Genomic DNA, 71,805 nt, shown 5'->3' with positions numbered 1-71,805 from the left:
TTTAAGATAGATCCATCTTTTCTAAAATTTCTTAGCTGAATCTTCAGTTCTTTAACCTATGCTTGAGTTTATTAGGAAAAGAAAACTTCACGGTTTTGCTAGATTTCATGTGAAAACTCACATCCAACGATTCTTGTGTGTAGTGTCTCTGACATTGATGAAAGCAACCAAGACATCAGCAATTGGTCTTGCTGCTCCCAGAGTTCATCTCCATAATCAGTTTTTGCATGTTGTATTTTCTTTTAAAAACTTTTGTAGCTTGAATCTTTTGATGGTGGCCATGGCCGGTTGCTTCCATGGAAGAAATTTTCCATCATCTAGCTTGAACGAAACAGGATTCGAAGAAGTGTGAAGAATAACCAAAGCTGAAGCTTGTTTGGTAAGCAAAGCGGAAGCTTGTGATGTCTCCATGGATCAATTAAGCTCTGATACCATGAAAGGTATCAGAAGTATGTAAAGGAAGAAATAAGAAAGAATTGAAAGAGAAGAAGATTGAGAAACAGCTACAGAAAGTGATTCTCTATTGAAATAAAATCAATCTTACATTTAACATAGTGTACATAGATATTTATATGGTTTACAAATAGCACAATAGTGCAGTTACAAAACCGTTGAATACAAGAGAGAGAGAGAGTCATTGGGTTGGTTAGAGATATACCTGAAAATGGTTTAGGAGGTTATACTTTGAATATACGACCACCATGATTGAGAAGGGAGCATAAGTCGATTCGAATAATCGTATTTAGATGATGATTTTTATTGGCAAGATGAAGAAAAAAAGCCAATGGGAACCCGTTTCTAGGTGAGCAGGCGGATGATGGGTGCAACCTAAAAAGCATGGACACTTTAAAATTTGCGTGTCGGACACGCGTCCGACACGCGGTCAACATTTGGGGACACGCGGTCAACTCTCCGACACGTTCTGACATGTTTTTCCGACACACAGTCAACTTTTTCCAACACGCGGTCAACACTTGGACACGCTCGGACACGTTTTCCGACACGCTCTGACACGTTTTTTTAATCTTAATTTTATTTTGTTAACTATATTTAAAAGAAATAATTTATAAATTAATTTTTTTCTATTATGAAATTTGACATGAAAAATTAACAAAGTACGAAAAATTATTTATATTTATATATATGTTATGAAATTTAAATATTTGATTGGTTATATGACTTATTATGGACTCTTATATGTATTAAATATAAATTATATTATATATATTAAAATTTTTATTTAATATCAAAACGTGTCCCAACGTGTCGAAATATGACATTTTTTAGAACTAACATGTCGGCATGTCGTGTCGTGTCCCGTGTCTGTATCCGTGCATCATAGGGTGCAACTGTGTTGCATCAGCACTTCAAAAATTTTGATGTGTTGTGTCCGATACTTTGACACACTCTGACGTCTATAATATTTGAAATTTCATTATATATCATGGAAAAATTGATCGATGTTTTACCTAACTTGTATAATAAAAATTAAAAATTGATAACGAATAAATCTCATTGGAGTGTATACGAGATTTTCGATTTGAAAATATAATAGTAAATATTTACATCTTATGTTTCTTTGCAACATTGATAGGTATTATAAGTTTAGTTTCATTTTTATGTTAAATTATTAAATATTAAATATAATATATACTACATAAATTAAAAATATTATTTAATATAAAAATGTGTCCTAACGTGTCAAAATCTAACATTTTTTAGAATTAACGTGTTAAAGTGTCGTATCGTGTTGTGTCCTGTGTCAGTGTCGTTGCAATATAGGGGAGCAATGTTGATAATCTCTGTCCGGGTCGACTCAGGAATCGATAAACCCGTCGTATAATCGATTTGGGTGAAGCAACAGATCGGCCAAGCATTGGAACCGGTTCGAATCGGTGCAACCCGACCGATTTTGGTGAAAATTGGTGACCCGACCCGGCTCATAAGAAGAAAAATTCCAAATTTTTGTATAAAAGATATCATTTTTTTAAAAATTCACAAATGGTTTCTTTTCTTTTGAAATATTTGAGTGATTTGTTGCTTGTTGACTTACATAGGTTATGCACTATGCAAGGAATTTTGATTTAATTTATAGCCATAGATGTCGTCTACTGAACATAAAGCACCAGTATCACAAGCATTATATGTTTGTTTGATCATTTGTTGAATAATAATGTGTGATTTATTATTTTTCGTATTAAAATATTTGAAATTGGTATTATTTTTTTATAGGCATTTGAGTATGTTTATAATTTTTTAATATAAATTATAGATTTGAATATAATTACCGAGTTATGCAGTTGAATTAGTGATCCACTGGTTGAACCAGTGACCTAGTATCTTGACCGGATCAATGATCAGGTCAAATTTAATAATATTAGTTGAGAGAGCAAGCGCTTCTGGGACCACAAAGGCCTAGTAATTTATTTTATTTTATTTCCTTTTTTTGTTGATAATTTGTACATGGACAGATGAATAATTACTCCTATTTAGTCTATTTATGGTAATTTAATATTTCTTGGTTTTTTGTTCTCCATTTTTCTACCTCCACCGTTGTACCATTTAGAGATTCATAGAAAGATGAAGATATTCATTTACCTGTGCGATGATTAACTAACTATGGTCGACAACAATTTCATTCTTTTTTCGCTTGACATCGCACTAATAATTCACTAATTTTGTTATAAATCTTAATCTCAATTTTTTTTCCTCTCTCTTTTTTCATTTTGCGATTTGTGTATGTGATTTCTCGGTTATAAGAATATCCCAATTTCAATCGTGCGAGAACTCAACTTGATGACATGACAAGTAGTTCTCCAAATGAAACACGAAATTTCATAAGCTCGAAAAAAATGTTTTGTACTCGAACTCGAACTCGAACTAACGTAACGCAGGAAGAACAACCTCCAAAGTAGCACACCAGATTCTTCCTGGGACACTCTTCTTTATTATCAGGCAAGGGCCCCTCCATCTCATGCTCCATTGGACCACTTTTCAAACATGGATATATTTATGAGGCTGATGAAAATTTTGACTAAAATTCATTCCTCGAATCTCAAAGTTTTGATGACTTTGAATTTTGATGGTGCTAAAGTATCAAAGTTCTTTACAAATTGTCCTGCATGGACCCCACAGGAAAGCTGTATCCAGTTGAGATTTTATACCAAGGAACGCCCCTCAAGCTGTTCTTAGGGAATGATAGCCATAAATTCGGAGGAGTTTGAAACTTCATTTATATAGAAGCGTGGCGTTGTGGATTCTTATGATTATCTTCTAATATAATCGTATCAAGAGGTAAACCTCAGTCATTAATACACAGATAAACTGATCATTTTCATTTTTAAATAAACTTTATCATTAAAATTATGATCAATGATGTGTCAATTAATAATTGAGATTCGTTTACCAAAAGAATAAAATAAAATTGAGATTCAACATAAGAAATGATCATATTAAAAAGGGTTATGTTTATCTCATTTTACATGAGATAAACATCTCTCCTACACACACAAAAATGGGTTGGGTCCCACCATTTTTTTCTCTCTCTCCTCTTACATGTGGGTCCCACTTATACTTTTATCTCTACAACATGAGATAATTCTTTTCCTACAACATAAGAAAAATATATCCCTATTAAAAAAGGCTTTAATTTTTATAATGAATGTAGATAAGTTATTTACATTCGTTCCCAAAACGACGTCATTTTGGGTTGAAAAATTAAAACATTATAATGAAAAAGTCTATTATAACCCTAAATAAATTATAATTATAAAATTACATTGATTTTTGCCTCAAAACGATATCATTTTAAACTCAGTGTAGATAATTATCTACGTTAACGGTAAAAAAAACGAACTCATTAAGAAACAAGAAGTTTATTCCCATAAAGAAAGTATTGCAGTTTTGGACACTTTCCTTCCTAAAGGAACAACAAACAAGCCTTTGCAGATTATACATCATGGGCTTCAACAGGATGAACAGAACTTAAAGATTATTTTACAAAAAAAACTCAATTGGAATTAAGTGGCAACAGTTGTTTTATATACAAATTGTTCTATTTATCCAAAATAATAATAATATACAACTGTTCTATATCACTCAATGCTAATGAAGCGGTCAAAATTCTCTTTTTCTTAAATTTTATTGTGATTTAGTTCATTTTTAAATGAAAAAGGTACAATGCTATTTAAATGACTGTTTTTAGGAGACTAAAAATAACATACAACAACGACTTATTTAATTTTTTTTTTAATGCTAGTTGACTAAGAGCCCGTTTGGATGGGCTTTTTTTCTTCAGAAGCTGCTTTTTTTTATAAAAAAAAAATCACTTCTCGAAAAAAGTCTGTTTGGATACCTGCTTTTAAAAAAAAAAAAAGCATAAGTTATATAAAAAGTCAAAAATCTACTTTTTTCAAAAGCTAAAAATTTTAGCTTTTAAAAAAGCAGAAGTCAAAAGTCAAATATTTTTTTCAAAAAATAAATTTTTTTAAAAATTTAAATAGCTGTAACTTTTATAAAAAACACTTTTAAAATAAAAAAGTGATAAAAATGACTTTCTTCGTAAGTCAATACAAACAACCTCTAAGTTTGACGATGTTTAGAAATGGAACGGAATGAAATCATGGATTTAAAAACTGTGTAAAAGTTTACATTGAATATTTAAAAAATATAACATTTTTTGTTTGATTTAAAAAATATAGACAGAGCCAATTGTTCTATATCCCTACATTTTTATGAATTGATATTCATTTTCAAGTTTCATATTAATTTTCATTTTTATACCTCGAAAAAAATAGATTGTGAATTGCCTTCCCACAAGGTTGAAATTGTTCAAGTTCTTACAAGTAACAAAACAATTTAACACATTTTAAAAATAATCAACTAGCGCGGTTGTCAACTTGTATTCATCATAACATTTAGCAAAAGCCTATTTAAGCAAAGACAAAGTAGAAAATAAGAATAAGAAAAGTGACATAACAAGTAACAAACAATTTATTAAGAATAAAAAAAGAAATTAATGGATTCAAACCTCATTCCCTGATATGAGAATTTTGTTGATGGGTGATATGTAATTACTCCTAAAAATTCACTGGTGATATAAGAACTTTGTTGGTGGGTGATATGCAATCACTCCTAAAAATTCTTAAAGAAGTTAGGGGTCTTCCCTGACCCTGGCTGGATACTGTCTAGACTCTAGCCCCACTTAAACTTTTATTAATCAATATATATATATGGGTCAGGATCATTTTATATCAGTGTAAGTTACACTTTCAATCTTATCCGTTAATTTCATTTATATCTAATGGCTCAAATATTTTAGTATTGTGAGTCATTGGATACAAGTGAATCAATGGTCAAGATTGAATGTAAGACTTCTAACTCTTACACCGGTATAAGAATATCCTGCCACTTCTAGGGGTGTGCAAAATAACCAAAAAACTGAACCGAACCGCCTCCTAAAATAACCAGTTTTTAAAAATCAGTTCATGAACCGAACCGGTTTTTAAAGAACCAGTTCAAGAATCGAACCGGTTTTTAGAACCAGTTTAAGAACCGAACCATTTTGAACCGAACCAAACCGTTTCCGAATCATTTTCAAACCGAACCAAATTGATTTTTATAACTTTATTTTTTAATTTTTTAATTTTTTTTCTTTTCAAAAGAGGGTCGACCTGAACCGGTCCCGAACTAAACCGTTTCCCACCGAACCGAACCGCTTCGAACCGAACCAGTTTTGAACCGAACCGAACCATTTAAACCAATTCGGTTCGAATTTTCAAAAAAACCGGTTCGGTTCGACCCATGCACATCCCTAGCCACTTCTAACTCTTACACCGGTGTAAGAATATCCTGCCTATATATATATATATTTCTGCAGCCGCTTTACGTACAACAACGCCAGGTGTATGATTATGATTCTCCGCATTTAATGTTTTCATCCTTTGTATGGTTATGATTCCTCGCATTTAATGCTTTTAAAGATATATATATGGCAAGTATTTAATTGCTGCATGTACAACAGCTGCAGAAATATAAATCCCTATATATATATATATATATATATATATATATATATAGGTCAGGATCTTTTTACAGTGTAAGTTACACTTTTAATCTTGTCCGTTAATCCCACTTATATCTAAAGGCTCAAATTTTTTAGTAATGTGAGTCATTGGAAATAAGTGAATCTAGGGGTGGCAATTAGGGGTGTTCGCGGTCTGGATTGGATCGGTTTTGGAAGCAAAAATTATCCAATCCAATCTCTTCGGTTTGATCATATAATCATCCATTCGGTTTTGATTTTTTTTCAAATCCGATCTGATCCAATCCAACTTTTTTCGGTTTGGATTGGATCGGTTTTCGGTTTTTTGAAAATCTTAAAATTTATTTCATGATTATTATGCAAATAACATATTTTGCATATATTGAATTTGTAATTTTTTTTTTGAAATATAAAGCATTAGTAAACTATAATATAATTTTATTTTATTTTGCAATGAGATATGAAGCTCTACAAAGATAAAATTTTGTTGATAAGATGTGATTAGATTTTTTCTTGAGTTTAGTTGATGGGTTAACGAGTCTTGGGTTTAGAAATTTTTAGGCTATGATTAGGGAAAGACCCAAATAGGTAGAGGGGAATTAATATATTGGATCGGTTTGAATTGGATCGGTTTTCATCAACCCATCCAAAAACCGATCCAATCCAATTAAATTTTGCGGTTTTTAATCGATTTTCGGTTTTCGGTTTATTCGGTTATCGGTTTTTCGGTTCGGTCACCGCAGTTTAAATCGGTTTGGATCGGTTAATGAACACCCTTAGTGGCAATATGGGTTGAGCCCGGCGGGTCAACCCGCCAACTCGCCAAAACGGAGCGGGTTGAGTTGAGGTTTTCAATCCACCAACCCACCTCAACCCGCCCCGCCTAGAAGTGGGTCAAAACGGGTTCAACCCGCCGGGTTATAATTTTTTTTTTTTACAATTAGGTAGTATTTCATTAATCCTTAAATTTTTGTGATATCCAAATTTTTCTTTATCTTAGTACTTCCTAGGAAAAATAAAGAATAACAATCTTATGTATGACAAATGTTATCTATATATAAATTCCTAAAGAATGTTTGACAAATATTAGTATACATTTAAGATTGAGACTAAAAAAATATAGATAAGTGTGAAATAAAATAAAATAATATTAGCAAAATTCATAAAATATAATTTATTTTTAAATTTTAATTAATTTTCAACCCACCAACCCACCATAAAAGGGGGTGGGTTCATTTTTCCAACCCATATTTTTTTGCAGGTCAACCCGTCCTGCCCCGTTTTTGGCGAGTTGGTGGCGGGGCGGGTCGGGTCAACTCAAATTTCCACTGGTGTAAGACTTCTAACTCTTTCACTGATGTAAGAATATCTTGCCCCATATATATATACGCAGAATGTTTTATCCGTACTATGCTTATGCTATATGCTTTTATTTAAATTCCATTATTTTAAATCTTGAAATATCTAAATTATTCTAAAAAATAATATTTTTAATTTTGAAATACCTAAACTATTATCCCCACCACTTTTTCCTCTTCATGCATGGTCCATATTATGAAATGAAAATATCATATACAAATATTTTGAGAAAAAAATGTTGAGTAAAAAAATATCATATACAAATATTTTCCTCTTCTATAACGCGTGTTAGAATATCGGGAAGTGTCAGAGTGTCAAAAAATGTCGAACACGACACGTCAGTCAGATGGTGCTTTATAAATATTCTCAAAGAACCTCACCCTCCCAACACTGCTCACCACCAACCTAGGGAAATACCCTAGATTCACTCTCACGCGCACCTATCTTTAGTAATGTATATCAATCTTTTTAAAGTAATTTATGCTTGGAATAGATATGGCGTCTAATTCATGGTCTAATAAAAAGTTCATTCGTCCCGGCTCTGTAGAGTTTATTTATTTATTTATTTAAGTTGACCATGTGTTAATAACAGAACCAGTAGATTTAGGTCTCCGTATAGAGAGACCAGAAACAGGGGTAACTCGTGCCCAATGGCGACTCTAGTGAAACTATATATATATGAGAGCGTTTAATAAAGGAAAAAAATTTTTTACCAGAAAATAAAAAAATTTACTCAGAATATGATAGGAAGAATTTTTTGCCAATAAGTTAAAAAAAATGTTTGGTAAGCTAAAATTTTTCTTCCGAAGAAAAAAAAATTTCCCACTTCATCCATGATAAAATTTTACTCTTTAGTCCATGTGTAAAAAAATTAGATAGGAAAAAAAATTTCCGATACCCCTTTTAACTCTTTCTTCTATCAAACATGGCCAAATATTTTTCTCTATCCTCTTATCCCAGGCAATGTTTTTTTTTTCCTCCTACCACAAACACGTAGGGCGGTCACTTCCCTCGGGTAACTAGCATTGAATTTACTCTGCACTTAAAACATATGCTAAACGATTGACTACTATGCAATGGTTATTACTTATTTACAATAAAATTTATTTCAATGAATTAGAAATTAATATTCATGAATTTAAATTAATTTGAAGTATTTTCCAATCACGTATTATTGAATTATTAAAAAATTTAACAGTCACAACTATAATATCTAACTTTTTCATAACGTGGACAATGAATCAAATTTAAACTCATTCAATAGTTAATTAAAATAATCCTGTTGGTGCCAAATTTTCTTCTTTGTTCTCCCTTCTAACAAAAAAAAAATGGAAAACCAGGTATTTTTTGTTAATTCATGACACACTTGCTCAACCACTTCAAATGTTTAATTCAACTTTTTTTCATACCAATCGAGGTGAGAACAACACATAGAATGTCTCTCTTTAATGTAGTACAAAACGATTTTCATCTCAAACAAGGGGATTACGACCGAGCTTATATGCTCTACGTTTACTTATTTATCAAGGAACTGAGGAAGAGCTAAAATCCTCAAAGCAAAAACCCACTAAACAAGAGAGAAATAGTACTGAAAAAAAAGGATCAACAATCAGCCATTTCCTCTTGCCCAACATTCAGTCTCTGAAATCTGAATCATGCATATTTTATATTCAAGAGCTTGCTTTCAGCGTGTTTCCTATGTCAATAACAAATCGATATTTCACATCTGCTTTGAGTAGGCGCTCCATTGCAGTGTTCACATAATCTATTGGAATAACCTCAATCTCAGGTTTCACATTGTGTTTAGCAGCAAAATCAATCATTTCTTGTGTCTCCTTCATCCCTCCAATGCAACTGCCACCGACAATCTTTCGCCCTGCCAATAATATGGAGTATTAGTAAGCTTCAAAATTCAATTTTAATCTTCAAATCATTCTGTAGTCCATTTTGCACTACAGCTCTAGAGCATCCTAAAGGATGCTTGCTGACCATCAAAGTAGTATACCAAAAATTAATGGTGAACTCTCCATCAATGGCAAGGTTTTTTTTCAATTCGGACATGCACAGGGCTCTTTACTGAAAATGTACATGGTTTATAGCATTATTTTTTATATGCTTACCCATAAGTAAAGGAAATACCGGCAGCTCCAGAGGCTTCTCCGGTGCACCAACCATGACAAGTTTACCATGATTCTTCAACAGACCAATCAAAGGAAAGAGAGGATGGACTGCTGAAACAGTATCAATGATACCATCCAAGGAACCCATTGCAGCCTACATAATAAAGAACATTAGAAGTTGTGATTGATTATTTCTTCCTGGTAAGTATGTATTCACAGCAAAGGAGCAAATTTCCAACACGTACCTGCATCTGATCTTGCTCCCGGCTAACCACAAATGAGTCAGCTCCTAATTGTTCAATAGCCTCTTTCTGTTTGTTAGGGGATGTACTAATTACTGTCACCTTAGCTCCAAGAGCTTTGGCAAACTTCACAGCCATATGACCTAGCCCACCAAGACCAACCACACCCACGTGTAGACCAGGCTTGTCAAGTTCAAAATATCTTAAAGGGCTATACACTGTGATCCCAGCACAAAGGAGAGGTGCAGCAGCATCAAGTGGCATGCCATCTGGAATGCGGATAACAAAGTGTTCGTCTGCAACCATCGTGTCAGAGTAGCCTCCGTATGTGATGGTGCCATCAACATACTTGGCAGCGTATGTGAGAATCATTTTTGGGCAGTAGTTCTCAAGATCATCTGCACAGCTTTGGCATGAGTTGCAGGATCCAACCATACATCCCACACCAACCTTGTCTCCAACTTTGAACTTTTGCACCTTGCTTCCCACCTCTGTCACTACACCAGCAATCTCATGCCTACACAAATTAAAATCAAAGGTCACATGATGAATCACTATTTACATATCACTCTCAACCTTTTAAATTGAGAAACAAAAGGTTAATTGTGTGATCGAACAAGTTGGGCAATCAAACTTGAAATTTAGAACACTGTTCAGAATATATAAAATAAAGGGCAACATTGTTATCAAAAAAAAAATAAAAAAATAAAGGGCAACATGATGCTATAAGCACCAGCTATAACGGTTATTGAAATGGTCTAGAGTAGGTAGCTATGCAAGAAACTGATTACACGAATCGAAATCTATAGGAGGCAGCAATAAAATATGTGACTTCTGGGTCATGTAGTGACAATACCAACCGTTGTGCAAAGGTTTCCCTTATTACATTCAATTAAACATCATCTTGCATTTACAAGAAGCTGATTACATGAATCAAACATTTGAATTTCGGGTCATATGGGGACAACACCAACAGTTGGGATCACATAAAGAACCATGTAATGAAGGTAATTTTGGAAAACTAAGGATTCCGGTTCCTGTTTACCAAAACAGTTATGATATGGAAAATTCAATACAACAAAGAATGAAGGAAAAAATTAGTTCCTTTTGTAATTATAGTATTCCCCTTTTCTCCTCTGTTTATCTTATTTTAAAATAAAGTGGATGGAGGACAAAAGATGGAATATTGCCTTCTAGACTGTAAGTAGATTTGGGATCTAATTTTTTATTCCGCTCAACTGATTTATTCTCTCGGATCAGTCCGGTTTGAGCATTGTTAGACTCTACAGAGAGAGCGACTCTTCCAAGATCATTTTTTTCAAACACTAGATCTCTTGTTGAGGGACAAGTTTCTTAACACTTGTGACAAGGGTGTTTGGTTGGGATCTAATTTTTTAATTACCCATCGATTCACTCTAGAATTTAGAATTCAGTTTATAATAGTCTTACACATTCAGTCATTAAAAAAATAAGTTCAACATGCATAACTGCACAAGACATGATTACTAGGAGCACACCCAATGAAAGTAAAAAAGAAAAACAGCACTATCATTATCGTATCGTACCCAGGTACTAGAGGGTAGATGGAATTGCCCCACTCGTTCTTCAGCATGTGGAGGTCCGAGTGGCATATCCCACAATACAGCACTTTGAATGTCACATCTTTCTCCCCCGTTTCCCTGACAAAAATAAAATAAAATAAAATAAGCATCTAAACAAAACTCATTTAAAATTAATCAGCATTTGACATCACATATCATCCTCAACAAAATGGTTTTTTTATTTTGTCACGCAACAAAAAAACAAAAACCTTTTATCCACGACACGGATCACCTTTGTGTAATGAATAATAGGAAGAGAAAAGAGTTATGAGAAGAGAGAGTACCTTCTGGAGAAGTTGAAAGGGGAAAGAACACCAGATGAATCTCTAGCTGCCCATCCGAAAGCCTTTCTGGGATGCTGCGATTCTGCTTGTGACGCCATTTCAGTTGCAAAGGAGAAGGGAAAAATGAGAACGTTGCTCTTATGAGAGGCCAACAGCGCGTATTTATGATGGGAGTGAGTGAGTGAATGCATGTGGCAGTGGTGCCAATATGTGCTATTTGTAAGGACCTGAGTGACTTTGTCAATGGGCTGGGCCCATTGCTGACATCATCAGTGAGCTCAAATGCTGAATAATGGAAATAACGCCATTAATGGATAGAAAGAAACGGTAACCAGTACATTTTTTCCCCATTTATTAAATAATTTGTACCCATTTCACATTTAATTTATTAATTAAAATTTAATACTACTACTTGTGTCACATGCAAAATAAAGATAATTTCCGTTTTGTCTATGAATATTAGGTAAAGTTGATCAGGCAAAATTGTCTTATAAAACGTAATATTTGTGAGGTATCTCACAAAGACTCACATCTCGGTTCCCTCAAGCTCAGCTCAAGGGCCTTTTACGGAAGTCAATCAACAAGATCCTGATCTCGTATCTCGGCAATACCTCGGCCTGAACTTCACCAGGTCAGGCAGCGCAGCGAAAAAATCAAAACGAAAAACAGGAGAGAGAAGAAGAACACAACCAGATTTAACGTGGGAAAACCTTCTCCTATGAAGAAGTAAAAAACTCACGGGACCTAGTCCAGATCAGAAATCCACTATGAAAATAATGGTTACAACGAATCAAATACACTAATGTGGTGGTTAACTCAACCTCTCCAACAATGGTGATAATCAAACTACCCTAGAGATGTTTCACTCAAACTCTCTCTAGAGATCTCTCAAATGCAAAACATAAAGCTTTGCTCAAACAATCAAATAATTCTCTCAAATTTGTTCTCTCAAATCTGACCTTTTCAAATCTAACCTTGCCTCCACCCTCAACTAATGAGTATATATAGAGGAGGTGGGAATTATGGTTAGGATTTTTAGGAAACCCCTCAAATGGGCTTGGGCTTAGCATTAAAGGAGGAAGCCCAACAAATCTCCCCCTACGACTTCAACGCGTCGGCTTCAGCATCAACCCGACTCCTTCACAGCAGTCTTCAAATTTTCTTGCTGGAACCGGTTTTGTCATCATGTCGGACCAATTTTGGTCAGTGTGCACATTGACGAGTTCGAGCTCTCCACCTTCCACCACATCCCGGATCCAGTGATACCTCACATCAATATGTTTAGTGCGGGAGTGATAGGTTGAATTCTTCGCAAGATGGATTGCGCTTTGATTGTCACAACCCAGCTCGTACTTGTCTTGATCATGGCCGAGTTCCATGAGGAACTTCTTCATCCACAGCATCTATTTGCTTGCCTCAGTAGCGACAATGTACTCAGCCTCAGTTGTCGATAGTGCAACACATTTCTGAAGTCTTGATTGCCAAGAGACAGCTCCTCCGACAAATCTCATCAAATATCCTGTAGTCGACTTCCTCGAGTCGGCGTCTCCCCCTAAATCAGAATCTGAGTAGCCTTGCAACTCGGCTTTACCTTCTCCAAAATGGAGACATAAGTCGGTTGTACCTCGGAGGTACTTGAAGATCCACTTCACTGCTTCCCAGTGCTCTTTGCCGGGGTTTGACAAATACCGGCTTACCATTCCAACAGCATACGCCAAGTCGGGTCTAGTGCAAACCATTGCATACATCAAGCTTCCGACGGCGGATTGATACGGGACCTTCATCATCTCATCTTTGTCTTCATTAGATCTCGGACATTGCTTCTGGTTCAGCTTTATGTGTCCGGCAAAGGGGGTGCTCACTGTTTTGGCTTTGTCTATACTGAATCTCTTCAGTATCTTCTCAATATATTTCTCTTGACTCAGCCACAGTAGCTTCTTCTGTCTATCTCGGATGATCTTGATTCCGAGAATCTGCTTTGCAGGGCCGAGGTCCTTCATAGCGAAGGACGAGCTCAACGCCTTTTTCAGGGCGGCTATCCTCGATTTGTCTTTCCTTACAATAAGCATGTCGTCAACATATAACAACAAAATCAAAAAATCTCCTGCCTCATACCTCTTCACAAATACGCAGTGGTCGGCTTCCGTCTTCTCAAACTTATGATCAGTCATGAATGATTCAAACTTCTTGTACCACTGCTGAGGTGCTTGCTTCAAGCCATAGAGGCTCTTCTTCAATCGACATACCAAGTCTTCTTGGTCTGGAGCTTGGAACCCTTCAGGTTGCTCCATATATATCTCTTCTTCTAAATCACCGTCAAGAAATGCCGTCTTCACGTCCATTTGTTCTACCTCGAGGTCCATCGAAGCCGCCATGGCTAACACGGTTCGGACCGAGGTCATTTTCACCACAGGAGAAAAAATCTCCTCAAAATCAACTCCTTTCTTCTGATTGCAGCCTTTCACTACAATCTGGGCTTTGTATCTCGGTTTTTGCCCGTTCTCTTCATTCTTAATCTTGTAGACCCATTTTTTTTTCAAAGCTTGTCTTCCTTTTGGCAACTCGGTCAGCTCATAAGTCTGATTCTCGTGCAGAGACTTCATCTTGTCTTGCATTGCCTTTTCCTATTCTTCTTTCTCTGAGCTCGTCACAGCCTCATCATAACTCTGAGGCTCACCGTCTTCAGCTACAACAGTGTATTCATCAGATGGGTATCTTATAGAGGGTCTTCTTTCTCGAGTTGGATATCTCGGCTGTTCTTCAGCTTGAGGACCCGGTTCATCATTCTCATCCCGGATCTCATCATCAACTCGGACCTCAATGTCTTGGTCATCTTCAGCTTGTTGCTGGTCATCAATTTCTTCATTCTCTTGATTTTCTCCCCCTGCTTCAACTCGGACAGGACGGATGGGTTCTTCACGTCTGACAGTAACCCGAACTTTGGGCTTCGAGATGTCATGAATGTTCTCATGCTCATAAAAGATCACATCTCGGCTTCTCACGATCTTCTTATTGATGGGATCCCAAAGTCGGAACCCGAACTCGGATTTCGGTGAACCGAGATAGATGCATTCTTTTGTCTTTGCATCAAGGTTGGCCCTTTCATCTTTAAGGATATGCACGAAAGCTCGGCATCCAAAAACTTTCAATTGATTGTAGGCCGCTTTCCGACCTGTCCAGACTTCTTCTGGAATTTCTCCTTCAAGTGGTCGTGATGGTGAGAGGTTGATTAAATCAACAGCAGTTTTGACGGCTTCTCCCCATAATGATTTCGGCAATCCGGCATTGGATAACATGCTTCGGACCTTCTCTTCAATAGTTCTGTTCATCCTCTCAGCCAGTCCATTCAACTGTGGAGTCTTGGGGGGCGTCTTCTCAAGTCGGATCCCGGCCGCTCTGCAGTATGCATCAAATGGGCCGCAATACTCACCACCATTGTCAGATCGGACCACCTTCAATTTCTTGCCAGTCTCTCTTTCAACCATCGCATGGAATTCTTTAAAGGATTGGAGTACTTGGTCTTTAGACTTCAACAAATATACCCACACTTTGTGGGAATGGTCATCAATAAATGCAACAAAGTACTGAGCTCCTCCAAGGGATCTTTCCGACATGGAGCAGACATCAGTATGGACGAGGTCAAGAATATACCTGCGTCGTCTAGGTTGATCTGGTCTCACAAAAGAAACCTGGTGCTGCTTTCCAGCTAGGCAGTGCGTGCAACTCTCCAACGCTTGGCCTTTCAACCCGGTCAATAATCCCTTTTTGTTCAGGATCTGTAGCCCTTTCTCGCTCATGTGGCCGAGGCGCTTGTGCCATAGCTCCAAGCTAGGTTCATCTCGAACAGAATTGGCTTCTCCGCCATTGATCTTTCCTTGCATCACGTACAAAGAGCCTTCCTTCTTACCTCGAGCCACGACCAAGTTTCCCTTGGCCAGCTTCCATCTCACACTACCGAAATAGTTCACTAACCCGGCATCATCAAGTTTGCCTACCGAGATTAGGTTCAAACGCATGTCAGGAACATGCCTTACGTCTTTCAACACAAGTCGGCATCCAACATCTGTGGTCAGAGTTACATCACCGACACCAACAATCTTGCTGGTCACTTGATTTCCCATCTTCACGACTCCAAAATCACCACCTCGATAAGAGGAGAAAAAACCTTTGTGTGGAGTAACGTGGAATGAGGCACCAGAGTCAACAATCCAGGTGCAGTCATCATATGCAACATTCAAATAATTATCCTCACCAAGGAGAAATATCTCGGCATCAGGGTTTACATCCACCGCAGTGGTGCTCTTGTCTTCCCTCTTCTTGGGAATAATCTGATCCGACTTCACAGAGCCGTTCTTCTCATCATTCTGCAGGGTCCAGCAGTCTGGCTTCTTATGGCCTTTCTTTCCACAGTAAAAGCACTTCAACTCATATTTCGGCTTTGACCGACCTCTGGACTTGTCTCGTCTGTCACGACCTCTACCTCGGCTTTTGCTTCTACCGCGGGAGTCAGATTTCCCTTTGTTCTCAGCAACGTTGGCCTCAGACGTACTCGAAGTACCTCGTTCTCTTCTCCTGGATTCTTCGCCCAGGAGGCTGTCTGTCACGACATCCATCTTCAATTTTCCATCTGGAGTCGAGTTATTCAGGGCCACCACCAGAGTATCCCAGCTTTCTGGCAGCGAGCTCAACAGCAGCAATGCCTGCAGTTCTTCATCAATTTTCATATCAGCCTTTGACAGCTGATTCACAATACCTTTGTAGGTGTTCAGGTGTTCAATCATGCTCGTGTCGTCCTTGTATTCAAGCTTAACAAGTCGGCGAACCAGGTGTGCTTTGTTCCTGGGAGTCTTCTTCTGAATCATGGACTGTAATTTTGTCCACAACTCATACGCGTTCGTGAATTCGGACACGTGCTCAAAGAGGTTTTTATCAATATATTTCCTGATCGTGGCTACCGCCTTCCGACTCAGGATCTCCCACTCCTTATCTGTTTTGCCTGCCGGTTTCTCATCAAGGATAATGGGCTCATGCAAATCTTTGCAGTAGAGATGATCTTCCATCATCGGTCTCCAATAAGTAAAGTTGTCAGCGGTCAACTTGAACATATCTCCATCATGAGTTATGCCACTGGTCTCCATCTCGTCTCCCTCAGAACCCATCGAACTCGGGCTCTGATACCACTGTTGGGAAAACTCGCTTCCCTCAAGCTCGGCTTAGGGGCCTTTTGCGGAAGTCAATCAACAAGATCCTGATCTCGGATCTCGGCAATACCTCGACCTGAACTTCACCAGGTCAGGCAGCGCAGCGGAAAAATCAAAACGAAAAACAGGAGAGAGAGAGAAGAAGAACACAACCAGATTTAACGTGGGAAAACCTTCTCCTATGAAGAAGTAAAAAATCCACGGGACCTAGTCCAGATCAGAAATCCACTGTGAAAATAATGGTTACAACGAATCAAATACACCAATGTGGTGGTTAACTCAACCTCTCCAACAATGGTGATAATCAAACTACCCTAGAGATGTTTCACTCAAACTCTCTCTAGAGATCTCTCAAATGCAAAGCATAAAGCTTTGCTCAAACAATCAAATAATTCTCTCAAATTTGTTCTCTCAAATCTGACCTTTTCAAATCTAACCTTGTCTTCACCCTCAACTAATGAGTATATATATAGGAGGTGGGGATTAGGGTTAGGGTTTTTAGGAAGCCCCTCAAATGGGCTTGGGCTTGGGCTTAGCATTGAAGGAGGAAGTCCAACACTACAAAGATCTAATAATGGACTGCTATACTAATACAAAAGAGAATTCTATATTAATGACGATCTTATCATGAAGATCCAATAATGGACAGCTAATAGAGAAGAGAATTAATTCTATATTAATGATGATCTTATTATGAAGATCCAATAATGGACAGCTAATAGAGAAGAGAATTCTATATTGATGGCGATCCTATCGTAACAAGAGAATTCTATATTAACGATGATTCTATCGTGACATCTAAACAATTGAACTTGAGCCCTATATTTCTAAGAGGCCAGAGAAATACATTTTATAAACAAGGGTTAAGAGAATAAGGTACATATATTTTAAATTCTCTCTCTTGGTTCTTATTGAGCCCTATATTTTCTTGCCCAACAATATGATGTGTTTTTTTTTTTTTTGATATATAATATGATGTGGTTTTTACCGTGCAGGTTTTGGTATGCTATATTTGAAAAGTTTACGCGATAAATACATGCACAAAGAAACTAGTTAACTAGGCCCCACAAAGTAATTCACAAGCCGAATTAGCAAGCGAGAGTTAAGATAATAATCAAACTCGTCACGTCACGTCCCTTTACTTTTCAGACTTCTGAGTCGAAGAAAATTATTGGAGAAGATGGATTATTTAGGTACGTACTGGGTTTGCATTTTATGCTCCATGAGTTATGCCATTGCCTAGCTTAGCTAGACCCCGGAACATGGTGGGTGGGGGACGGCAATAATTGAAGTTGCTTCTATGATATGTCGTGCTTATTAACGTGAATTCCGTGAATACTGAACGGCGAATAGAAATAGACAGATAAGTTTGTTGTGATCGACAAAAAGAAAATAAAAAAGACGTGTTCTTTTTTTCTCTGGCCATAATTAAAAGTACGAAGGTAAGTGTGAGCAACAGAGGGACACTTTGTATTGGTAAGTTTGTTCAGTGTAGTTCGTTCATACTTTACCTTCCGCGCAGAAAAGGTGATGGATGACATTAACGCTTCGTTTATTAGAGCAGAAATCATGATTTTCACAAATATATGGAAAGATAAGTTTTTTGATAATGTTAAAAAAATTATTTGATAAACTAAAATATTCTTGTAGATATTAGGTTAATTTACTTGATGTTATGTTAATTTATATTAAATTTTTTCTTGTTATAGAAATTTTAGAATACCATCTTGGATGATATTCTTAGATAATATTTTTTAAAAAAAAAATGTACACATAAAATAAAATCCTGGAAAAATTAAATTTATAGAAAAATTTAAAAAAATCTTATACCTAACCTAAATAAATACGATTATCATTCTCAATTTTTCAAAAATTCTAAAAAAAAATCTCGTAACAAACGCCAATTTAACGCTTCTCTGGCCATAATAATTAATTAAGATCATACCCTCTCTACCGCCTTCATTGCTCTTGAATTTTGATATTGACATGGATTACCCACGTCATTCGTATATCCTTAGGTTTCACGTGTTTGGTCATCTTAATAACTTCAATTTGACCCGTCCACCGTAATGTTAGGAATCACCCCTTCAAGTTCACACTCTGGTTCAAACACGACCCCACAAGACAAGATCGTAGGAGAATGCAACTTTGTGCTGATTCACCGTACAAGCGTTAATTTTCTACGCCTTTGGTGCGGACTCAAAAAGAGAGAAAAAAAAAAAAAAAAAAACTCTCTACAAACCTCATTCTGCGTTTTTTAAGAGAAATGTTTTTTTCAAGTTACATAAATTTTTTTATCTCACGTCACAGACACATCGCAATTCGAACCAGCATTTCTTTTTCTTTTAACCGTGGGATTCACCCAATTATGTCTCTGCATAAAATAATACTATTTCATATAACATGAGAAAAACTGTAGGAGGATGAAGGGGAAGTAGGAGAAAGAACGAATTGGGGAAGATTGGGAAGTGAGGGAGATAAGAAAATCGTCAAACAACTCTATTCCTCATTGAGGTTTGATTTGCAATATTTAAAGAAAGTGCACATCCTAATCTAGAATTCAAATAACGAAAGTTGTTGAAACAACCAATCCTAAAATTATGAAGGGAAATAACAAATCCTAAAAATAGGGATAGGAGTAACTAATCACCTAATTACAGTTAAGCTGCATGTTTATTGGAATTTAAACCAGAACAATTTGCAATGCTGGGCTTGGATCATGTGAGGTAGTCAGCCAAGTGTTTTGGGCTGATCCGCGTGCGTTTGGGTTGCGCCCTGGTGGGCTGGGTCACAACATCACCTTCCCCTTTTGAATTATCCATGTCCGCATGGATGGGAATTGCATTGGATTGCCGTCCACTGGGAGCGTGCCGCGTGGTGGAGCCAATCTTATCTTCTGCCCATTGGGCTGCGTCTCCAGGTGTAGTGTCATGATGACCTTGCTTTGTCATAATTGCCTTGGTTGCTGTGTCCGAGGCGTGCGTTAAAGGATTGGACGATGAATACTTATCGTCATTTTGCCTTGTTTCCTCATCCGTTCTCCGTCTCTTCTTTTCTTCTTCGTCGCTATCTTGTGCCATTTCTTCTTCCCACGATGAATCTTCTGGTGCACCGTCGGTGCACTGGACTAGGACCTCCTTAACTAGCTTCCCCTTTTTCCAAACCTTTTTTTCGCCGAGTATAGCTACTGCACGGTGAAGTGGTTTGTTATCCTTCGTGTGTGGTGGAAGTGGGTGGACTTTGAACGAGGTTGGCGAAGCAAACGGTCGGAGTAGGGAAACGTGAAACACCGGGTGTATCCTTGAAGACTCTGGTAATTGAAGTTTGTAGGCTACGGAACCGATTCGTTGCAGCACCTCAAATGGACCGTAGTACCGGAGTGCGAGCTTCTGAGAGGTTCGTTTCTGGACGGTGATCTGTCGGTAAGGTTGTAGTTCAAGTAGAACCAGATCTCCTTCCTTGAACTCCCATTGCTTTCGTTTTTTGTCGCTGTAAGCCTTTATTGCTATCTGAGCCCGATTTAGATTTTGCTTCAAGTTTTCCATTATTTTGTTTCTGTGTGACAGATCTTTGTCTATGGCTTCTAAGGTGCTTGATCCGAGACAGTACGTTAACAAGTTCGGTGGGGGAACACCAAATGTGACTTCGAATGGTGTATAACCCGTCGATCTGTTGAATGAGGTGTTGAAATGAAACTCGGCAAAGCTCAAGATTCGTGACCAGTGGTTCGGGTTCTCGTGTACGAAGGTTCTAAGGTACTGCTCTAGACACCTGTTTACGCGTTCAGTTTGACCGTCGGTTTGCGGGTGATATGCTGAACTGTAACGTAAGTTTGTGCCTTGAAGTTCAAACAGTGCTCGCCAAAAGTTGCTGAGAAAGACCGAGTCCCGATCGGGGATGATGGTTTTTGGAAACCCATGGAGCTTCCCGATAGATTCCCAGAATGCTTTTGCAACCCGTACTGCTGTGAAGTTGGCTGGTAAGGGTACAAAGTGTCCTCCTTTCGATAACCTGTCCACAGTAACAAAAATGACACTAAAACCATTAGAGTTAGGCAAATGGGTGATAAAGTCCATGCTGAGGTCGGTCCAGATAGTGTTGGGTGGTGTTATGGGTTGCAGAAGCCCGTACGGGGAATGGTTTTGTTGTTTCACTTTCTGGCAGATCTCACAATGTGTGACAAAATTCTTAACATCCATCTCCAATCCCTTCCAGGTGAAAACTGTGTTGATGCGTAGGAACGTAATCTGGACCCCTGAATGTCCCCCTTGCAAGGAGCTATGGAACTCGTGGAGCAGCTTCTCCTTCAGAGTGGATTGTTCCGGAATATAAATTCTGGACTTGTGAAAAAGCAGATCGTTTTTTATTTTCCATGCTTCCTATTTAGTTGGTTCTATAATAAGGCCCTGGATTACTGTAATAGCGTAGGTGTCTTGCTTTAATTCCTACTGCAGAATGTGTGTGATGTTGCATGTTGGCCCTGTGATTGTGGCAAACTGAGGGTGAGGTAACTCAGTGCCTCCTTCTGGAAATCGAGACAAAGCATCTGCAGCTGCATTGGCTTTTCCCGGTTTGTAAACAATGGTGTATGAGAAACCCAGAAGTTGTGACAGGAACTATTGCTGTTCTGGGGTTTGAACGACTTGGTTCATCAGGTGGAACAAGCTCTTATGGTCAGTTCGAATGATGAAGGTAGCTCCTAATAAATATTGTCTCCATTTTGCAACGCCATTAGTAATAGCAAACATTTCGCGTATGTAGGTTGATTTCTTCTGCATTGCCGGGGATAGTTTCCTACTGTAGAACGCAATAGGTCTGTCATGCTGCATTAATACTGCTCCGATTCCAACACCTGATGCATCTGTCTCTAAGATAAATGGAATTGAGAAATCGGGTAGAATCAGAATAGGTGCTGTGGTGAGTAATAGCTTCAACTTGTCAAAAGCCGCAGACTCCTTGTCTCCCCATTTGAATTCTGTTTTAGAGGTTAAGTCTGATAGAGGAGGAGCTATGGTGGCAAAATGTTTTATAAATCGCCTGTAATATCCAGCCAAGCCTAGGAAAGCCCGTACCTGAGTCACGTTCTTAGGTTGTGTCCAATTTGTGATTGAACTAATTTTTTCCGGGTCTGGTGACAAACCTTTCCTAAATATAATGTGGCCTAAAAACTGGATTTTCTCTTTGGCAAACAAACATTTAGACTGTTTAGCAAAAAATGAGTGTTTCCGTAGAGTGGATAAGACCGTCAGTAGGTGTTCCTTGTGTGCATTCAGTGTTGCGCTGTATATTAAGATATCATCAAAGAAAATTACCACAAATTTCCTTAAAAATGCTGAGAAAACCTCATTCATAGTAGCTTGGAAGGTAGATGGTGCATTGGATAGCCCAAATGGCATCACGACGAATTCGTAGTGGCCATGGTGTGTTCGGAAGGTTGTCTTGTGAACGTCAGATGCATCCATGAGTATTAGGTGGTAGCCTGACCGTAGATCGAGTTTGGAAAAAATTGATGCTCCATGTAGTTCGTCCAATAATTCGTCTATGGTAGGAATTGGGAACTTGTCCTGCACCGTGATTGCATTTAAGGCTCTATAATCAACGCAAAAGCGCCACGTTCCATCTTTCTTCTTTACTAGTACGACCGGTGAGCTATAGGCGGAATTACTTGGGCGTATTATTCCTTCTTTCGTCATCTCTGTGACCAGCTTCTCAATCTCATTTTTTTGGTAATGTGGATACCGGTAAGGCCGTACCTTTATTGGTTTTGTGTTGGGGAGAAAGTGGATATGGTGGTTTGTTGGTCTCTGTGGTGGGAGTTTAGTGGGTTTGAGGAATACGTCCTGGAAATTGGTTAGGATGGGTGAGATGGTGTGTGGGATTGTAGGGGTTGGGTCTGTATGTGGTTGGGTAGTTGATGCCGTCATGCACATGAGATAGGCCTGTATTGGTTCCTGGGCTATGAGTTTGTGTAATTGGGAGTTGGTAATTGCGGAAGGTGTTAGACTGGTATTCCCTTAAAGAGTGATGGGTTTGGAGTGGTGGGTAAAGGTCATGGTCAGTGTTTGGTAGTCTGTTATGACTGGTCCCAAGGTTGATAGCCATTGTATGCCTAGGACAATATCGGCGCCCTGAAGTTCTAGCACAAAAAGGACTATTTCAAAAACGTGTTGATTCGGGAGAGTAATACGAACCTTAGTACACATCCCTTTGCAGTATAGGTTGTCCTCGTTTCTCACTTGGACCTTGAATGGGTTGATGGACTGGATGGGTAAGTGCAAGTGATTTGCAGCGCGTTCTGTAATAAAGTTATGGGTGCTGCCATTGTCTATCAGTATCTGGACAGCTGTGCCTTTAACAGTGCCTGTTAGTCGAAATGCCTTGGTTGCGTGGTGACCAAAGAGGGCATTGAAACTGATTTCTGGATACGCAGGGATGTCCGGAATAGATTCTTCCTCTGTTTCCTCTGCATGCGCAATCTCTTCATCGTCATCTACTAGTATGCACATACAAGTAGAACCTGGTTTGCATTTATGGCCAAAAATATACCGTTCGTCACAGTTGTAACATAGACCCTTTTCTCTTCGTAGTAGGATGAAGGGGAAGTAGGAGAAAGAACGAATCGGGGAGGATTGGGAAGAGAGGGAGATAAGAAAATTGTCAAACAACTCTATTCCTCATTGAGGTTTGATTTGCAATATTTAAAGAAAGTGCACATCCTAATCTAGAATTCAAATAACGAAAGTTGTTGAAACAACCAATCTTAAAATTACGAAGGGAAATAACAAATCCTAAAAATAAGGATAGGAATAACTAATCTCCTAATTACAGTTAAGCTGCATGTTTATTGGAATTTAAACCAGAACAATTTGCAATGCTGGGCTTGGATCATGTGAGGTAGTCATCCAAGTGTTTTTGGGCTGATCCGCGTGCGTTTGGGTTGTGCCCTGGTGGGCTGGGTCATAACAAAAACATTGCCCTTTTTTTAAATGGTGGAACTCGCAAGTCGGATTTGCGTTTCCACCCGTGTGCACCGTCCAAATCTTATTCCCAACCCTTTTCTGGTAACTCTCCCATATTTCTTATAGTTAATTTATCATTAATTGATTCTGACATCTTAATTAATTAGCATAAAAATGACATACAAAATACAAGGAATATGTATGCATAAAAAGGCAGATTCTTTGACACGATGTCAAATTTAAAATTTGACACTTCATCTGAGAGTCATTAGATCAAAAAATATCAACGATTCTAATTTGTAAGCATATGGCACCATTGATCTTTTTTATCTAACGACTCTAAGATGAAGTGTCAAACTTTAAATTTAACAACAATATCAAAAAATCCAACCTCAAGCATAAATCAAGGGCCAAATCATTTTAATTTTCTAATTCCATAACATATAAGATGTAAGTTAATGAAGAGAGACAAAAGTTGAGGATATTTAATATCAATTAAATCGTAGATTCGGCCCAACGGTCATCTAAAAGTCATATAATATAAAATAATTAAAAAATATTTCTTTAAAAATAAGATATAAAAGCTTCTCCAATTTCTTCTATTTCAACAAATATTAATTGGAAGGGGTTATATTTACTTTTTTTTTTCTTACAACCATTCTATGATTATAGGATCAAAATCAAATTAACGGCTCTTATTTAATATTATTCTGTAACCATTGATTTGATTTTATCCAACAACCACAAAATGGTTGTAAAAGAAAAAGAGAAAAGTTCATAAATTTTCACATGCTTTACTCTTTTATCTCTTATATCCAATATTATATAATTCGACCCGGTTATTGAATTGATCGAGGTACTGGGTCACTGGTTCAACCGCATAACCCGGTAAATATATATAAATTTATAAATTTATATTAAAAAAATTATAAACATATTCAAATACATGTAAAAAAGAAAATAATAAAATAATAACAACAAAAGGGTCATCTGAGAATGAAGCGGTGAAGGTCACTTGCTTTTTGTTGAAGTATTTTTTTTTAGAATTGATCTTCGAGAGGTCCCATATGGTGATGATTTCCTGCAGGCTTTTTTTTAGAATGAGGTCCCATAAAATAACAACCACAAAAGGGTCATCTTGAACGCTTTTATTTGGTAAAAGTTGGACCTTTGGTGGATATCTTCGCGAAATGCATAAACTACATTCTGTCGCAAAATATCTGGATATTTGGTCGATAAATATCCGGATATTGATATCCGGATATGGGGATATGGATATCCGGATATTGGCAGTGAGATATCCGAATATTGATATCCGGATATGCCCCCGACATATATCCGAATATTCTGGGATTTCGAAGAACAATAGTTGTACTGTTCATACAGTAGGCTATTGGAGGTTTGTGGACCCTAGATTGATGAAGTTGAATTTATGTAATAATTGGACTAAGTCAGAATCAAGTGATTAAGGACATATGACTTTGTGGGAAGCCTTAAGACGTAAAACGTAAAAGGAAAATATAGTCTTTATGTTTATGCTTTGGAGCTATGAATGTTGATATGTTTGCTGGTCCTAAATGATATTGTGATATGTTGTGTTTGGACATTGAGCTTGTGTGGACTTGACTTGGATTGATTGCTTAAGAGGTAAGCTTTTGTGTCATCGGTTTAGTCATGTTGTGGTTCCACCATGTCCTATGGGGGTATGGTTATATGCATGTTGTGTTACATGCTTTGAATATTTGAAATGCTGTTGAGCTTTATGTGTAATGGCTTTTAATATGCATGTGTTGTTCCATCTTGACAGTAAGCCTGAGTATGTGGCGTCATACAAGACGGTGATCCGGGGTAGATGCAAGTAGCGTCTTGCACTATTTGTGGGTAATAGACGTATATAAATCCTGCCTTTCTCTGGTCAGTAGAATAGTATTGACACACATGACATGATTATCTGCTGCATTGCACTATTTTAGAACTGATGATGATAAACTGCTTTTGAACTTATATTAAGTGAGCTTGGGGTGGAAGATCCTTGAGGACCTCTTGCCTTACTGAGATTTCTTGTTTAGAGATCTCACCCTACGTTTGGGGAATGCTTATTTTAGGTTCAGGTAGTATGGGGACGGATGCCTCTGGCGGCAGGAGACCAGAGCTTAGTTGATGTTTAGTGTTGTTCATATTATGCTGGCATGACTGGATTGTATGCTGTTTATATTTCCTGTCATTTATGCTTGTGTTGCTGTTGTTGAGGCTGATGTTGGGCTTTGTTGCCTTATTTGGGTGAGCATGGAGTTTGTCCATGCCACTTTGTGGTTAATACTTTAGTTGGAGTTGTATAAACTGTTAGATGGTCCGGTCTACGTTTTGTAGTTCCGTGACTAGATACTCATACCTATGTTATTTAATTTATTGAGGTATTTAAGTTAGCTATTTATTGCAACATACATACAGGCGATGTTTTGAAAATGGTTAAGTAATCAAGTTGGTAATGATTAATGACATCATAATTGAAAATAAAAAGATATTACGCATTTTTAATTAAGCGCAACTTAAGACGATAGTATGATAATATTACCGGATATATACGGGGTGTTACATTTAAAAGACAAGATAGTGGGGTCCACCATTTTAAAAATGCATTTTAAAAATGCAAGAGATTGAATCTCAACTTTAGCTGGTAATAATTTCTCTTGAGAACTAGTAGTACAAGAAACTTCAATAAAATTGAAGAATCGTCTGAATCTTCAATGCATGATCATGTGAAGTTTCAATAATTTTTCGCACCATATTTGATTTGGGATGGTCCAACCGGTCATGCCAAATAATAAAGTTATGATAATCATATCCTTTTGATTTACCAAGGCATGTTTTCCAATTATGTGAAAAGTAGGTAATTTATATTTGTAATAATAGTCAATTTGACCACCATTTGTGGTCTAAATGTGATATCATTTATAGCCAATTTGGTTGACTTCGGTAATCACAAATTAGCTATTCTAGAGCTTTTAATTAATTTTTATAATGTCAATTATTGTATTAAAGTTGGCTTCCTCCAAATCAATATGTGTGATTACATGCATCATATATGGGGGTATTAAAATCATTGTGTATATAGGGAAATGATAAAATAATTCAGACTTTGCTACTTTAGGAGCAATAACCAACAAAGATATTGTTAGCCTCAACAATGAGGTTAATTTCAATGGCATAAGATTTATAATACTTGCCCTTAATTTAATTTTCCATATTCATTTCATTAGCCACTTTCGTTTGGCTTCTTTCATGATTTGATCCAATGTTAGATTTTTTATCATCCTTTTAGGGATTATATAATTACATGTGCTCATAGCCCTCAAAATAGCTAGAGTCTTTCATATATTTAGCATTTATTTCAGGCAATACGGGTCTAAAATCCATATATATGAGATTCAAACGATCATTCAAATGTTATATCTATAACAATCAATTCGAACAAAAACCGTCATTTGAAATGCTATCAAATATATGTTACATTCTTATAATTATTTCACAACTTTTAAAATATTATAAAAATAATCTTATGCTTTTAAGAGTCTTACACCCTAAAATCATTGCATAAACAGTTTTGTATTTGATTTGCATTCAAAATAAATCAAAATTACGAAAATTTGTGATATGTATTTTCTTTACTCAAAAGAAAAATAACAAGGGTTTGTTTTTTCTGCAATTACTGCAGATAAGTTATCTACAATAAGCCCAATACAACGTCGTTTTGAGACGAAAATCATGGTATTTTTGTAATTTTAATTTATTTTAGGATTATAATAGTATTTATATTTAAATTTTTTAAGATTTCAATACCAAAATGACGTCGTTTTGGGAATAAATGCAGATAACTTATCTGCATTAACTGCAGAAATATTTTTTCCTAATAATAAATATAAAAATTATAATGTTCGGTTACAATAATCATTAACAATGTCAATTAATAACCGATACAATTGCATTCAATCATAAAAACCACAACAATAATAATCATTATTGTACCATTCAATACATATGCATAATCACGTCAACTCACAGATTCATGCATTAAATTATTGAATAGCATTTAACCATGTATGAGATAACTGTAATGGTTATGAGATTTAATCATATATAGAACGATTGTAATGGATATTCAATTAACGGTTAAATTTCAAGTAAAAGGCAAACTAATAGCCCTCAAGACTCTGAACACAATAAAATTAATAATTATGACATTAATTTTGATTCACAAAAATGAGAAGAATGCATTTAATTGCATATAATCATTTCTCTTAATTTGCATTCAATTTATAGAATATTATTGAACAAATGGAAATAAAACAGATTATATACAAATAAGTAAATTTAATGAATTATTATTCAAACAATCATAGTTGCCAATAATTATTCAATACAACAACCCAGACACGACAAATATAGCAAAGTAAATCAAACATTATAAATTGATCATGTCTAAGAGAATGATAATATATCGTCCATATGCATCATCAGATAATTATTCAATACAACAACCCAGACACGACAAATATATGCACATGTAAACATTAAAATCAAAACTTTGATGCTAACATACATGTATTTTTAACGTTATTGGCAGGGAGGAAGATGGTAGCTGGCAGTCTGATTGGAGGGTTGAAGGAGACACAAGAAATGATTGATTTTGCTGCTAAACACAATGTGAAACCTGACATTGAGGTCATTCCTATTGATTATGTCAACACAGCAATGGAGCGTCTCCTTAAAGCAGATGTGAAATATCGATTTGTGATTGACATTGGAAACACACTGAAACCTAGCTCTTAGATTTCAGACAATGATGAACCATAGTTCATGGGCGAGAGTAGATAATATAGAAAATGTGATAGCTTTCAGGGTACCACTTGTCAGGGAGATTTCAGATTTCGAACTGTATCAAATATTCTTGTGATGTCATGTCTTGAATAAAAAAGATGTTTCGCATGTAATCTGGCGCTGAAAATATTCCTCTAATTTCCAACGAAATTTTATATCATATGAAAAAATGAGAAGGAATTTCAAGTGGAATTTAGAATTTATCTTTTGATCCTTCACCTGATATCTTAAACCGTGCAAAAATGGCGCACAACAATACAGCAGACATTTAGAATACAAGTAATGAATTAAGAAATATTAAATTCACATTAACAATAATAAATGTTGCGTAAAATCGGCAACTATACTGTAAGGGGGTGAACCCTGACAGAGAAACAAGAAGGAAACGAAAGAATGCACAACTTTATTATTCAGAATGTTCTTCACTTTGTTTTTTTTTTTGAAATCAGAGTGAAAATACAAGTACAGATTACATGAACGTAGGCTAGTCATGCCCATAGAATCTCTAGCTAACAGAGATGTCATTTTATAACTATCACACCTAACTAACCACATGCAATCCTTTAGCAATGGACACACGGTCTTAACTAACTAACAGACTATCACACCTTAACTAACCACATACTTGGAAAGGCGATCCACCACTACAAAAATGATTGAAAAGCCACGAGATAATGGCAAGCCAGTGATGAAATCCATGCTAAGGTCTTCAAATATCCCTTGTTGTCAAAAAGTGTTTCCTTTCTCTGTTTCTGATCCCTTTATTAGGTTTTAGGAAAACCTACTTTCAATTGGCCTCCAATTGGGCTTCCTTTTTGAGTAATTTGCATCAGATTAGAGTTAAAAAGTATCGCCCACGCAATTTGCTCCAACTCTGGCGCAATTTGCATGGGAATTCAGAATGAAAGCTGTCAAATGGCGCAATTTACGCCAAGTCCCGCGCAAATTGCTTCAAGCCCGCGCATTTTGCGCCACATGCGGCGCATTTTGCGCCAGGATACAGGGACGAAACAGATCAAATGGCGCAATTTGCGCCAGCTGGAAAACTGCACGTCTCTCATTCATTTCTCTTTTTGGTGTTTCCTGCTATTAAAACACATAAATTGAGTGAGAGAATGATTGAGAAGAAATAATCAATATTTCTTGCATTTATAACTTATTTTCACACATTTATGATTAATTCCTTGCTTCTTTAAATTAAAAAGCATTATATACTAGACGCACATCAATAAATCAAGCCAATAGTCCTAAAAAAGTAAAAGAGTTAAAAGGGATGTAACCTCTTATAGAAATAAAGCCTATATGGAATTCAAAGATTCAAAGAAAAAACATAACTATATCCTCCAAAGTAAAATATCACGAAGAAAAAGTGTATTGACAAATTTCTTCAACATGCTCATTTTCTTTGATTCAACTCTAAGTGACTGAATCCTTGTTTTTTAATCAAGTCTCTCCTTGATAGCTGTCTAAATGTCCTTTTATTTATCCAGCACAAGCTTCTTATCTGACAGCTCTATTTTCCTTTGCTTTTTTATTTATATTTACAGTACATGGGGCTGAGAGTATTGTTCTCTAATTTTATTTAGTGTCCATAATCTTTTTATATCTCCAAATCTTTAATTATTAATTACGATTATAATCCATTAAAATCTATTACATGTGGATTAATCAGAGTTTAAATAAATTCCTTTTTAAAAACCTGCCATTCAAACTTACCTAAGTTAATACAAAATATTTACGATTACATCTGAAAATATAAATGAAACAATAAAATGCATAAACAAGAGAATAAATATAAAAAATGCATAATATCAAAATAAAAAAAAATAACCTACCAAAATAAAATCAAATAAAATATAAGATTAATAATTAATATATATATATATATACTATGTGCAATTTTGCAACGTTTCCGGCACCTATTGTTTTGACTGTTCTATATATATACATACAAACTTAATGTCGGTTCTTTCAAATATTTTTGAAATACAAAATTAAAGAAATGAATACTCAGATTGTTTCTATATTACAAAATTAATCTTTAAATTTGTAACAAATAAAATTTTAAAAAAATTGCATCTGAATATATATATATATATATATATATGACTTATCGTTTCTCAAGCTGATTGAGATAATTTTATCTCCGGCTACTAAATCGTATCCGTACAAAGATGAATCAATGGTGATAGAGCAAGAGAGAGAAAAAGAGAAACATGACCTTTCAAAGGGGAATCAATTAATATAAGAAAATTAATAAATAAAACGACGTAATTTTGGGGTGGCCGAAGATAAATTTATCTGAAGTTGCTTGAGAAATATTTTTTTTTTCATATATATATATATGTGCATATAGGGAAAAATGTTTCTACAGTTACTGCAGATAAGTTATCTGCATTTATTCCCAAAACGACGTCGTTTTGGTATTGAAATCTTAAAAATTTATAAATATAAAGACTATTATAATCTTGAAATAAATTACAATTACAAAAATACCATGATTTCCGTTCCAAAACAACGTCGTATTAGACTTACTGCAGATAACTTATCTGTAGTAACTGCCAAAAAAGCGAACCCATATATATAATAGCTTTTTTAAATCTTTATGAAAATTACTTGCATAACCCTCCATTACTCTAGATTTAATTTTACTTCCATTCAGGAGATCAAACACCTGAGTCACACTATTACTTTTCAATTGACCCACAGCTTGTTTGGCAAGTAACGAAGACTTTTCCCATTTTGGTTGAAATGAGGAACTTGAACTTGGTCCACAACCTCGTATTAGATGACATCATCTAAGTGCTTAGTTACGTGCAATACTTGTTCAACATGAGACAAAAAATTAAAAACAATAAATAAAATAAAACAAGTACCTAACCTGTATCAGCTGCTTCCGAAAAAATATAACAAAAATAAATGTTTGTGAATGATGTTAAAATTTTCAACTCAGTGGTTGCACCCAAGCCACGGATCAAAGTGTTTTTTCTTTGTGACAGTTGAACAGTCATTATAAGAATTCATTACTATTAACAAATTTCTATCTTAGCTATCACGATAGTCTTTATCTCCTATTAAATCAATTGCTGACACTTTAAAACAAGCCATATCAGCTTTTTCCATATTCACAAATTGTGAAAAAAGCTACTCTTAATAACAACGCCCCGGATGACCCACTCACGACCCAGACCCATTCTCAAGATCGGGTCTTCAATTTCGTCGCCAGTCTCGCCACCCTACCGAAAAAGGTTCTCCGACAAGCACAGTCAGAGCTCTACAACTGGCGCGCATCCAGCATGAGCGGGATGGAGATGAGCCATAGGGTCAAGGAATTTCTCTCCATGATCCAGAAAGAGGAGGCAGATCCACTCGCGGACCCACTTGTGGGCAAATGCCGGCAAGTGTGGACATACAATTTTTTATTTCAGTTTTTTTTTTGTTGCATGTTCTTATTTGTTTTTTAGTTCAATATATATATTAGGAGTAAATATCTTTTTAAGTCTTTAACAAAATATATGGTCCATATTTTAGTTTCTTACAAAAAAAATTAGTCTCGAAGTCCCTAAAAAATTTAAAATAGATCAATTTAGTTAAAATCGTGATCTTCACAAATTCAAAAAAGATCTACATTAGTTCCTTAAAAAAACTAAAATGAATCCACTTTGAAATTCATAGGGACCATGTGACTAATTTTTTTTATAATGGACTAAAGTGAGGATCGAATTTTTTATTATGGACCAAAAATGATATTTATTCTTATATTAGTTAGCAACGTACGAAAATGATTAAAATAACGTAGCAACGCAAATTATTAGAGATAAAACTTATTCTTCCTCCCTTGTCACGTACCCATTTCCATGCTCTCTTCATCCTTTGTTTCCTTTTTCATCTCTTATAAAAAGAGAGGATTAATTGCAGGTCTAACATTCTCAAATAAGTTAATATCTAGAGACGAGACCTTCACTGTGATTTTGTTTGCCTTCTGTACAGGTAGTGTTGACTTTTTTATTCACCACTACAAAATAGAATGATAATGTATGGATGTACTGCATTATATTATCATATTTGTTTTGGAGGATTGATAAGATTTAGGGAGAAAATAATTGGTCAAAATATTGCCTGCAACTTGTTATGGAAGCAACTAGATTATGAGTGAGTTCAAGCGTTGATTTAAACTTTCTTTACAAAAATTAAAATAAAATCGAGGCAGCTAAAATAGAATCCCTGTAACTAAATGTGCGGACATAAATTTTTTTTTCTGCGTCCGCTAATGGACAGATCTACGTACCTTTATGGAGATCCTGTGGAATATTCTATCTTGTTCCTCCAATATTCCGTCTTATCATCAGTTCATGGAGCGACAAGGCTTGCAAGGAAGCTAAGAAGATGTTTTCAAAAAATTTTGAAGATGCAGCGATGGCTCCTTGTCAAAATTATAAGAGTAAATATCTTTTTTGATCGTCAGCAAATTTTACAATGCCTGTTTTAGTCTTAAGAAATTCAAAGTGGACCCATTTTAGTTCTTTTAAGGACTAATGTGAGTCTTTTTTGAATTTGTGAAGGACTACGATTTCAACTAAATGGATCCATTTTGAATTTCTTAGGGACCACGAATAGCCTTTTTATTTGCTAGCGACTAAAGCGAACATTATAAAATTTGCCGAAGACCAAAAAGATATTTACTCTTAATATGAAAGTCGTCTTATAATTACACAAATACCATTAACTAGAATAAGTTGTTCTCTGCATTTTGCATGTTTTGGGAACAAAAAAAACGAATAAAAACAAGTGTAAGTTGTTCTCCAATTTCAGCTCTAAAAAAAAGGAAAAAGAAATTATTTTCAATAGCAGTTTTCCAAAACTCAGGTCATCAAACAAGTTTTTTTATTTTTTATGTTTTAATAAAAAAATTATTTTACGAAATACTAATCAAACATGCCCTTAATGTCGGTTCTTTCAAATATTTTTTTAAGTACAAAATTTTAAGAAATGAATAGTCAGATTTTTTTTATATTACAAAATTAATCTTTAAATTTGTAACAAATAATATTAAAAAAATTGCAAATATATATATATATATATATATATATATATATATATATATATATATATATATAGGATCCTTTGACACCGGTAACAAACTTTGAAATTTGACACCAAATTTTAATCTTTAATTTCCGTCAATCAACGGTTATCATTTATTGGTAATTAATAAGTTTGATTTTCAATAAATGATAATTGTTGATTGGCCGGTAGAAATTAACGGTTAAATTTGGTGTCAAATTTTAAAATTTAACACCGATATCAAAGAATCATGGCCCATATATATATAATCTTTATGAATATTACTTGCATAACCCTCCATTACACTAGATTTAATTTTACTTCCATTCATGAGTTCAAACACCTTAGTCATATTATTACTGTCAAGGGGAATATGTTTTTTTATGTTAAATGAAACAATTCATGCAACACACAAAAAGTGGATGAGATTCATTTTTTTTCATTTTTTTAATGAGTTTCATCCATTTTTTTTTTATATTGCATGCAATATAAGAAATATATTTCTCACTTTTCAATTGACCCACGGCTTGTTTGATAAGCTATGTAGCACCGATACGATACGCGACATGTGACACGACACAAACACGATATTCCGACACGTCAATCCTAAAAAATTATAGATTTCGACACGTTGAGACACGTTTTAATATTAAATAATAATTTTATTTTATGTTGTGTATATTCATTTAATATTTAATAATTTAACAAAAAAATGAAACTAAATTAATAATACCCATCAACACGTTATAAAGATGGAAACTTTAATAAAAAAATAAGAACTGGGTTGAGAAAGAGATATAATATCAGATAGAGAGATCAAATCGTATTAGAGAGAGATCAGAGAGAAGGAGATGCAACAAGAGCGTGATATGAATTGATAACCATGATGCTGAGATGATCTCTTATCTACTTAAGGGAAAAAAAGACGAAAAAATAAAATTGATATGATCAGGTGGAAGTTTTATTAATATATTTTAATTTTAAAAAAATAATTTTTTTTATAAAAATTAAAAAAAATTACGAAAATGCCAATAGTGTCGGACACGGTCAAATTCGTGTGTTGAAATGATCAACGCGTTGGAAAAAGTTGATTGCGTATCCGACACCATGTCAGAGCGTGTCAGACACGAATCTTCCTGTTTTTACAAGTGTCTGTGCTTCCTTGTTAATAAGTGACAAAGACTTTTCCCATTTTGATTGGAATGAGGAACTTGAACTTGGTCCATGTTTGGTCCCATCCCCTTAGACCCAGCAAGTTGAGCCCAATTTGTATAGCGCTCCTCTAGAACTTTTTAGAAGACATTCCTTTTTGAAACATAGAGATTGAATACTAGGGACTCCCCTTACTCCCGCACTTCTGATATCGAATGCAGCATGCTTGGTGTAAAAGACCAGGATTAACTAGGTGGTACGGCTCCTCTTTCTCTCTTCCATGCTTTAGAGTGATGTCTGGCTCAACTAGAATATTATGCAATATTTTTTACCGGGCCGTATGACATGCATAACCGGTCGGTTTGTAATGTATCTTCAATAATATAGATATACGCCGGTTGGATATATTCACTGTTAAAATTTAGTTGAAGATGAAAAACGTAGAAATATATTTAGATAAAGTAATTCAAATTTAGAAGAACAATGTTTATTCTTTTTATCTATATTTTTCCATGTAATAAAAAATTGAACAAGCTATGTGCAGGACGGAATCAAGGAAAAAAAGTTATTCTGAGGAATTAAATATAATTTAAAAGAATTAAATTTGTTTTTAATTTAGACTATTTCAACCAAACAAAAGTAGGGTAGCCTTTTCCCCCCCTTAATAATAGTACATATACCGGCTACCGAGAAACTTCTACGCTTGTTACCCAAGAAAGAACAAATTAATAAAAAAGGACGGTTCCTTTTTTTTATTTATTATTGGGCCCTTGTGTCTCTTTTTAAATTAAAAATTATCACTTTGCTCCCATACTCAAATTATATATTAATCTGTTCCTATTTGACCATTGACTTGACCAAATAATTAATTACAACATTTATTTAATCCATTAAATTACGTAATTGATTACATCAGTATATTGTGATCAATTACGTCAACAAAGAGAGCTATATATATTTTTTTTTCACTAGATTTTTTGGATCAAGCAAATTTCTATGATCATGTACTTATAATATTGTTGAGGAGGGGCTTTATGGTCTCACAAGACCTATTTGTATTACAAATTTCGTTGAATGTATAAAAAACAAATTGATTGAAGCCACCAAACTACTTGTCACTACCATTGATAGTGAGTTTGGTGATGAAATCAGTCAAACTGCTATCAGATAGTCTAAAACACAATGGGAGTAGTAGGGAGTTTAGTGTGGCACAAAATTTGGGATGTTTTATCATAAAATTTCGAAATATTATAACTTTTGAATGATGTATTTAAACTAGGTGTTTTTTTTTTATTCCACTAACTTTTCAAGAGCTACACGCCAGCAAATGCTTGGTGAATTTTTTTCTCAAAAAATGCTACTTTGTACTCCTCTGATTGACATATTTTATATTTGTGAACGATATTATTTAAATTTTAACTTTCTAACATTAATAAATCAGAAAAATATTTCTGCAGTTACTGCAGATAAGTTATCTGTATTTACTTCCAGAACGACATCGTTGTGGTGTTGAAATATTAAAAATTTATAATTATAAAGACTATTATAACCCTGAAATAAATTAAAATTACAAAAATACTTTGTTTTCCGCCTTAAAACGAAGTCGTTTTGGACTCAATGCAGATAACTTATCTGCATTAACTGCAAAAAAAAAAATGAACCCTTAGTATATAATCCTCTGAGATTTTCTCGTTGCGTAGATCCCAAAAAGTTAGTTGAAATAAAAAAAAATTACATGATTTAAACACTCGAGCTAAAAGTTATGACATTTCAAAAATTTTATGATAAATTTGAATTATGTAATCAATTACAAGAACCGTTAATAGATTATATTATCTCGTCAACGATCAAATAAAAATATATTGGTGTTATAAAAATGGGACTATACTGATAATTTTTAATTTAAAAGCCGCAAAAAGATAAAAAAAAAAAGAAGCCAAAAAGGACATCTTTTAATAATTTTGACGACATCATTTTGGCCTTAGTGATAACCTTGGAATTGCAATTTAATTTTCAACCGTAGCAGTTGTTGAGGTTGCATGATTCAACAAATCATAGCAGACCTTCACTTTCACACTCAGTCAAACAAGGACTTTTAAATAAAAAAAGACACGGAAGGAGAAAACGCGACTAGGTCACGCAAAGAAATAAAAAAAACGTCATCAAAGACGTCAAAACTAGCCTCACTATGTCAGTTATAAATACCTCTTCAGTTCCTGGATTCTAATATTCCAGTTTCACATTTCCCTTCTCTAGCTAGTGTCCTGAAAAACACACTTTTTCTCTTCATTTGTCCTTCTAATTCCTTTGTAAGTGAAACATATAACAGATTGAAATGGCAGCACTACCTGAAGTTGAGCATCCTAGGAAGGCATTCGGATGGGCAGCTAGGGATCCTTCTGGTCTTCTCTCCCCTTTCAATTTCTCCAGAAGGTTCACTCATCTCTTCATTCCTTACATCTTTTTACTAATTTGGCTACAGCATTTTTTTTCTCGTTCTACTAGTTTTTAGGGAAAATGCAAACAAACATCATGAAACGTTTTGCCTGATTTTTTCAGTTTTCTTTTTTCATTAATACATGATCCACACAATGAATTGGATGGGATGTATTGAATTCTTGATGTTAAAATAATATAATAATGTTAAGAATGAAGTAGCCTGCTATTTAGTTTAGCTTAATTTGGTCTGGTCAAAATTTTCAGGGAAACAGGTGCGAAGGATGTGACATTCAAAGTGTTGTACTGTGGGATATGCCACTCGGACCTCCACAAGGTGAAGAACGAATGGGGCAATTCTACCTATCCTCTAGTCCCTGGGTATATATGCTTTCTACTCTTTTATTATACTCACATTTTAGAATATTCTCTATGTGGAACGAAACAAATAATTTATAAGGAAACTATATATAATGCTACTTATTCAAAGTTTAGCTGCTATTGTTTATCATATACATATATATATATATATTATACTCCAATATCAAGGAATAAATTCAATTCGATTCTAATTGATGTAAGAAATACAGGCATGAGCTAGTTGGCATAGTGACAGAGGTGGGAAGCAAAGTAGAAAAGTTCAAAGTTGGAGACAAGGTTGGTGTGGGTTGCTTGGTTGATTCCTGCAGATCATGTCAAAACTGTGCTGATAATCTTGAGAATTACTGCCCCAAATTTACTCTCACATATGATGACAAATATATTGATGGCACAACTACATATGGAGGCTACTCTGACTTTATGGTAACAGACGAGCATTTTGTGATTCGCATTCCTGATAACTTACCACTTGATGCTGCTGCACCTCTCCTTTGTGCTGGGATCACAGTATATAGCCCTCTCAGATATTATGGACTCGACAAGCCTGGTCTTCATGTGGGTGTGGTTGGTCTCGGTGGACTAGGCCATACGGCTGTTAAGTTTGCCAAAGCTTTTGGAGCTAATGTGACAGTAATCAGTACATCACCCAACAAAAAGGAGGAAGCAATAGAACATCTGGGAGCTGACTCGTTTCTGATAAGCCGTGACCAAGATCAGATGCAGGTACATGCCATTTGGATTGTGAATACATTAATTCCTTTCAGAATTTGACAAATGATGATTAATTAACTGATTTTGTATATTTTTGTAGGCTGCAATGGGCACTTTGGATGGTATTATTGACACTGTTTCTGCAGTTCATCCTCTCTTACCTCTGATTGGTTTACTCAAGTCCCATGGAAAGCTTGTGATGCTTGGTGCACCAGAGAAGCCTCTGGAGCTGTCAGTTTTTCCTTTACTTATGGGTAAGAATATGTTAAATATTTCAATAGGATATGCAGCGCATGCTAGAAGCATGTAATGCCTCATAAGGATGGTTTAGTGCAAAATGCAGATATAATATATGCACATGTAAACATTAAAATCAAAACTTTGATGCTAACATACATGTATTTTTAACATTATTGGCAGGGAGGAAGATGGTTGCTGGCAGTCTGATTGGAGGGTTGAAGGAGACACAAGAAATGATTGATTTTGCTGCTAAACACAATGTGAAACCTGACATTGAGGTCATTCCTATTGATTATGTCAACACAGCAATGGAGCGTCTCCTTAAAGCAGATGTGAAATATCGATTTGTGATTGACATTGGAAACACACTGAAACCTAGCTCTTAGATTTCAGACAATGATGAACCATAGTTCATGGGCGAGAGTAGATAATATAGAAAATGTCATGGAGATTTCAGATTTCGAACTGTATCAATTATTCTTGTGATGTCATGTCTTGAATAAAAAAGATGTTTCGCATGTTATCTGGCGCTGAAAATATTCCTCTAATTTCCAACGAAATTTTATATCATATGAAAAAATGAGAAGGAATTTCAAGTGGAATTTAGAATTTATCTTTTGATCCTTCACCTGATATCTTAAACCGTGCAAAAAATGGCGCACAACAATACAGCAGACATTTAGAATACAAGTAATGAATTAAGAAATATTAAATTCACATTAACAATAATAAATCAAGCCAATAGTACTAAAAAAGTAAAAGAGTTAAAAGCGATGTAACCTCTTATAGAAATAAAGCCTATATATGGAATTCAAAGATTCAAAGCAAAACATAACTATATCCTCCAAAGAAAAAGATCACGAAGAGGATACCAAAAAAAAAAAAAAAAAAGATCACGAAGAAAAAGTGTTGTGACAGATTTCTTCAACATGCTCATTTTCTTTGATTCAACTCTGAATCCTTGCTTTTTAATGAAGTCTCTCCTTGATAGCTATCTAACTGTCCTTTTATTTATCCATCACAAGCTTCTTATCTGACAGCTCTATTTTCCTTTTCTTTTTTATTTATATTTACAGTACATGGGGCTGAGAGTATTGTTCTCTAATTTTATTTAGTGTCCATAATCTTTTTATATCTCCAAATCTTTAACTATTAATTAAGATTATAAATTATAATCCAATTAAAATCTATTATATGTGGATTAATCAGAGTTTAAATAAATTCCTTTTTAAAAACCTGCCATTCAAACTTACGCAAGTTAATACAAAATATTTACGATTACATCTGAAAATATAAATGAAACAATAAAATGCATAAACAATAGATTAAATATAAAAAATGCATAATATGTGCAATTTTGCAACGTGTCCGGCACCTATTGTTTTGACTGTCCTATATACAAACTTAATGTCGGTTCTTTCAAATATTTTTTAAGTACAACAATTAAAGAAATGAATACTCAGATTGTTTTTAATTATATTACAAAACTAATCTTTAAATTTGTAACAAATAATATTTAAAAAAAAGTTGCAACTGAATTTATATATATATATATATATATATATATATATATATATATATATATAATAGCTTTTTTAAATCTTTATGAAAATAACTTGCATAACCCTCCATTACTCTAGATTTAATTTTACTTCCATTCAGGAGATCAAAGTTCAAACACCTGAGTCACTATTACTTTTCAATTGACCCACAGCTTGTTTGGCAAGTAACGAAGACTTTTACCATTTTGGTTGGAATGAGGAACTTGAACTTGGTCCACAACCTCGTATTAGATGAAGTCATCTTCGTGCTTAGTTACGTCGTGCAATACTTGTTCAAGAACGAGAATAAAAACAGGAGCTTCACCATCAGTTGATTGGTAAGATGTTGAAATGGTTCAACATGTTGCTGTATTATTCGTGTTTGTCACTCAATACAATGTACCATGATGCAGAGCCAAGTATATATTACAAATATGTACTCAATAAACACTTCATTAATTACATCAATCCATCTTCTCTATACAAAAGTGCAACATGTCGAACATCTTAGCAGAAGAAAACGAAAAAGTTGATTCCTATGGGTGGGCAGCTTTTGCTACTCACGGCAAGTGCACCGATCGTACAAGTAATATACTGATTAAGTAAGAGATCGTTTCCACGAGGATTACGGTTCAAGCACTAATTCACTATCGCAAACTTAGTTGGACAATCGAAGTTGTATTCGGAAACAGGATTTGAATTGCAAAATGAAAATATTAAATATTAAAGCTAATTACTCGCAAGAATTAAAAAACAAGAAATTAAGGATTTGAATAAGCTGATAAAATAAAAACGTAGCTAGGGGTTCGATTTCATTTAATCTCCTTATTACGTTTGAATTCCTTCTTAATGTTAATTGTCCTTAGTATCAATCTAATCAATTCTTTCGCATGTTATTAGAGCTCAATCCCTTGTTACTCTAAAACCTTTACAATATTGGAAGAACCCTAGTTCCCCGGTTATTCCCCAAGCATGCAAGCATTAAATTCAAGAATCTTAAAGATTACGCAAACCCTATGTCTATCCCTAGAATCATAACGTTTACGATGAAGTTATCAGATATGGATCACACACCAACATTCCTATTGTCATGCATTCATCGATGATCATTATATAAGATTCAAGCCTATATAAAGCATTAAAAACAGATAACTTCATTCATGATATAAAGGAAAATTAACACAACGAATTGTTCAAAACATAATAAATCGACTAAAATCCATCTAACCCTAACTACTTAAAGAACTAGCAGGACATAGCAAAATCAAGAACAAAAAAAAAAAAATAGAAAAGCTCCCCCAAACTCTATAGATAATTGGTGGATCTTCAATATCTCCAGTGAACACTTGACGTTGATCCGTCTCCGCCGCTCCCGAACATGAATCTGATGTTCCTCCGCGTTCCTTCAGCCTCCAAGCACCCAAGAGTTGTTTTGCAATGTGAAAGTTATGTATTTCTGGTCCCCAATGGTGTTTAAATAGGTTAAGAGTTCGTATTGCAGTAGAAAACTTGAATGGGCCTAAGTTGGACTTGTCTGGGCGCTTAAGCTTGTTGTAGCGCGCTTAAGCGCCCTAGGACAGTGATTTCTGACTCGCGTTGCGCGCTGAAGCGCTCTGGAGGGCGCTTAAGCGCGCTCCTCGCGACAACATTTTCTTCTTGTGGCGCGCTTAAGCCCTGAGTTGGGGGCTTAAGCGCCCAGAGGCAGTAGCTATTTGCGTTTTTAGGGAGCTTAAGCTTCTAAATGAAGGCTTAAGCTCCCACTTCTAACAACTTGATAAGATCTTCAATCTTATTGTTTTCACCTTGATTCATCTTCTTTTCTGATTTGATCTCTCTTTATCTAAATCTTCATATTTGAATCATTTGTTATCAAATCCCTTTAAAAATAACAAATATATTAATTAGTTCCAACAATCAGATAATGTTCATGATTATCATTTTAAAACCCTAATTTTTGACTTGTTCAACTAGATAATTCATATTATTTTAGTCCATTAAACAAGATAGACTAAAGGTTTATCAGCAGCTAAAGACACCTCAGGAATTCTCTCCCCATTCCACTTTTCCAGAAGGTATCTTCTTAGTATTTTGCATGCGCTTCAAAGCAAAACCAACTCTGCAGCACTGATATTTTCTATTCCTGAAAAAACAGGGCAAATGGTGAAAATGATATCACCCTTGAGATACTCTATTGTGGGATTTGCCACTCGCATCTCAACATGGTGAAGAACGAGTATGGATTGTCCATTTATCCAATGGTTCTTGGGTATTATTTTATTTCTTCCACTTTTTAACAATATTTATTTTGGCAATAATTTTTTGTCAATTTTTTTTCAAAATTTCAACCATAGGAGATTGATTTCTGAATATAAAATGTACCGAAACAATAAGTTTTATATGCTAATGTCACTTATAAGTTTCTTTCATATTGATTTGGGAACACCACGTTTAGGCATGAGATTGTGGGTAAAGTGATAAAGGTGGGTGGCAGAGTCACAAAATTCAGTGTTGGAGATATTGCTGGTGCGAGTGGCGTTGCGGGTTCGTGTGGCTCATGTTCTGATTGCAGCAAGGGCTTAAATGTATATTGCCCAAAAATGATTTTAACCTATGGTGCACGATACCACGATGGATCAATAACCCAAGGTGGATTCTCAGATAAGATAGTGGTTGACCAGCACTTTGCGGTGTTAATCCCAAAATCTCTGCCACTGGATGGTGCAGCCCGTTGTTGTGTGCTGGAATCACAGTATATAGCCCCATGAAATATTTTGGACTTGCTCAGCCAGGATTACACTTGGGTACGGCTCTGCATGGGTCAGGTCGGGTCAGGTTTTTGTCCGACTCGACCCAACTTGGTTTTTATAGGTCAGGTATTTTGACCCGACCCGCTTTAATTTGATCCAAGTCAGGTCTGACTTGGATTGGATTTTGTTGAACTAGTTCAGAACCAGTTTGGATCTGACCTAATTTGGTTTCTGAAGTGGGTCTGACTTGGTTTCTGAACTGGGTCAAATCTGACCTGATCCATTTTTGACTTGGTTTTCTCACAAAATTTTGTCGAAATTTTTACTTTGCAAAAGACGAAAAATTCGTCACAAAATTATTTTTTCGTCGAAATTTTTACAAAAAAAAATTTTCTATTGAAATTTAGTTTCCGTCAACAGTTTTAAAGAAAACGATTTCTTCCATCAAATGTTTTAAACGAAAAAAGAATTTTGTCAAAAAATTTGACGGAATAATTTTCGTTCAAAATTTCGATGGGAATGTGTTCTGACAAAAATTTTGACGGAAATTATTTCGAGGGAAATGTTTCATTTGAAACTTTCGACGAAATTTAGATTCTCTAAAGAATTTTGACGGAATATTTTTTTCGTCAAAATGTATTTTTTGTCAAAAAAATTTACAGAATTTTTTTATAGAAATGTGTTTCGTTAAAATTTGTGATGGAAATTATTATCAAAAAATTTGACGAAAATATTTAGTTGAAAATTTTCGATGGAAACGTGTTTCGCTAAAAATTTCGACGAAATTTTTTTTTTGTCAAAAAATTTAACGAAAATTTTTCCGTCGAAAACTTTCGCCAAAATTTGAAATCTGTAAAGAATTTTAATGAAATTTTTTGCCGTCAAAATTTTTTGATGACGAATATATTTCCGTCGAAAAATTTCGCCAAAATTTGAAATCTGTAAAGAATTTTGATTAAATTTTTTGTCGTCGATATTTTTGCCGTCAAAATTTTTTGATGAAGAAAATATTTCCGTCGAAAACTTTCGCCAAAATTTGAAATCTGTAAAGAATTTTGATGAGATTTTTTGCCGTCAAAATTTTTTGATGACGCAAATATTTTCGTCGAAAACTTTCACCGAAATTTGAAATTTGTAAAGAATTTTGATGAAATTTTTTGTCGTCGATATTTTTGGCCATCAAAATTTTTTGATGACGAAAATATTTTTGTCAAAAACTTTCGCAAAAATTTGAAATCTATAAAGAATTTTGATGAAATTTTTTGCCGTCAAAATTTTTTGATGACGAAAATATTTCCGCCTAAATTTGAAATCTGTAAAGAATTTTAATGAAATTTTTTGCCGTCGAAATTTTTGATGAAAATGTGTTTCGTCAAAATTTTCAATGGAAGTTGTTTTGAGAAAAATGTTTCATTTGAAACTTTTCTACGAAATCTAGATTCTCTAAAGAATTTAAACAAAATATTTTTTCTGTCAAAATTTCTTATCGAAATATTTTTGTCAAAAAAATTTACGAATTTTTTTTACAGAAATGTGTTCCGTTGAAAACTTTGATGGATATATTCTTTATCAAAAAACATGATGAAAATATTTAGTCGAAATTTTTTGATAGAAATGTGATTCGCTAAAAATTTCGACGAAATTTTTTTCTGTCAAAAAGTTTAACGAAAATATTTCCGTCGAAAACTTTCGCCGAAATTTGAAATCTGTAACGAATTGTGATGAAAATTTTTTCCGTCAAAGAATTTCGATGAAAATGTGTTTCGTCGAAAGTTTTTATGAATATATTTTTTTGTGAAATATTTTGACGGAATTTAGATTCCGTAAAGAAATTTTACAAAAAAAATATTCCGTTAAATTTTTTTACCGATATGTTTTTAGTCACAAATTTTGATGAAAATATTTTTCGTCAAAAATTTTTGGTAAAATTTTGATGAAAATATTTTCCAAAATTTTTGTGACGTAATTGTTTTACGTTAAAACTTTTCTTCTAATGTAATTGTGATTTTTTTTTTCACATAATGGGTATGGGTCAAGTTTTGGGTCAGTGGGTCAATATTAAAACGAGTCAGGTCTAAAACTGATCCAAATAAAAGTGGGTCAGTATTTAAACCAGTTCAAAAAATATGGATATTTATGGGTCGGGTCAAGATCGGATCAAGGGCAGGGTAAGTGAACCAGTTTTTTTACATACCCCTACACTTGGGTGTGGTAGGTCTTGGAGGCCTTGGTCATGTGGCTGTCAAATTTGCTAAGGCCTTTGATATGCATGTCACTGTGATAAGTACTTCCCTCAGCAAGAAGAAGGAAGCATTGGAAAGGCTTGGTGCTGATTCATTCTTGGTTAGTCAAAACCAACAACAGTTGCAGGTAACAAACCAACTACTTCATTCTCTTTTTACCACATAATCAAATAAAAACAATAAATGCTGACTAGTCAATTTCTCTAGTTGGTGATTAGGATGCGATGGGAACAATGGATGGCATTATTGACACAGTTTCAGCTCATCACACCATCCAATCACTAATTGGTTTATTGAAAACAAGTGGAAAATTGATTTTGGTGGGTGCATCACCCTAGCTTCTTGAAATATTAACTATGCCTTTGCTTTTGGGCAAGTCTCCCACTAATATTTATAGTTATGCACTTCAATCCTTCTTAATTTAATTGACTAGTTGGGAAATCAATAACATTGAAAATTTTCTTTTTGACATAATAGGGAGGAAGATGATAGCTGGTAGTGCAGGAGGGGAACAGTTATCATTTTGTCATTGTTGGCAAAACAATTTACCAGACTGTCATACCAATAGTAAATTTTGCCAAAATGCCACGTGGCATATTTCGCTATATTGTGTAGCGAAATATGTGTGCAAATAATTCACTACACAGTGCAGCGAAATATGACAAGTCAGAATAAAAAATGTCACGTGTCAAACAGGGTGAATTTTGCTACACTGTGTAGCAAAATTCTCCCTGTTTGACACATGGCATTTTTGGTTCTGTGCATTCTGACGTGGCATATTTCGCTACACTTTGTAGCGAATTATTTGCACACATATTTCGCTACACAGTGTAGCGAAATATGCCACGTGGTATTTTGACAAAATTTACTGTTAGCGTGACAGTCTGATAAATTTGTTTACTAACAGTAGCACTTTGGTCATTGTTGCTGCAGGAGGGGAGTTGGAAGAGATGCAAGAGATGATGGATTTTGCAGCAAAGCACAATATTACGGCAGATGTAGAGGTCATTCTAATGGACTATGTGAACACTGCCTTTGAGAGACTTCTAAACAATGATGTCAAGTACCGCTTTGTCATTGATGTGACAAATACAATAAACTGTGCGTCCAAATTAGAGAGCCATATATATGAAAGTGCTGAAAGGATGTTCAACGTTATATCTTGTACTCTAAAATTTATCACAGTAGATTTTATCATTTTATGTTATCTGAGCGGGCATAGGCATATTTTGTCGATTCATATTAAATTTCGTCTCTTCATCTATTATAATTTCGCAATCTTATTATTATTGGACTCCACAAATATTTTGAAAGGATAAGATATTTATATTATCACTTTTTTTTATTGCCACTCCACTAGCGCTCTAATCACCATTAGATTAGAGAAAAAGTTAAATGAAAAGAGAACATATTCTTATCTTTCGCGAACCGGTCACCAATTGTACCTGTTCGCCGCTGGCGGCGGTTCATCGTGACCGGTTAGTATCTATAAATAGACCCTGACATCTTCAGAAATTTTTCCTCCATATTTTTTCTCCATCCGGTTTGCATGCTTCCTTCTGCTTTTTGGTGTACTTTGGTATACTTTCCCTTGGCATCTTGTTCTGTTTGTTCGGGCTGTTGACTGGTAGTGCCACTATTCCTCAGAATTGTCTTAAGGAGATACTTGTCCATCAACTTTTGGCATCTGTAAGAGGGCAAATTGTCTTAAGGAGACATTATGTGGGCTCAAATTTATTTCATCATACTGCATACTTGATCATTCTGTCTCATTATCTGACATATTGTAAGTCTGTTCTAATTTTCTTATTGCACCGTGTTTGATGATTCTGATCATTAATCTCTTATGTTTTATACATGAATTCAAACCTCTTAGTGATTTAATATCTCTCACTGTCTTCTAAATAACACTTTTTTCTACTACCACCTCACTACCACTCTAATCACTATTGAATTAGAGGAAAAGTTGAATAAAGAGAGGAAAAAAGAAAAATAACTTGTGAATCCAATGGTGATTAGAGTGGTAGTAGAAAAAATGGTAATATGAATATCTAGTAGAAAAAAATGGTAAAATGAATATCCTAATATTCATATTACCTTTTTTTTTCTACTACCACCCCAACACATTTATATTTTTTTAAATCTGAAAGTTCAATTTATAAACGCTTGTTAGGATGAAAAATTGTAATTTATTCTTTAGTAATTTCATTTTTTATATATTAAGCCCTCTTCTTTTTTTTAGTTGTAGAATTGAAAAAGATTTCATTTTTCTCATATTGCATAAGAGAATTATCTCCTACAAAAAAAATTATGTATTACCCGTAATACATAGTTATAATTATGAAATTATTTTTTTCTCTCTGTCACATCAGTCGACAATATCTAATGACAAAGAGATAAAAATAATTTTAATATTATAACTATGTATTATATGTAATACATAATTATTATTATTTTGCAGAAGAGATTTTCTTTACCAGCAATGATTTCCGATTGAAAAATCATATTTATTGAGAAGAAAATTACATATCTATGTTTTTTCACCGTGTATACTATTGTTATTCGAAGCTCCCATAAGCAATAGTTACAAAAGACACCAAAAGCTTCACTTTTTTTTTTTTTTATGTTCATTGTCTAACTACGTGAAATTTTTAATTCAAGGGCTGCAAGAAGAAAACACTTTCTTTTCTTGCCCAAAAAAAATAAAAATAAATGAAGCAACTCAAGCTGCTATATTGTACATGGAATATTTACCCAAAAAAATTGCACTTCGAATTCCTTCTCATTTTTCACATAATATAAAATTTTGTTGGCAATTAGAGGAATATTTTCAACATCAGATTAGTACGAAACAAGTTTTTTATTCAAGACATGGCATTACCGATCGAGATCTGAAACTCTCTGACAAATGGTAGGTAGGCAGAAAGCTATCATATTTTTCTCTTATTATTTTTTCCGCTCACACAGTTCATTATCTGAAATTGAATCGTGCAAAATTTAAGAGCTTGTTTTCAGTGTGTTTCCAATGTCAATCACAAATCGATATTTCACATCTGCTTTGAGGAGGCGTTCCATTGCTGTGTTGACATAATCAATTGGAATGACCTCAATGTCCGGTTTCACATTGTGTTTAGCAGCAAAATCAATCATCTCTTGCGTCTCCTTCATCCCTCCAATGCCACTGCCAGCTACTGTCTTTCTCCCAGCCAATGATGTAAAGTACTTGTTAGCATCAAAATGTTGATTTAATTTAAGTTTTCACATGTGCATGTGTCAGCATTTTGCACTTATGCATCCCTTATGAGACTTGAAGTTTCACACGCCTCTTGTAAGTTGTAAGCATCATCTTATTATTTAGACATAATACACAACCTATGGAAATATTTTTCACATGCTTACCCAGAAGTAAAGGAAAGACTGGCAGCTCCAGAGGCTTTTCTGGTGCACCAACCATCACAAGCTTTCCATGGGACTTGAGTAAACCAATCAGAGGTAGGAGAGGATGAACTGCAGAAACTGTGTCAATAATTCCATCCAAAGTGCCCACTGCAGCCTACAAAATGTGCAAAATTAGCTAATTAATCATCATTGTCAATTTCTGAAAGGAATTAATGTATTCACAATCCAAATGGTATGTACCTGCATCTGATCTTGGTCACTGCTTATCAGAAACGAGTCAGCTCCCAGATGTTCTATTGCTTCCTCCTTTTTGTTGGGTGATGTATTAATTACTGTCACATTAGCTCCAAAAGCTTTGGCAAACTTAACAGCCATATGGCCTAGTCCACCAAGACCAACCACACCCACATGAAGACCAGGCTTGTCGAGTCCAAAATATCTAAGAGGGCTATACACTGAGATCCCAGCACAAAGGAGAGGAGAAGCAGCATCAAGAGGAAAGCCATCAGGAATGCGAACCACAAAGTGCTCGTCTGCAACCATAGAGTCAGAGAAGCCTCCATATGTGATGGTACCATCAATATATTTGGCACCAAATGCTGCTGTATATTGTGGGCAGTAATTCTCAAGATTGTTAGCGCAGTTTTGGCATGATCTGCAGGAATCAACCAACCCTCCAACACCAACCTTGTCCCCAACTTTGAACTTTTCAACTTTGCTTCCCACCTCTGTCACTATACTAACTATTTCATGGCTGTAATTTGTGCACCAATTAGAATCAATTGAAGTTATCCTTTGACATTCCGTTTTAAAATTTGATAAACAATAGTTAAACCATCCTTTATTAATATCTGAGATAGTGAGGAATTTTTTAATAGATAAACCGTCCTTTTATATCTGGTTTATTCAGTTCCACGTTGAGAATTTTATAATTATGAGTCAGGAAACTGAGAAACCAGAAGTGTGTGTATAGGTAGTTAAAACTACGGAATTGGTCTAGTGGCTACAAGTTTGAATACTTTGTATTATGTTACGTCACTACAAGAAAAACGGCGTTTAACTTCACTTGTTTAGCCACATTTAAGAATGTGGCACAGTTTAAAAAAAATTTCAACTTTGCTATGCACGTTATATAGACTTGGCAAACTAAGGCCCTATCCATCTTTTCACAAATCTCATGATAAAGCCCCATCCATCTATTTCTTATATCTCGCATTCACTCATTTCTTGTTTTCGCTTGTACGCTCATTTTTTTCTCTCTCTCCCTCCCTCTGTGTTTCGTATATCCAACACCAGTATTGAATGTCACGAGGACGAGGACACCGGAGATTGCTGGCTTCATGAGCGAAGAAGAAGAACCTATTTTCTATCCGAGTTCATTTCACTCTCTTAATTTCTTTTTTTTAATTAAATTATTTTGGCATTTTGTTGGCTGAAATCTAGGGTTTTTGCTTGATTTCTTTGTAGCTAAACCAATCTATCCCGATTCAATTAGGACGGGAACCAATGGAAAGAGCAAGGTGTAGGCACCAAAAAGTTCCTGATAACCAGGTAAGATTTGACTACAATTGGTTACAATTACAAGATTGCTGGCCGCACACATTTGGTCCATACCATAGATGTATTGCAAATCTTAAAAATGACAAATACATTTTGAATTGGATATGATTTATATATTTTCACTGTCAATTTTTAGTTACAGCTATTAAGATGAAGCATCACACTGGGTCAAATATGGATATAATTTTGTGTCTTTGATTATTTGAGTTAGCTAGCAGAAAGTTGTGTTTTCCCTCTAGATCGAAATATCAAAAAGTGTTTGTAAGCTTGACCTCAGTGTTTGAAAAATTTAATTGTAAGACAATAATAATAAGCTGGGAACATTTTTTATCCACAAATTTGAATATATGCATTCGTCAACCAGATGGGTTTTACTCAGGTGATTTGTTGGAAAGCCCCAAGGGAAATTTGGATGAGAAGCTAGAGAAAGATTAACCATTTTTTAATATATTGTTCCCAGCCATAATAAACGAGGTCTAAGAGTGATAACTACTACAGAGGTGATCTTAAGGTGTGCATAAAGATGATTCATCAAATAAGAAAAAAAATGGTGTATAAAGATGGTGTTCCTACTCCATCGTTGCAATGCTCTAGAATTCTGTATCAATAAAAAATATTGTTATATATTGACCTGAATTTATTATACATTGACTCAGTTATGTTATCAAAAGACATTGTTCTTAATGGCTTCGAAAACATGTCTTAGGCGTTACCTTGTAGTCTGGCAAAACTTAAACATCGTTTAAGTTATACTTTTGTTGACATCTATATATATATATATATATATATATATATATATATATATATATATATATATTTTCTCATATATATTAACTTTTTTCCTTTTTGAATTGTGAATCATGCAGTGGCCAGGAGCATACTGTGACACGAAGCATAGCTGTTACTACCTGAATACAGGAAAACCTTCAGCAGATTTCGACACTTGGACTCTGGCCTAATTACAAGGATGGCTTGTGTCCCTCAAAATATACAGGTTTGCTTCCATTGATGTTATGTTTGATTTTATTTATTTATTCAAAGAATGTACGAAACCAAAATTGAGTACCACAGTAATTGGTTGTCTATCTCTCTGTAGTTTGCTTTTCATTGTTTCCTTTTTCTTTTGTCCAGGAAGAAGAGGCTTGTGATTACTTTAAACTTTGTTGTGTCATAGCCTCTTTAGCTACTAATTGGCCCTCTAATGTTTCTAATATAATTGCATTGCAAACATGTAGGTCTACAATACAGATGCACAAAGCTTTCCAAGGTAAACTACTTCTGTCATGAAACTCCATAAAACATACCTGCTTTATTAATGGTATGCGCAATATAGTGAAATGAAGAAGGTGGAAATCAGAGAAGTTAAATTTTTTCACCTTTTGATTTTTAAATTTTTAAATAATGGTTAATAGTGCACACTTAAATGTGTTGAACTATCATTTAATTCTCTAGTATTAGGGGTTGTATGGTTAGACCAAGTGTCTGCTATGCCTATGGACACTTATAAGGTATGCACGTACGAATGTTTCCAATTAATGCATTTTTTTTGTTCTGTTCCATTTAAGAGCATCAATTCATTAATATTCTCTTGGCACAGGGTCATGGTTTGGGAAAGGACCTTTCTCAAATGGTAGCAGATTTGAAGCCAAATTTTTAAGATTCCTCGGTATTTTAAAGTTATAAGTTTATTTTATATTATTTTTACCCATTTTTTTTTTGGTAAACTATTTTTACCCAGGTTAATGGAAAGTGTAGTATCCATCTATTTTCCGATAATTTACGTATGTACTTATTAAATAGTTCGTCTAAGACATAACACTATTTTTTTTGTTGGATTAGAAGGAATACAGTTCTTGGATTATTGCACTTGTATTCATCTTCTAGAGGCATACCTTATTTGTACTAGGCAGAAAGCAGAACCTTATTTTAGTGGAAGTTTACTCTATTTTGTTGCTTTTTAGTTATTGTTTAAATCTATTTATTTATTTGTACATTTTATTCCAATTAAAATGTTTAAATCTTTTTATCTCTTTTTAGTTATTGTTGTCATACGATCACCATTAATGTTACTAGGCTAACTCCATTCATTTTTTTTTGCTTTTTTAATTTGTTTGAGTAAATTACTTTAACCCCCTTTGAGGTCTCAGTAACTTAACTGCTCTTAGTGAAAAACATAAACAATAGATTATATTTATGGCATGTAATTTTTCATCATCTTATAGTTGTTCTCTCACTTGATTCCTCCTGCTTAATCACGCCATTTTTTTTTCATCTTATATATTCAGTTTCAGCCAGTCTCATGTATGGGTTTTACGAGGATTCTCGCCTGGTGCTTGGTCCAAGCTCATCCCGTTTGATAAAGGCAAGTTCAGTTTTTGTGAAGCAGGTAGATGTAACAAATGAGTATAATAATGGTGTTCTGCTCTATGCTTTCAGTAAGAAGCCTGAGTTAAGCTCCCAAACAAATTGGAGTGCATCAAAATTCTTAGTTGTTGTAGCATACAGTCGCAAGGTAGCAAACACCACTAAATTTTAACTTGTCTATGAGGTTGTGTTAATATTAATAATAGCTCATTGCACATCACTCAAAAAGTGCCTGAACATGAAGATTTGAATTTTCATCTCTAGGGAATTTCTTTATGGTTAAATAAAGGCTCCCATATACAATTTCCAAACCACATGATACCCATATACAATTTTCAAAGAGGCATCAGCTAACTCAACTTACAATCTTATGTATCTTTGGTTTGTTATTTTGGATAGTTGGTGGAAGCATCAAATGCCAAATGGTGCATGTGAGAGCCAAATAGAAAAATTACATGCCTCTGAGCCAGAAACTATTGGTGGGTGCTTTTATTTCTCTCTCTGGCTACTATAATATCTCTGCTTATGATTTTTTAATCCTAATTGCTTAAAATGCTTTCAGGGGCTAATGAGCTCCAGGCTATAAAAGATGGTGACCATGATGAGTCACATAGAGAAGATGATATGAACGCAAAAGCTCATGATGAATCAGAAAATCTCTCTGATATTGAGCTCAGGTTGTTTGTTATGTAAACAATTATTAGGGAAATCAAACTGTTGTTTATAAATTTCAGTCTATGTGAAATGTCAAATGTTTTTGAAATAGTCTCTGTGGAACAGAGTATTGTAAGTCTTTGTAGGAAGTTGGATTGTACTTGGGGATCTATTGTCTAAATATATTGGCTATGGTAGTGGTGCTTCCTTTTGGAACCTAATTTTCTTTGGCATAAAGTGATTATGAATAATTGTGGACTTCATTAGAATGGGTGGGAAGACAATTTTAGGGTCGATGCTACTCATGCAAAAAATTCATTTTGCAGCCTTACAATCTATCCTTTGCTCTCAGTGGATATGGTTACTGCTTTTTTTTTTTTTTCAAGAGGATATGTGATTGGGAAATGCTAATGTTTGGATCTCTGTTCTTTCCTTTTATCATATTTCAACTTATAGATCTTATTAAGGAATTTGGATAGAAATTTCCTTTTTTTCAAAGGTTAATTAACAGCAAAAAAAATAAAATAAAATAAAAAATGCTAGAATTTGGGTAGAGACATATTATAAAAGAAATAGGACGTATTATTTTTTTTTAATTTTCTCCCAACAAATTAGCCACATTTATAATGTGGCTAATGTCAATATAATCGTGGCCAAAATAATGCTACCACACTCATGACAGCAGTAGCAAAGTTAGAAGAAAAATGTGGCAAAATAAATGCCACGCCAAGATTAGCCACGTTTGGCAAAAGTGTGGTAGTCTTGTTTAGCCACATTTATTGTTAAATTTAGTCACGTTTTTTAATGTGGCTAAACGGCGTGTTTTTTGTAGTGCGTGTTTAATTTTTACCATTTTTTTCACACACAAAAAAAGTTTATAATTGCATAGACATTGACCCAATTGATAGAATTAAAATAAGGGTTAAATGTTTATGTTACTACAAACATAAAAGTGTACAGAATATTTTTTTTCTTCTTTTATTTATAATATGGATTTATCTGGATCTCACATATATTTATATGTAAACGATATAAATTTATGTCCTACAACGTAAAAAAGTATTAAGAGCCCTTTTAGATGGGCCTTATTTTTTAACCAAAAATTGTTTTTTTTTCAAAAAAAAAAATGGAAAAAAAGCACTTCCACTATAAAGTCCATTTGAAAAATTGCTTTTACAAAAAGTAAAGGCCACAAAAAAACCAAAAAAAAATTTAAAGCTACAAATTTTAATTTCTAAAAAAAGTAGAAGTTAAAAGTCGAATATTTTTTTTAAAATTCAAATATTTTTTAAAAAAATTAACTTTTATAAAAACAACTTCTAAAATAAACAAAGCATAAAAAACATTTTTTAAAAAAAAATTCATGCAAAGGTAAACAAGTAGAAAGCATACCCAGGGACTAGTGGATAGGTGGAAAAGCCCCATTCGTTCTTTACTGAGTGGAGGTCCGAGTGGCATATCCCACAGTACAACACTTTGAATGCCACGTCTTTTTCACCCGTTTCTCTGGAAAAAAAAAGTTTACGAACCAAAGGTAAATTAAATAGCAAGCAATTTCGTTTTTTAGCAAATTATTATTGGAATTATCATTTTTGCTTTAGAAGCAGAATTTTTTTTATTATTATTCACTACTTAGACATAAAATAAAACAATAAGAAAGAAAGCATAAAGAAATAAGAGAAAAAATAATAATGGGGTACATTCTTTTTTCTGTCTCAGTGGTAAAAAAAATTTCTGCCACTAAAACAGAAATGATAATCCTATTATTATTCTTATTATTTTTTTTGTTGTGGCGAACGTTGTTAACATGCTACTATTAGTATATTGTTGTAACATCAAAATGTCAATACATCCATATTACAGTGTACGGAAATTGAATAAGTGAAAAACGAAAATTTAAAATATAAGACAAATCGTTTTATGATATTGTTTCAACAAATAATAGAACGAGAAATAAAGAGATAGCAAAATTAGTAAAAAAATGTATTGAATGAAGAGATGAGTGAACCTTCTGGAGAAATTGAAAGGGGAGAGAAAACCAGAAATATCCCTAGCAGCCCATCCGTAGGCCTTCTTAGGATGCTCAATTTCAGGTTGTGATGCCATTTCAATTAGAATGGAATTCCAAAAGGACTAAGGAAGAGAGGAAGTACGTCTCTAATAAGGGTACGTACCACAGAAAGGATACGAGAGATTAAGGAATAAGAAAAAAAAGGAGCAATAGAACTATACATTTAAAAGTGCTGTAGTGATGGTTGTATTGACGTCTTTGGTGACGTTTTTGAATGTTGACGTCTTTGGTGACGATGTTGCATTCTCCTTCACGAGCTTGGCTTGTAGGAGTTAACCTTAATTGTTCCAGCCCAATTGTCCAAGTCAAAGTTTGCCAACCAAACTACATTAAAGAAGTACTAAGATTCTATCCCACTTTTTAACATTCAAAAACAATACTTGAGTTCAGTTACTAACGGGTGTAGCTCAATTACTAAGATAGGTTGAATAGGCAGGCAAAAAAATTGATTAATTGTTTTTTAAATAAAAAATTATGAATTTATGGTTGTTTTAAAAATAATTACATATTTATTAGACAATATCACGTCCAATTTGGGCGTCACCAATCACGTCTAATTCAGGCGTCACTAAAGAGGCAGTCACACCTAATTTAGGCATCACTCATCAGGTGTTGACATGTGTCACATTTTTTTTTCCAAAAAAAAATTAACAATTTAATCGTAAAATTTCTGAAGGCCATAACTTTTGACTCGGGTATCAGAATCAGGTACTTTTTTGTTATTTCACATTACTTTTTGAGATCTACGTAATGACACCTCATTTGACATATTTTATCTCTCACAAACATAATTTGAATTTGCAACAATGAGACTTTAAAAAAAATTAACAATTTAATTGTAAAATTTCTGAAGGCCATAACTTTTGACTCGAGTATCAGAATCAGGTAATTTTTTTTTTATTCCACATAACTTTTCGAGATCTACGTAATGACACCTCATTTGACATATTTTATCTCTCACAAACATAATTTGAATTTGCAACAATGAGACTTTATCTTATAATCGTTAGATTGAGACCCAATAAATTAATAATTAATAATTAATTAATAAGTGTGACCCAATAAATTATAATCGTTAGATTGACGAAAATTATCGGTTAAGATTTAGTAGTAACAAGTAATAAGAAAAAAGGTAGTAATTATAACATTTTCCTTATTTATTTCTATAACAGCGGGAGACAATGTAGTTTAATATAAAGTAAAAATAAGAGTAGTATAATAATAACATGCCCCCAAACAATACGATAATATAATTTATAAAAAAAATTATATTTGATTAAACTCCCAAATCCTAATAGTGTGTTAAATTATTGAAAAATAAATAAGAGAACATAATAAAAATAGTAAAAAGATCAATAAAATTGATAAGTAATATAATTTGTATGAATCATTAAATATAAATAGAATAATAATGAAGGTCAGAATATTCTTATTTTCATATCGGTATAAATTGTCATCATTAATTTCAGACCACGACTTCTAAGATAAAGTCTCATTGTTGTAAATTCAAATTGTGTTTGTGAGAGATAAAATATGCCAAATGAAATGTCATTGCGTAGATATCGAAAAGTTATGCGGAATCAAAAAAAAAGTTATCTGATTCGGATACCCGAGTCAAAAGTCATGGCCTTCAGAAGTTTTACGATTAAATTATTAAATTTTTTTTGGAAAAATATGTAACATGTATCAACACCTGATGAGTGACACCTAAATTAGGCGTGACTGCCTCTTTAGTGATGCCTAAATGAGGCGTAATTGGTGACGCCCAAATTGAACGTGATATTGTGTAATAAATATGTAATTATTTTCAAAACAGCCATAAATTCGTAATTTTTCATTTAAAATACAATATATCAATTTTTTTGCGTGAATAGGTAAGAAGAGATTTTATATTCGATTTCCACCAAATATATTTTTGGAGATGGGTACAATTAGATTTAAATATGACTAAGTCCTAACTAATCAACTTAAAAAATTGAAACTTACCAGAATACATAAGGCCATGTAATCATCTCAAAAAAATAATTATAGTTGATATAAAAAAAAAATACTTGAGTTCAACCAAACAAAAAGAGGCGTACTTTTTTTTACCAGCATTTGGTCTAGGTTACTAAATCATTAGTCCTCAAAATGATTACAAAAGATGTAATTCTAGCTTCTTTTTTTCCTTTTAGTCTATCACGGGTAGGCTGGACGATTTTCTTTAACTAGTAAGATAACAAAAGACTTAGATATTTTTTTGTTTTACAGTATCTACTATTGATGCTTGCCGAAAAAGAAAACAAGGATACACTATTGATGAAGGGAAAGGTAGGAACATTGACCGTACGGCTATCTTTAATCATAAAATATACCTAAATGTACAGGTGGACCTACATGATTGTCAAAGTCTGCAAGTACAGACACAAAAAAAATTTCTTATTATCTTTCAATTTATTCAGATCCACTTTGTTTATTTAGTTTATTGTTATGGATTTGTTTCCACTTTTGGCTTCTTGTTCAACACATGCCTTTCATGCATAAGTTGAACTCCTACTAAACTGAAATTACCACGGCTTGTTTTTTCGTTTGAATTCCCTTCTGGTTGTTAGTGATTCATCATCCATTACCTGTAAATTTTGTAAATTGCTTTTCTTTTACCAGTGTTTTAAAGAGGGTGTCTTAACTTTAAGGTTGAATTTGTATAGTAATATTGTTATTTCTGAAAATCCAATGCTCCTTGAAACAAGCTGCAGTTGCACAAGTTTTTTTATGTGATGAACAATAAAAATGTTAACTATCGTGCTATACTCATATCCACTTTGTTTATTCAGTTTATCTCATAATTAATGCATTTTAAAAAAAATTCAGGGCAGCCCCTGCAACTAAGCATGTAGACATAAATAAAAAAATTTAGATCCACCATTGCCTGAATGCTACGGATCCCAAATATTCTGTCATGGCACTGAAGTCTCTGAGTAATGTTGCGACTATGAATTAGACACATGTCATATTCTCAGTGACTTAAAAGAAGCTTGATTAGACCAAAGTCGCTACACGATGTAGCGACTTTGGTATGTATGTCACACGTGTCAGCTATTTGACTAGAGTCGTTGAGTAATATAGAGGCCATTTGGGAAATTTTTCATTTGTCATGGACCAAAGTCGCTACCTAAGCAAGCGACTTTGGCCTACTACCTACTCCCCTTTAGAGGCTTTGGCCTACTATTTGTCTTCTCCCATTGTCTTCTCCATTTTTATATTTTCTCAGCCTCAAATACCAAAACAGCCTCCCTCTCTTGCATGTTTGGTCCCTTCCTCCTATCTATTTAATTTTCTGTCAATCAAGTTGTGCCTGCATGTTGATTTGGGTAGGAACTTAAGTCTGCAGCAATGAAGGTTCCCTTATTTTTGTTGAGGACTGGGCCAACGCTGAAGGAAAGGAAAGGAAATTTGAGGGAAACACTAGGCGAAGTGGTCTGTGTGGAAAGCCTCATCTTCAATTGACCTTTAATTGATCTTCGACCAAGAGGAAAGGGAAAACCTTGTGGTCTGATGACTTGAACAACAAAGGTTCCTTGTTTCACGTATTTTTTAAAGAGTTGCATGTGCAATCTGAGGGGATACAAGGATATATATGGGTTGGGTTATTTGAAAACCAACCTTCAAGAGAGCCATTTCGGGAGAGGGCTTGGTGTGGAACACTTGTTTGCTCTTCAAGTGGCTTGGTGTCCTCTGTTTGCACGCGTCTGAAAAGGTGGATAGGTAGTAGGCAAAAGCCGCTTTCTTATATAGCGACTTTGGTCCAGTGACAAATAAAAAGAATTTCATATGGCCTAAGTCACTACATTACTCAGTGACTCTAGTCGAATAGTTGACGTGTGTCACATTCATACCAAAGTCGTTACACCATGTAGCGACTTTGGTCCAGTCATGCTTCCCACGCTTTTCAAGTCATTGAAAATGTGCCACGTGTTTCTTCGTAGTCGCTATATTACTAATGACTTCAGTGTCGTGGTAGTTTAGAAGAATATTTGGAATCCGTAACATTCAGATATATTTTATGATTAAAGATGATAGTATGATCAATGTCCCGAGAAAAGTAACAAATTGATCGGTGGCGTCTTGTTGATTTCAAAAAATGAGGTAGTACTAAGGTTATTGTGAACATTTGATTTGTGTCCAAAATGAAATAGTGAAATACACGTTATCAATGGTGGAAACACGCCCGGGGTAAAGGGGTGACAACCCCTCTAAACCTTACAAAAATTAAAGGATAAATTCGACATAATTTTTCTTTTCTTGTTCTCAAGTTTTGTTTTTTTTTTTTTTATATCATTTATTTAAAATTGAAAATATTAACACTATAAAATCAACTTTAAGAAGTGTTATTATTTATTTTAGAACCTATCTTTCTGTAATCTAACACTTTGTCGTCTTATCTCTTGAACTGTATTATTTATTTTTATCAAATCTGCAATGGGAAAATATGTTAGACATGGTTAGAATGCTTTAGGCATTTCAAATTCATTCATCATAGAAACTTTTAAATGCTTCAGAAATAATACTACAATTTCAATTGAATATGAGATCATCTGCTTATAAATATATAATATGCACTTTTCTTTTATCACTAGTCTTAACAAAAAAATGTATATAGGTTCACTTTGAAAAACCAACTTTAAGAAAATAAGACTTAATAAGACTATACCAAACTCATGGGATTTTTTTCAAAATATTATTTTCAAAATTAAATTTTGCCTCAACCCCACCACCACCATTCTCACCCAACTACCATCACTATCATCACTTATCCTCATTATTTTAGTATTTTTTTTCGAGTAAATACTATTTTTGGTCCTCAGTAAATTTCACGATGGCCGCTTTAGTTCCTAGCAAATAAAAAGGCTCATCGTTGTCCCTAAAAAATTTAAAATAGACCTATTTTTGTCCTTTTAGGGACTAATATGGGTCTTTTTAGAATTTGTGAGGGACCACAATTTCAACTAAAGGGGTCCATTTTGAATTTCTTAGGGACCACGATAGGCCTTTTTATTTGCTAGAGACTAAAACGGGTATCGTGAAATTTGCTGAGGACAAAAAGAATATTTACTCTCTTTTTTTATATAAAAAGTGCTTATTAATTTTAACATACAAACTAATTTTTTATTCAAAGGTCCTTTCTATACATTCCATCCAAACATGAAATAGATTTAACTTTTGAAAAAAGTTTCGTTAAAAAAAGCAATGCGTAAAGTTTAATTTTTTTTAAAAAAAACCTCGTACTAACAACCTGTGTAGTCTCAAAATCTTGAAGGAAAATCAAAATTGAGTACAAGTGGTGTCTGCCTGTGCAATGTCTTTTTCGCCGATGGTGTAAAGACAAGGATAATTGTTCTAGCACATACAAGATATCAAGGAAGCAATTAAAGTGCTAGAAATAAAGAGTTTAGAGTTTAGAGAATTGCAAACACAATATATCCTGGTTCAGTCACCACCACTTGTGACCTACATCCAGATTGAAGCCGTTCGATCAACTCTTTCACTAATGGTCAAGCTTCACGGGTGCTTGACAAACCTTTAAAATCTTCCAAGACTTCGGGTTCTTTGATACCTTACAATCTCCAAGTTTATGGATACTTGGCAACTTTATAATTCACTCCAAATTTACTTAGGTATTTGGCTACCTCTCAAACAATGGATCTCACAACTCTTTCAACTCAAGAATATAAAGAGAGAAATATTTGGAGATGAATATACACTCTCAAAGTGTGGATATACAACTTGAAGCACTATGAGTATATGGATTTTCAAGATATGAGCTCAAATATGTTTGGTCTTTGAAATATATGAAAGAATATGCAAATGATAGTGTAGAAGCTCTCAAATCATCCTTAGGATGTGTAGGAATAATGATCTTAACGTTTTAGGGTCATAAGGAATGTATTTAGAGTGTTTTTTAACAAAACTAGCCGTTTATAGCCGTTATAGGCTTTCTGTCGCATGGGAAATCGATTCCCAACTTTTCCAGAGAGTGGGAATCGATTCCTTATGATAAGGAATCGAGTCCCAACCTGTTGGAAAGGTTGGAAATACGACAACAATAATATTGGTTTGTATTTTGCGCATAACTTGAGCTATTCTTGTTGGATTGATGTTATCTTGGTCTCGTTGGAAAGATAAAAGAAATATCTACAACTTTTATGAAAAACACAAGATCTAAATCCATCATCTTCAATACGAAAAATTGTATTGAAAGCAGCAGCAAAATTATTCAGCAAATTCTAAGTTCAAATGTGTTCTAACTTGCTTCCAACCACTTTTTATTAAAGATCTTGACTTGACAAATATGTTTTGAATTTATAAAACATGTCAATGATCTTTTCCATGGGTTTTTCAAATTTCTTTCAAGTATATAAAGGTTTTGATTATGCAATTCGAAAAACACGTTTACCTACCTAGCACGGACACGCAATTTGTTGGAAAATTTGCGTGTCGGACACGTGTTTGACACGGACACGTTTCGGCACGCTCCGACACGTGGTCAATATTTGCGAACAGGCGGTCAACGCTCGGACACGCTTCGACATATTTTTCCGACACGCAGTCAACACTAGGACACTTTCAGACACGTTTTTTTTTTTAAATCTTAATTTTATTTTGTTAACTAAATATAAAAGAAAGAATTTGTAAATTAATTTTTTTCTATTATGAAATTTTGACATGAAAAATTAACAAAGTACGAAAAATTATTTATATGAAATTTAAATATTTGATTGGTTATATATCTTATTATGGACTCTTATATGTATTAAATATAAATTATATTATATATATTAAAAAATTTATTTAATATCAAAAAGTGTCCCAACGTGTCGAAATATGACATTTTTTAAAATTAACGTGTCGGCGTGTCGTGTCGTTTCCCGTGTCCGTGCATCATAGATGTTTACTTTGAAAAATAACTTTGAGCTCATGCAATGCAATCTACCATATACACTCAGATATATTCTAAGTCCTAAAGATATATTCTAAATATGATTTTAGACTTAGCTTCATGTCTTGTGTCTTGGATCTTTACTTGAGCTTGATGCTTTGACTTGTTGGATATGACAATGCTTGACACTTTGTTGGTTTTGATCATTTTTCACCAGGGTTATGATATTGATCTTCTCTTAGATATTGTCAATGGTTTGTTGTCTTTGATCTTAGTGTTGGTCTTCTAAATATTCCTTGTTGCTCTTGATCCAATCATCTTGCCACTTTGATATGTTATTACTCTTCTTGTGTGACTACATCATATATCTTCAATATCTACATATGGTTGATGATTTTTGCTCTTGATTAATACTATGCTCTTTTTGTTATTGCCACTTTGTAATCATCAAAACATACATTGTATCTACAGTATTAATTTCATGCTTGCCTAAAAATGAGAGGATAGCGAAAAATAGTATAGTGAGTGACATGTTTAAGAAAGTATGAGAAAACATTCTACAGTAAGAATAAATTAATAAAAAGGTATATACAAAGTTCTCGAGTTTGATATAAAATCCAAGTATTGTTATATTTTGTACTCTAATTTCTCATAATAAATCTTATATTTACTGATGGGCATAGGCATATTTTGCCAAATCATATTAAATTCTTTCTCTTCATCTACTTTAGTATTATAAGTTTATTATTATAAGAGTCCACAAATATATTTTTTTAGAAATATTCCCATCGGTTTATCACTTCGCGATTAGTCCGATTCAGAGCGGGTCCCGGGATTAAGGCTTTAAATTTCTACCAAAGATGGTACTGAGAGGATCGAATAGATGCTTTCACACTCACCTGCTCAGTTTCCTGACGCCAACTGAGCTATCATTCATTTAGTAGAGTCCACAAATATTTTGAATATATATATCCAAGATTCCCAACAGATTTATATATTTGTAAATCTCAAAGTTCACTTTATAAACGCACAAAAGTTGAAAGTTGAAAGATGAAATTTGTAATTTATTCTTTAATAAATTGAGGTAGAATATTGTAACAATCAAGTATAGTTACTACCAATCAATTTTACCGTTAGATTGGTTATTTTGATCTGACGGTTCAAATTTTATACTTATATAGCCTCTTTCTCTCTCTTCCCTTCACTCTCTCACTATACTCTCTACACATAGCCGCCGCTGGCCATCACCGACCCCGCCCATCGCCGCCGCCGCCGTCGACGCAAGGAGCTTCGAATGTGCGAGCGATTGAAGGAGCACGTAGCTCTGCGAGAGAGTGAATGACGAAAATTGGAATATTTGGGATTAGGGTTCATGCTTGTAAAGAACCTTGGGATACACCACCCCAAAAGCTAGCTCAAGGGGTGAGAGTGCCAAGGCCTTATAAAAGCCATATTAGTTGCCCATCCAATCAATGTGAGACTATATATCTCAACACGCCCCCTCACGCAAGAGCCCTTTAGACTAGGAGCGTGGAAATTGCACAGGCTCATCTTTGGTTTACCTTTTTGTGCTCTTTTTTATTTTAATTCCACTTTTTAAAGCGGGTATCCCAAGGTTCTTTATGGTGCTTGAGGAAGAAAATTGAGATTAAATTGAAAAGAGATACCAATTTTTAATTTTAATTTTCGTAAAATCACGTTACTGTTTGCTGACCTACAGTGAAGTATCAAAATATAAATTCAAATATGCTATAAGAATTTAGCCGTGGAAATTCATTTATCTCATCCTGAATTAAAAATCTATTTATCTCCATTGGAAGAGACTGCATAAAAAACTTGTGAGAGTCAAAACCGTTTACATCATAAAGAATTACAAACTCCAAAAAAATTGTACCAAACATGTTATTTATTTAATTAAGATGATGAACTGGAAGATCCTCGCTTCCTTCAACTAAAAATGGAATTGGCTTGGTTGGTGCAGGCAGCCGACCAATACTATCAACTTTATCCTTTTGCTTTGGAGGAGGTCTAGCAGCTTTAGGCAACAATCTTCCCTTCTTTTCAAACCATTCGGGACAAAATAAAAAGAGAGAGATCGGAATCTTTGAGCGTTATTGTCGGTGGCGGCGATGGACAACGACGGCGATGGACAACGACGGCGGTGGCGGCAGCTATGTGTAGAGAGTATAGTGAAAGAGAGAAGGGAAAAGAGAGAAAGGGAGAGAAAGAGGCTATATAAGGATCAAATCTGAACCGTCGGATCAAAATAACTCATCTAACGGTGAAATTGATTGGCAGTAACATTGGTAGTAACTATACTTGGTTGTTACAATATCACAATATCCTACCCCAAATAAATTCATATTTTATTAAGCCCTCTTCTTTTCTTTTTATTTGTAGAATTGAAAAATCATATTTATTAAAAAGAAAAGTTACATATATAATTGTTCACCATCCTATTACTACGTGAAGCTACCATGTACAAAAGTTCAATAAGACACCAAAAATCTTCTTTTTTAATTTGAAGTTCATTGCCTAACTATGTGAAATTTTTAATTCAAGGACTGCAAGAAGAAATCTATTTCCTTTCTTGCCCAAAAAAAATACAAATTAAAGTAAATCAAGCTGTTAAATTCCGCTTGGAAAATTTACCAAAAAATAAAATTACACTTGGAATTCCTTCTCATTTTTCACATAATATAAATTTTTGTTTGCAAAGCCATTGAAATTGGTCCAGCAAAGAGCAATTTTGGTAGATTCCAGTACCGGAGCCACGTTAGTTGGATGGGCACTTAGTTTTAGCTAAAATTCAAAAATTAGCTACATTGAAAAAGTGACAAAACAACTTATCACGTTTTAGTATTTGACACCGGCTATATTTTTTTTAGCCTTAACTGACTTGGGAGGCTGGCTCCACTAGTGGTAGATTCCATGAGATTATAGATTCACACCTCATTGTCATCTTTGTATATAAAAAAAGCAAAATTATGTTGGTAATTCGAGGAATATTTTCAATGTGAGATTAGAATGAAAATCTTTTTTATTCAACACATGACATTACAAAAATACATCGAAATCTGAAACTCCAAATGACCGATGGTAGGCTGAAAGCTATCATATCTTTCTCTTATTAATTTCTTCGCCCAAGGTTCATTCTCTGAAATTAAATCGTGCAAAATTTAAGAGCTTGGTTTGAGTGTGTTTCCAATGTCAATCACAAATCGATATTTCACATCTGCTTTGAGGAGGCGCTCCATTGCTGTGTTGACATAATCAATAGGAATGACCTCAATGTCCGGTTTTATGTTGTGTTTAGCAGCAAAATCAATCATCTCTTGCGTCTCCTTCATCCCTCCAATGCCACTGCCAGCTACTGTCTTTCTCCCTGCCAATGATGTAAAATACTTGTTAGCATCAAAATGTTGATTTAAGTTTTCACATGTGCATGTGTCAGCATTTTGCACTTATGCATCCCTTACGAGGCTTGAGGTTTCACATGCCTCTTCAAAGCATCAACTTATTATTTAGACATAAGTACACAACCTATGCAAATATTTTTCACTTGCTTACCCATAAGTAAAGGAAAGACTGGCAGCTCCAGAGGCTTTTCTGGTGCACCAACCATCACAAGCTTTCCATGGGACTTGAGTAAACCAATCAGAGGTAGGAGAGGATGAACTGCAGAAACTGTGTCAATAATTCCATCCAAAGTGCCCACTGCAGCCTACAAAATGTGCAAAATTAGCTAATTAATCATCATTGTCAATTTCTGAAAGGAATTAATGTATTCACAATCCAAATGGTATGTACCTGCATCTGATCTTGGTCACGGCTTATCAGAAACGAGTCAGCTCCCAGATGTTCTATTGCTTCCTCCTTTTTGTTGGGTGATGTACTAATTACTGTCACATTAGCTCCAAAAGCTTTGGCAAACTTAACAGCCATATGGCCTAGTCCACCAAGACCAACCACACCCACATGAAGACCAGGCTTGTCGAGTCCAAAATATCTAAGAGGGCTATACACTGTGATCCCAGCACAAAGGAGAGGAGCAGCAGCATCAAGTGGTAAGCCATCAGGAATGCCAACTACAAAGTGCTCGTCTGCAACCATAGAGTCAGAGTAGCCTCCATATGTAATTGTGCCATCAACATTCTTGGCACCATATGTGAGAGTAAATTTGGGGCAGTAATTCTCAAGATTATCAGCACAATTTTGGCATGATCTGCAGGACTCAACCAAGCACCCCACACCAACCTTGTCCCCAACTTTGAACTTCTCTACTTTGCTTCCCACCTCTGTCACTACACCAACTATCTCATGCCTGTATGTATTTTGTACACCAATTAGAATAAACTGAATTTACCCTTTGAGATTCCATTTTAATATTTGAAAAACAAGTGCAGCCTTTTTACTAAACTTGATATTAGATTGGGTATTCAACTTGGAATACGCACATTACTATCTGAGATAATGAGGAATTTTTTATAGATAAACCATCCTTTATTGAGAATTTTCTAATGAACGAAATGTCGTGAAACAGAGAAACCAAAAGTGTTTATAATTGCATACACGTTGTCCCAATTGATAGAATTGAAACAAACATTGGTATAAAAGTGGAAAGCATACCCAGGGACTAGTGGATAGGTGGAAAAGCCCCATTCGTTCTTTGCTGAGTGGAGGTCCGAGTGGCATATCCCACAATACAACACTTTGAATGCCACGTCTTTTTCACCCGTTTCCCTGAAAAAATTTACGAACCAAATCTATATTAAGTAGCAAGCAATTTCGTTCTTAGCAAAAAAATTTATTCGGTGATAAGTGAAAAACGAGAAATAAAGAGCTAGCAAAATTAGCAAAAAAAGTAAAAAAAAAAATGTATTGAATGAAGAGATGAGTGAACCTTCTGGAGAAATTGAAAGGGGAGAGAAAACCAGAAGTATTCCTAGCAGCCCATCCGTAGGCCTTCTTAGGATGCTCAATTTCAGGTTGTGATGCCATTTCAATCTGTTATATTTCAAATAGAAAGGAATTCCAAAGGACTAAGGAAGAGAAGAGTTATGTGTCTAAGGGTACCACAGAAAGGGTATGTGAGTGAGATTAAGGAATAAGGAAAAGGGAGCAAAAGAGCTATTTATAAGTGCTGCAGCGAGGGTTGTATTGACGTCTTTGGTGACGTTGTTGAATGTTAACGTCTTTGGTGACGATTCTGCATTCTCCTTAACGTCTTTGGGTTCAAGTCAAAGTTTGCCAACCAAACCATCTTCAAGAAGCACTACGATTAACTATTCTATCCAAAAAAATAAAAAAATTCAGAAACAATAATTGAGTTCAATGAAACAAAAAGAGGCGTACTTTTTTTTTTACCAGCATTGGGTCTAGGTTACTAAATCATTAGTCCTGATCAAAATGATTACAAAAGATGTAATTCTAGCTTCTTTTTTTCCTTTTATTTGTCTATCAAGGGTAGGCAGGATGATTTTTAATTTTTTGTTTTACAGTATCCACTATCTACTAGTGATGCTTGCCGAACAAGAAAACATGGATATACTATTATTGATGAAGGGAAAGGTAACCATTTAATGGTGGCGGCTTGTCGATTTAGAAAAGTCAAGTAGTACTAGGGTTACTGTGGACTTTTGATTTGTGTACAAAAATGAAATAGTGGAATACACGTTATCAATGGTGGAACCCTGCCCAGGGTAAAAGGGTGACAGGCCTCTAAACCTTTCAAAAATTAAAGGATAAATTCCACACAATTTTTCTTTCTTTCTTTTTTAATACAGCACACAATTTTTCTTTGGGTTTTACTTTTCTTATTTTACTTGAGGGAGAAGAAAAAAGTTTACTTTTCGGTGGAGATTAGGAGTGTTCGGAGTCTAGATTGAATTGGTTTTAGAAGCAAAAATTATTTTATCCAATTCCTTTGATTTAATCATGTAATCATCCATTCGATTTGGATTTTTTTCCAAATCCGATCGATCCAATCCAATTTTTTCGGTTTGAATTGAATCGATTTTTGGTTTTTTAAAAATCTTAAAATTTATTTCATGATTATTGTGCAAATAACATCTTTTGTATATAGTGGCTTTGTAAAAAAAAAAAAAATTGAAATACAAAAGCATCAATAAACGATAATATAGCTTTTTTGGGGTAATAAGATATGAAGCTCTACACAGATAAAATTTTGTTGATGAGACGTGGCTAGGTTTTTTCTTGGATTTGTTGATGGTTTAATGTATCTTGAGTTTAAAAATTTTTAAGCTATGATTGGGGAAAGACCCAAATAGGTAGAGGGAAATTAATATATTGGATCAGTTTGGATTGAATCGATTTTCATCAACCAATCCAAAAATCGATCCAATCCAATTAAAATTTACGATTTTTTTTCGATTTTCAATTTTTCGATTTTCAATTTATTCGGTTATCGATTTTTCGGTTCGGTCACCGCAGTTTAAATCGGTTTGGTTCGGTTGATGAACACTCCTAGTGAAGACATATTCATGGAGCCTATTGTTTTTTTTTAAATAAAAAAAATATTACACATGTATCGATGGGTATATAGCTGACTAGCTGAGGATTGTTGTTTGCGGTAACATAATACTTGTATCACTCTCTTTCTTTTCCTGTTCTCAATCAACTGTTCTCAAGTTTGTTTGCTTTTACATCATTTAATTAAAACTGAAAATATTAAAACTGTTACCAATATATATATATATATATATATATATATATATATTGAAGGAAATCTTAGATTTATGCGAAAGCGGTTTAGGACCTAGTACATTGGTATGCTTACCGAATCATCCTTGTTTCACAATTACCTCTCGGTGCGCAGGTGTCGTGTAGAATCTTCCCTTGTAGGATTCCTTTTCACGAACAGCTCACCTTAGCGCCGCAGCACGAACAACCTCCTTGAAGCTGGACTGTGGCAGATCTTCAAGACTATCTCTCGAGGAGGATGAGATGGTTGTGTGGGCAACCGTTCGGATGATGAACGTCTGCCTCTTGGGGTTTGTTTCTGATGATCTATTCACCTTGGAGGCACAAGAGGAGAAAACTATGAATATATACGCTTAGGTCTTAGACATAACTCAACCCTAAGCCTCATGGGCTCAAGTTTCACTGAAGCCCAATAGGACTTTAGTGACCAAAAGAGCATATATCCAACAATCTCCCACTTGCTCTTTAAGATACAAACTTGAGTTCGTAAACCCAAGACCATGTAGCCCATAAGCTATCATCATCTGATAATATACCTCATCCCTTGTCTCGAGCTAGCCTGGGGACCTACCATTTGTCATTGATCAAGGCTCCTGATAATCTTTACAAGATTATCTAATTCGGTGCTACTCCACTAAAAGCCCGAACGTGAACTCCAAGATTAATGACCTTTATAATATTAATATGCATTGCCCCTTTATAGAATGTCTATAATTCATTGATTAGTTTTCTGTAACCCAATCAATTATTTATTCCCTTGACTTTGATAATTTCTCTAATGGATTACATGCACTGGCCAGTGTCTTTAATATCCAAGTACCGAAATATATCAAGGGGACATTTCCTATAAATTCCTTATTGTTTATCTCATAAATACTGATAATCAAATAATCTCACTCCCAAAACACCGAGTTATTGGCCGTCAAAAGATCGGACCTCACCCGTTGGTAAATCAAAGAATGAAAACTATTTGATTACCTATTTATAATAAACTCAGGATTAAGAGCAATCACATAACTATAGTTAACTGGAGATTTGATACCTTATGACAGAAAAACAACCTTAATCAAATCTCTCCTTGATCCTTTCAATGTGAATGTTAATTCACACCAATATTTTACAATGATTCGGACAAAATCACTTCATAAAATATTGCAGCCTGAATGAAGTGCCCAACTTTATTTAATGGCTGTGACTCCATTCATCAATTGTGAGATCTTATGATCATGTCCTCCATGAACGTATCCATATGATCATATACTCCACAATTTGATCCGGACCTTTATGTTTGTAAATAGTGCGCAAATTAAATAAATAAAATCTTATTTATGAAATTCAGAAAATTATTTTATTGTTTCATCGTCTTACTCCAAGAGCACAATGAAACCAATAACTCCCACTTGCTTAATGCAAGTCTGGGATCCTCCTAAGACCCAAAGAAGTAACATGCCTCTCGAACACAAGTTCAGGCAAACTCTTAGTAACTGGGTCTGCAAGATCCACCTCTAATGCTATCTGAGTTTAGTGAAAAACTCATAGCTCGAGGTTGATTTTCTTGAGTCAATATCCACTTGAAATAACTGAATTTTTGAAAACTCAGCTTTTCAAGACTCCCAACCAGCATATAATCTCTCGTTCTCCAAAGATACTTGAGTACATGCTTAACAATAATCTAGTATTCCTCTAGGTTCAAAATGGTACTATCTCACTACTCCCACTGCGTGACAGATGTCCGGTTTAACGCCCAACATGATATGCGTGAGTCTACCTTTGCCAAAGCATAAGATATCTTGCTCATGCATTCTTCCTTCTTAGAAGTCTTTGGTCACTCCTTAGGAAGATGAATTTCACATCTGAGAATTATAATTCTTCTCTTAGAATTCTCATGTTGAATTTTGGGTTTTGTCAATGTAAGTAGCCTGAGGTGATGCCAACAACTTATTCTTCCGGTCTCATAAGAGTTTTATACCAAGAATATAATTGGCTTCCCCAGTACTTCCATACCAAAACACTAACTTAGCCAACTCTTTATGCTTGATATTACCTCCACATTGTTTCTAATAAGGAGCATATCATCTACATAAAGTACCAGAAAAGCTACTGTCTTCCGTTGTATCCTTTACATACAAATACACATCATTCATCAAGGTTCTCTCAAAATCAAAATTTTGATAACCTGATCAAAACTGATGTTTCAAGACCTGGATGCTTGCTTAAGTCTATGAAATAGACTTTCACAACTTGCATACCGTGTGTTCCTACTCATTTGCGATAAACCCTTTTGGTTGTTGTATGTAGATATCCTGACATCCAACTCCCAAAATGAAATCTCATAATTGAGACTTATAGCAACTAAGAGAATCTGGATAGACTCAAGCATGGCGTCTGGCAAAAAATGCCTCCAAGCTAGCTTTGAAGGTTTTCACCTTTCTGTCAATCCTCTCTTTGCCTTTTATGTCCACATGCACCTTGTGGGTTTTACCCCTCTTGGTGTATTTACTAGGACCGAACGGAGTTGAAATACAAGTATTTCATCTCATTGTTCATAGCGTGAGCAACACTTGATCAACAACATCTTCTAGTGTATTATCGTAACTAGTAGGATCAATATCACTCAACAAGAGACAACTTGAGAGTTAACAAGGTTCTCTCCTACTACGAATGTACTGCACTAGACCTTGTGTATTTATAGGTAAAACAAATAGTGGGTCAAATGATGGATCTTCAATTTCTTGAGGATCCGATTATCCTTGATATTGTTCCTTTACATGTGATACTAATATTTCAACTAGTTTCACTTATATATTATCATGTTGAATTTCCAATCATGGTTCTCTTGTTTGTTCACTTAGAGATATATCTATCCCCTCTTGAACAATCAAGGGAACAGTGGATGAAGCTTCTAGAGATTCTGGA

At 34.6% G+C, this 71,805-nt stretch overlaps 5 protein-coding genes and 1 pseudogene across 14 annotated transcripts in view; 2 read left to right on the top strand and 4 right to left on the bottom strand.

The window, feature by feature from the left end:
• LOC133291593 (probable mannitol dehydrogenase) overlaps positions 1–214 on the bottom strand; it is an 8,565-nt gene extending 8,351 nt beyond the window's left edge. Inside the window, exon 1 of the mRNA XM_061489873.1 lies at positions 193–214. Coding sequence (XP_061345857.1) covers positions 193–214 — 22 coding nt within the window. The remainder of the gene's footprint in view (positions 1–192) is intronic.
• Positions 215–8,755: 8,541 nt separating this feature from the next.
• Positions 8,756–14,913, bottom strand: LOC133291592 (probable mannitol dehydrogenase). Of its 4 annotated transcripts, XM_061489871.1 has the most exons (6): positions 14,901–14,913; positions 11,650–11,734; positions 11,330–11,443; positions 9,768–10,281; positions 9,523–9,676; positions 8,759–9,278 (listed from the first exon to the last, which is right to left on the bottom strand). In XM_061489871.1, the coding sequence occupies exons 1-6, from the start codon at positions 14,911–14,913 to the stop codon at positions 9,073–9,075; spliced, it is 1,086 nt and encodes a 361-aa protein (XP_061345855.1). In that variant the 3' UTR covers positions 8,759–9,072. The 4 variants fall into 4 exon arrangements, with proteins under 4 accessions (XP_061345852.1, XP_061345854.1, XP_061345855.1 ...); XM_061489868.1 differs by lacking the exon at positions 14,901–14,913 and having other exon boundaries at positions 8,756–9,294; positions 9,515–9,676; positions 11,650–11,808; XM_061489870.1 differs by lacking the exon at positions 14,901–14,913 and having other exon boundaries at positions 8,758–9,278; positions 9,762–10,281; positions 11,650–11,806.
• Positions 14,914–37,150: 22,237 nt separating this feature from the next.
• Positions 37,151–39,162, top strand: LOC133291596 (probable mannitol dehydrogenase). Of its 3 annotated transcripts, none has more exons than XR_009748817.1 (5): positions 37,151–37,336; positions 37,607–37,720; positions 37,930–38,439; positions 38,532–38,685; positions 38,852–38,990. XR_009748817.1 is itself a non-coding variant. In XM_061489879.1 (5 exons), exons 1-5 carry the CDS (start codon positions 37,239–37,241, stop codon positions 39,055–39,057), a joined length of 1,110 nt encoding a protein of 369 aa, XP_061345863.1. In that variant the 5' UTR covers positions 37,151–37,238; the 3' UTR covers positions 39,058–39,162. The 3 variants fall into 3 exon arrangements, 2 of the variants coding, with proteins under 2 accessions (XP_061345863.1, XP_061345864.1); XM_061489879.1 differs by having other exon boundaries at positions 37,930–38,443; positions 38,532–38,681; positions 38,824–39,162; XM_061489880.1 differs by having other exon boundaries at positions 37,930–38,443; positions 38,852–39,162.
• A 1,545-nt stretch (positions 39,163–40,707) lies between these two features.
• Positions 40,708–47,699, top strand: LOC133291591 (probable mannitol dehydrogenase; annotated as a pseudogene).
• A 500-nt stretch (positions 47,700–48,199) lies between these two features.
• On the bottom strand, positions 48,200–56,019 carry LOC133291597 (probable mannitol dehydrogenase). 3 transcript variants are annotated; one of them, XM_061489883.1, is made up of 6 exons: positions 56,008–56,019; positions 55,188–55,261; positions 54,572–54,685; positions 48,842–49,355; positions 48,598–48,755; positions 48,200–48,401 (listed from the first exon to the last, which is right to left on the bottom strand). In XM_061489883.1, exons 1-6 carry the CDS (start codon positions 56,017–56,019, stop codon positions 48,200–48,202), a joined length of 1,074 nt encoding a protein of 357 aa, XP_061345867.1. The 3 variants fall into 3 exon arrangements, with proteins under 3 accessions (XP_061345867.1, XP_061345865.1, XP_061345866.1); XM_061489881.1 differs by lacking the exon at positions 56,008–56,019 and having other exon boundaries at positions 55,188–55,285; XM_061489882.1 differs by lacking the exon at positions 56,008–56,019 and having other exon boundaries at positions 48,200–48,424; positions 48,621–48,755; positions 55,188–55,285.
• A 9,293-nt stretch (positions 56,020–65,312) lies between these two features.
• Positions 65,313–67,230, bottom strand: LOC133291595 (probable mannitol dehydrogenase). 3 transcript variants are annotated; one of them, XM_061489875.1, is made up of 5 exons: positions 67,070–67,230; positions 66,796–66,909; positions 65,977–66,490; positions 65,729–65,890; positions 65,313–65,570 (listed from the first exon to the last, which is right to left on the bottom strand). In XM_061489875.1, the coding sequence occupies exons 1-5, from the start codon at positions 67,165–67,167 to the stop codon at positions 65,346–65,348; spliced, it is 1,113 nt and encodes a 370-aa protein (XP_061345859.1). In that variant the 5' UTR covers positions 67,168–67,230; the 3' UTR covers positions 65,313–65,345. The 3 variants fall into 3 exon arrangements, with proteins under 3 accessions (XP_061345859.1, XP_061345861.1, XP_061345860.1); XM_061489877.1 differs by having other exon boundaries at positions 65,313–65,543; XM_061489876.1 differs by having other exon boundaries at positions 65,313–65,551; positions 65,737–65,890.
• Between the last annotated feature and the right edge of the window lie 4,575 nt (positions 67,231–71,805).

The sequence above is a fragment of the Gastrolobium bilobum genome, unplaced genomic scaffold, assembly GCF_033153095.1.
Source record: "Gastrolobium bilobum isolate Gb01-03AN ecotype WA unplaced genomic scaffold, APGP_CSIRO_Gbil_v1 utg61010, whole genome shotgun sequence".
Classification (NCBI taxonomy): domain Eukaryota; kingdom Viridiplantae; phylum Streptophyta; class Magnoliopsida; order Fabales; family Fabaceae; genus Gastrolobium; species Gastrolobium bilobum.
Note: the sequence above shows the minus strand (reverse complement) of the source record. Positions and strands in the feature narration are given on the sequence as shown.

Bases quoted from the DNA above. Each gene is read 5' to 3' on its own strand.
- LOC133291597 (XM_061489881.1), bottom strand. From the start codon at position 55,285: ATGGCATCACAACCTGAAATTGAGCATCCTAAGAAGGCCTACGGATGG. The intron at 49,356-54,571 runs GTATGCTTTCTA...CACAAATTACAG, and splicing joins ACCTATCCACTAGTCCCTGG to CCATGAAATAGTTAGTATAG. The intron at 48,756-48,841 runs GTACATACCATT...CACATTTTGTAG, and splicing joins GTGACCAAGATCAGATGCAG to GCTGCAGTGGGCACTTTGGA.
- LOC133291592 (XM_061489868.1), bottom strand. From the start codon at position 11,747: ATGGCGTCACAAGCAGAATCGCAGCATCCCAGAAAGGCTTTCGGATGG. The intron at 11,444-11,649 runs GTACTCTCTCTT...TATTTTTGTCAG, and splicing joins CCTTTCAACTTCTCCAGAAG to GGAAACGGGGGAGAAAGATG. The intron at 10,282-11,329 runs GTACGATACGAT...TAATTTGTGTAG, and splicing joins ATCTACCCTCTAGTACCTGG to GCATGAGATTGCTGGTGTAG.
- LOC133291595 (XM_061489875.1), bottom strand. From the start codon at position 67,167: ATGGCATCACAACCTGAAATTGAGCATCCTAAGAAGGCCTACGGATGG. The intron at 66,910-67,069 runs GTTCACTCATCT...AAATTTTTTCAG, and splicing joins CCTTTCAATTTCTCCAGAAG to GGAAACGGGTGAAAAAGACG. The intron at 65,571-65,728 runs GTGAAAAATATT...GATGCTAACAAG, and splicing joins CTTTACTTATGGGTAAGCAA to TATTTTACATCATTGGCAGG.
- LOC133291596 (XM_061489879.1), top strand. From the start codon at position 37,239: ATGGCAGCACTACCTGAAGTTGAGCATCCTAGGAAGGCATTCGGATGG. The intron at 38,444-38,531 runs GTACATGCCATT...ATATTTTTGTAG, and splicing joins GTGACCAAGATCAGATGCAG to GCTGCAATGGGCACTTTGGA. The intron at 38,682-38,823 runs ATGGGTAAGAAT...TTTGATGCTAAC, and splicing joins TGTCAGTTTTTCCTTTACTT to ATACATGTATTTTTAACATT.